General features: G+C 52.7%; 1 protein-coding gene and 1 long non-coding RNA gene across 3 annotated transcripts; one reads left to right on the top strand and one right to left on the bottom strand.

The window, feature by feature from the left end:
• Positions 1-15,356: 15,356 nt before the first annotated feature.
• On the bottom strand, positions 15,357-32,722 carry LOC308566507. The gene is made up of 4 exons (XR_014000176.1): positions 32,632-32,722; positions 20,332-20,521; positions 19,958-20,030; positions 15,357-15,606 (listed from the first exon to the last, which is right to left on the bottom strand). It is a non-coding gene; the product is annotated as an uncharacterized lncRNA (long non-coding RNA).
• TMEM18 (transmembrane protein 18) lies at positions 32,650-36,654 on the top strand. Of its 2 annotated transcripts, none has more exons than XM_081156847.1 (5): positions 32,650-32,746; positions 34,005-34,125; positions 34,987-35,041; positions 35,544-35,637; positions 35,713-36,654. In XM_081156847.1, exons 1-5 carry the CDS (start codon positions 32,690-32,692, stop codon positions 35,806-35,808), a joined length of 423 nt encoding a protein of 140 aa, XP_081012973.1. In that variant the 5' UTR covers positions 32,650-32,689; the 3' UTR covers positions 35,809-36,654. The 2 variants fall into 2 exon arrangements, with proteins under 2 accessions (XP_081012973.1, XP_081012972.1); XM_081156846.1 differs by lacking the exon at positions 32,650-32,746 and adding an exon at positions 33,185-33,383.
• Positions 36,655-60,948: the final 24,294 nt, after the last annotated feature.

Raw genomic sequence — 60,948 nt, 5'->3', positions numbered from 1 at the left:
CAGAAAAAGTGTTTCTCTGCTAGCAGTTTCTTGAAAAGGCCGTTCTTTTTTCATGAGTCCAATACTCTTCAAGCGTCGGGAGTTCAGTTTTCTTATGTTCTTGGAATTTAGGGAATATTAGATTCTGTAAACCCCGATAGTCTATAAACCAGTTGGGAAGGTGCTCCTTTATTTCAGGAGGCTCCAAAACCTGATTTAGGAGTAAACTCCGGGGTCAGGATGGGTTAATACCCACAGTGACAGGTGAGCCTTTTTCCAATTACCGGAGCCCACGGACTCCCAGCGAACATGAGTTTCAGTTTTTCAAGTTCAGATGTGGAGTCAACACAGACACACAGAGGCAAACAGTCCCCATCTCAAAGAGCTGTCCCCTTCCTGGGGAGGTGACACTGTTTTTGCAGAGAAATGAAAAAGGGAACTAACCCCATCACCTTTATCTGCACAGGACAGAGGTCATCAGAAACCAAATCCTCATGCATTCGCTGCCACCAGATGAGGCCACTGATCAGCCAGACTCGAGCCAGCACCACGGTAGCCCACGAGCCTGAGCGGGAGCCTGGGGTCAGCTTCGCGTCCCCTCGGCTGGGCCGAGGACCAGCTGTTCAATCAGGCACTCAGGAGGGTTTGCTGGGAAGGTATCTGTGCATGTGACCAGCACTTACAGCCAGCTGAGGGAGTAAAGGAGATTTTCCTATATGACCTGGGTGGGCCTCATCCCATCAGTTGAGGCCTTGAGAGCTAAGGCCAAGGTTTCCCAAAGAATAATTCTGCCTGGAGACAGAGCACCCAACCCTGACCATGGGCCCTCCCTGCAGATTTCAGACCCAGCAACCGTGTCTCCGTCTCCCTCACCCCCGGCCCCTGCCCAGTATGTAGAGATGTCCGGCTACAGCACATGTGGGTGCACAGGTCCCGTTGCCCTGACTCTCTGGAGAACCCCGACTAACACAGAGACAGAGAGTCGGGGGGAAAGGTCCGCGAGGCGAGGATCTCCTGGCGGCCAGGATTTGCCCCGGGAGCTGTCCCCCCTCCAAGGTTCACTTCGCGGGCCGGGCAGTTTGTCTCTGGAAGGTGAGCCTAGCTGGACGCTGTGGTGGGACCTCCAACCACTGTCAAAACGTGAAAAACACGACTTTTATCCAAATACAGACTAAGCCTGTGTCAAAACTAACACATCAACTGGGAACCGGGACAAGGTAAGGGGGAAACGTAAGCTCGATTTTGTGGTTTTGTCTCTAAGACGAAGCCCGTGCAGGTGGGGAGCGGTGACCTCCCCAGTCTGCACTCCTGGGGAGCACTCTGTGCCTCCAGTTCTGTGTTCCCTCATCCTCATGATGAAACGGTTAAAACTAAACTACAAAACATGAAAGTAAAACGAGCAGGTATTGTGGACGCTCTTACGCCGATGCACTGAAAAAACCTAGACGATCTGGAAACATTCCTACAAAACACAGCTCAGCAGGCAGCAAGGGGAGAGACACAAAAAGAGCTTCACACACGCTGGGCTCCGGGAAGTTTTCCATAAACCCAGCCAGCGGAGTCCCAGCAGACACGGTAATTGGGCGCCGGGCCCGGCTGCTGCTGGGATCTGCTCGTATTAGGTGCCTCGGGGGAGCACAAGCACGAGTCACGAGAATTATTAATCTCGGTGGGTATAGCTCCCAAATATTAAATTTCTAATCCTGTGTCTTACAGGATATCCAAAAATGTTAAACAGGACAGCTTAATAGTCTCGAATTATACAATGTGTCACGCAGGGAGATTAAAAAATAATTTAAGCCCTAATGAGGAAAAGGCATTTTATTAATCTTACCCTCATTTAATTTGAAACTATTTAATTCCCTGAAATACACTTTTATCTGGCGATGGGCGTGGAATTTAAACATTGTACATTTAAGGACTCATCGGATGCACATTCACAGTCAAAGACATTTTATGCTGTTTTAGGAAAGCTCAGGAAGGCATAGTTTTCATAAGAAACCCTATTTCAAAGCCGACGTTTTCTCAGTAATCAGTGGACAGGCACCGTGTCCCTGCTGCCACCCGGGCCCCCAACCTCCGCGTATAACCAGTGTCAAGCTCTGCGGAGACACGGAGGTGAGGAACGAGTCAGGGCCCCTAGACGTGGCGAAAGCTGCCCTGTCCGGGACCGTCCTGACTCACTCTTGCTCTACGACCGCCCTGGGCCGGCCCAGCCGACGCCCCGAGGAGGAAGCCTGGTCCTTGCCCCGCGGGCCCTGGGGCCCAGTGGCGGCTGAGACCCACGGGCCGGAGCAGGGCTCTGCCCCATCAGCTGTCCGCAGCAGCTGCACGTGGCGGGGCGCTGTCAGTCGTGGAGAAGCTCACGTGCAAACACGGGGCCGGGCGGCCGGGGCCCCAGCGCCTGGTCCACAGGCAGGGTGGACAGCTTCCTGATTAGAAGTTTCCACAATGGGCACAGCTTCCCAAGCTCCCCGGGTGGGTGTTTCAGTTCGGTGGTTACAATTTTCCAAATGATTGAATTTGGAGTCGATTTTACCCGGAACTGACAACTATTTTCAGGCTTTTTGACAACAATTGACCTTCCCAGCCTGGGGATGTAATTTGTTTTTTTTGGAAGGCGGTATCAAGTGCTGACTTAGTTTATTTACTGAGGGGCAGCAGAAAACGCCGCAGTCCTGTGCGTGTTTGGTTCTCCTCAGATAAGCGCTTAGACGTGAGGAACCGCTCCGCACGCTGCTCGTAGCAGTTTACGCCCTGCCCGTCACCCACAGGCCGTTAGCCAAATGTCTTTATTTACACTTAACGTCTTCGCTGAAGCTAAATAATTGAACAGAGTAGGGAATTTCCCCTCCTTTGTTTGCCTGATGTTCTGTTTTTTATACATCATCACAAGGGTTTTGACCTTCCCCACTAACAAGATGGTCTTTATGTTTAATTATAGAATTCCAACACCAGAGTTTTAATATCCGCAGAATATTCCTGAGCCTTGGGCATCAGCTGTTATAACCAGTTTCTTAATTCTCCCCTACGGTGGAAATAACTAAACAGTTTCAAACAGATTTTTATTTTTATTTTGCTGCTATAAATCATAGAGTTAAACTATTAGCAGACTATTCCCAAAGCCAAAAGGAGCTCTAAACTTTCAGCCAGGTGACCTGAAACTTACCTGGCTGCACTGAAATGTCAACAGTCCCCACCAGCAAACCTCACTGTCAGGCACGACTTTACTACAAATGCTATGCATGGCTTTATTTGGGAATTATCAACACTTAAAATAGAGGAATCTATGTAAAATTATCACTTTGACAATGCAAATGTCAAATAAAAAATACAAATATCAAATCCATTTTGTTGTAAAACATCGGACTTACGACAACACACACACACACACACGGAAACCATGCCATGGATATTACCTCCTTGCGTATTTCCAACAGCTTTCAGATGTAGGCAGGAAGGCAAACAGGAAACACAGAATATGTTGAGAACATAAGCTCTCCCTCAGAGACGAGGGACCAGGGCAATTGAGCAGCAAACACTGAGCTATAAACTTAAAGCTTTTATCACGTTCTCAAGTTCTGCCCGAAACAGCGCCACCAGTCTCTCCTGCCTCCTGCTTCGCTGGGTCCAGGGAGGGGCAAGAGGGGGGCGAGCGAGCCGACCGCAGGTGGCGGGGCCGCTCCCGCGGGCACGTGCTGTCTGCCCGGCCCTCGGGCGGAGCTGCCCCCCTTTCACCCAGCCCAGGGTTCTCTTCAGGTCCCTTGGACACATGCAGAAAACTGGTTTGTGTACAATTTCTTGAGGAACCTGAGAATTAACAGATTTTGTTGTGCCGAAATGGTTCCTTTATGGGCTGACTTCCTTGGACACTAAGCCTCCGAGGTCTTTCAGCCCCTGAGTTCATCACTAGAGATGCATTGATTAGCACGTAGCTCGCTCAGAAAGTATCCCGGGGAGCATGTTACATAAGTAACAGGTGGGATTCTTTCATACTTCTGTAAGGCAAGTTGATACATCTTAACCGTGAGAATTTAAATAGAAGTAGATAAAACGTTTAGAAAAATCAATAACGATACTAAAAATAACTTGTATTAATTCATCACCTTTCTATAGTTATTCCTGCGTGTAGGCAACTGTTTTAGGAGGTAGAGGCAAAGGACGCGAGGCTGACTGGATTTGTATCCCTGCCTTTCGGGGGCTTATCATTTGGCCTCCTGCTGCCTTATCAGGACGTTTCATCTTGACCAGGTGGGGGTGAGAACAGCACCTGAAAAGTGAGCGATGTAGTATTTGCATTGTTTTAGCACCTTGAAGGAGAGTCTATGCCCTTGCAGACCTGCACTAGGATGTCTTTTCAGAACACTCGGATGCTCGATAGGTGTTCGGAATGTATTTCTGTAAAAATAAGCCCTTAATGAATTTGAATTCATTCGTAATATTTCAGTCCTTACAAAATGCTTGCTGTTATTGACAATGATAAGCTCACACCCTATTTTTTCTTTGTAGTTATCTAAGACATTTGAAGAAAACTCAGCAAATCCAGATGTTAAAAAATGCAGAGAAATGTTACTGCAGACTCTGCTACATGGTTATAACCATTGCACATCCTCTCAAACATTGTCCCTCCTGTGTGTGTAAAACACTTTACATAAAATGTAATTTACATTGTCACACTATTGGTGTGCTGTCACTGTACATTATATCTACTCTCTATTACGCTTTTCCAACTAGAATATGTTTAAACATTTGTCTAGGAATTATACATGTATGTCATTTTAATTGTTACATAAAATTCCCTTTTTAGGAGGTAGCATAAGATAGATACTCAACTCATTTTATATTATTGAACAATGTGCTGGTTAATTTTAGGTGTCAACTTGATGAGGTCGTGGGGTGCCCAGATATGTGGTCAAACATTACTATGGGTGCCTCTGTGTGGGAGTTTTTGGATGCGGGTGACATTTACATCAGTTAACTGGATAAAGCAGATTGCTCTTCCCAGGGTGGGTGGGCCTCATCCAATCAGTCGAAGGTCTTAGTAGAACAAAATTGCTGATGCTCTCCCAAGCAGGAGGGGATCCTTCTCCTGACCACATTCACCCTGGGACTTGGGCTGTTTCCTGCCTTCAGACTCAAGCAACACTGGTTTTCCTGGGTCCCAAGCCTGCCAGTGTTTGGGCAGGAATCTCACCACCAGCTCTCCTGGTCTCCAGCTTGCTGACTCACCTGCGGACCTTGGGGCTTGTCAGCCTCCATGACCACAGGAGCCAATTCCTTGTAATACTGCTTTGTGTGTATCACACATATCGTGCCTACGTGTCAGGTAGCTGATTGGCTGTGTCTATTTGGACCCTGCCTAATACACATGCTTCAGATGCTCCATCTCTTTGCAATCTTAAAGAGCATCTTAGAGAGAAACCCTATGCAGACATCCTTGAGTCTCAGATGAAATCTGGTTGGAATGTCCTCCCCAATATCTCTGCGTGTCCAGGGGCATTCGGAACATTTATTCCGGAGAGAGATTTTCTTATCCGCCTTCCTTTAAGGGGGTCACACTCTCTCTGAATTACTCAGGCTTCTGTACGTGGTGTGAGGGTTACTTATGCACATGTATGCGTCGACACAAAGCCTGCAGGAAGAACACCGTGTTTCATCTTCCGTAATCCTAAACAAAATGCTCTGCACACAGTAGGTGCTCAGTGAGCATCTGTTGAAAGGGCAGATGAATTAGGCAAACTCCGAAATCCAAGTAAGGTGACTTTACTTACACAACTGCAGATAAATCAAAGTTACTTATTTTGGAAAGCCATCTCTGGAGGCAGGAATGCATTTTAGAGCGGATGTGTTTGAGTCACATTGAATGTTTTGCTCCTTGACAGGCTCACTTACTACCACATCCTAAGTAACTCATGAACCAAAAATAGATCTCGCAGTGGGGAGTAAACAGAATGTCAAAGGCAGGCACCGGGAGAACTTTAGTGCATCTTTTCTGGCATGACCTCCACACGCTGCGGTAAAACTAAAATAACAAGGTTTTATCTGTCATGAAAGGACTTGTGTCATTTGTTCCTGTCTTTTTCTCTTGAAAATAGCTGCTCTGGCACAGGGCACACATCTGTCCCTCACATTTGGGTGGCTGTGTATCCATTTCGGTTGACGCTGCTGAGTTCCTGGGCCGTCCCAGTCTGAGACCTGTGAGCATGACACCAGCCAGAGTTTTAAAACAAGCCGCATGACCGCCAGATCGCAGGGATATGACTCGCCTGGAACAGGGGTGTCGTCCTCTGAGAATTTCATGGCAACACCCTCCCTACGTGACTATAGGGAGACCTACCCTGAGGTCACACGCCCCAGGTCTCTGAGGAAAATCATTTGATAAGTGAATTTTTCTACTGCTCCTCATTTGTCCTCATATCTCACCCTCTGTGGGGTCACCTCTAATTCCTGGCCCCCAGCACCGCTGTTTTCCGGAAGCTTCTGCCGTGTATGAGCTTCTCTTGTTGACTTTGGTGTTTACACCTCGAGTCTCCTGCAGAACTAGGAGCCGCTGAATCGTTGTGGATGCTTAATTAGTTAGTAGGGTTTAATCTCTGGCAAATGGGCCAAGGAAACAGGGAATATTTAAAAGAGGGAACACAGGGAAACATCTTTCCAGAATTTTCGAAGGTGTGCTGTGATTAACTCATCGATCATGTAAATTGGAGAGTCGGTCCCTCTGGCAGGTGCTGCCCAGCAGGCCTGGGGCACGGTCAGCAGAGGCTGAGCCTCCGGGTATTTTCGGTAAGGAGCTGAGACAGGGAGGCCCTGACTTGCAGTTAACTCGGCGGCAGGTGTGTCTCATCCCTGGGCAATGCTCCCTGCCCTCGGCCGAGCTCCTCCCTTGTGAGTCTGGCCGAGGTAAAGGTGTCAGCGGGTCTGTAACAGCTGCTCACTGGTTGGTGCTAACGAGCTGGAAATTTCAGCACCGGGTGGCTGCGCTTCACCTCGGTGGGTGTCCACGACGCCGAATCCATAAGGCTGTTGTACAAGAAGGTCTCTGCCTGTCACCGCCCGTGCTTGTCTGTCTGTCTGTCTGTCTGTATCTACCTAGTTAGCTACCATCAGAGACTATGGCTCACTTCTACAGCTTTCAGGATCTCCACGTGGCCGGTGAAATTTCAGTGAGAAGCACCGAGGACTGGCATCTGTGGAGCTGAGAACTCCCGTTGGCGGCAGCTCCTGCTGTGACACTGTTTCCCACAAGGACAGTGACTCTGCAGGGCCAGGAGCCCGGCTTTGGTTCCCGTGTGCCTCGGACAGACGCCCGCCCGCACGAGCCCGTCGGGCTGGAGAGTCACTGAACACACAGGTCAGGTCCACTCACAGGAAACGTATCTGTAACCACAGAGCCCAGACCACACACCTCGCCCCTGGGAGATGAGCCCCGGGGGTCGGGAGGTATTTTCCTCGGCAGGTGGAAACAGCAGAAGGTACCGTCCCTGCTCCTGCTGCCCGAGGAGCCTAAAAACCCTCGCCCCGCGCCAACAAGGCCCCTCATCCCTTGTTCTGGTGGGACGGGCGGGATAAGCAAACACATTCCCGAGGCTCTGCCCAGATGCCCTGCGCGGGGCGGGGGGGGGCGAGTCCGCGCTCCGGTCCTGCCCCTGCCACTCCGGGGTGACTCAGCCGCTCGGGCTCCAGCGACGACGCCCGCCCCACAGATTTGCCGCCAGCCTCACTCCTTAGGTCCGTAAAGGTGGGTCTGGTGCTGCGCGAATGGAGGGGGTTATTCATATTTATGAGATTATTCTTCCAGAGAGAAAGAAATTTTTAAAATGCTTCCAAGAGCCATATTGAATTCACTATATTTTTCTATGGGTAGAAGTTGTGGCCAAAAATAGACGTTCACTGATTGCAGTGCGCATTTTCCCTGAAAGGTTGCTGTTTCGTAGCACAAAGGAAGCTCGAGAGCCTGCTGCGAAATGTGCCTCCTCTCCAGTAAGAAAGAAATTGAACGGCTAATCATATTGATTTTTTATGGAGAATTGATAGAATAAAGTGATCTCCTGGGTGGTTTTCAGGGAAAATGAATTCCACGATTGTCAAAATCTATACACTTCAGCACGTTGAGTCCTCGCGAGAACGAGTCCAGCTAGGACACCAGGAGGTTGGGGAGTTTAATCCCCAAGCTCCCGAAATCCTGCTTACGTCACATAATCAGATGACACACCCCAGGGACTGAAAAATTCTCTTTTGCAAAAGTATTAATAGAATAGGAATTAAAACATTCACTTGTATTTTCATTGTCAATAATAAAAGACATATTTTTACCAGGTCATTGAATGTCTTCCAAAATTAAATGCACTCATCACAAGTCAGATTAAAAAGAAAAACCACTCAGCAGTAATTGTTTCTTTTACGCTTTCTCCTGCGTAAAGGTCCCCAGCATCCTGTTACAGGAAACTTACGAACAACGGAACAGGACGAAATATTTAGCGTTTGGGGGGAGGATGCCCTTCCCCCACTCAAATGACACGCTGGGAACCCTCACAACACTATAAAGAAGGGAAATGGGAGAAATGTCTCCCTGGGGGTTTCCGTGGACATCAAATGGGTCCTTGACAAAGGGATCTAAACAGATTAGATTTTCACGATAAAAATATCCTGATCCTGCCGATCTGTGGATGCTGATCTGTGCTACACACCTGCCACCTCCCCCGTGTTACCTGGGCCGTCCCGGGAGTGGGTGTCCGACCTGCACGGCGGGGGAGCCGTGGGGGGCCTGCCACCCCCCGCAGGAAGGGGCCTGGCATCCCCAAGTGTGCAAAACCATTTTCTTCATAATATGTTTTTCTTAATTAAAGTATTAATTTGACTTTGGGTAGCCCACCCATTTCTTTCAAGCCAAGTTGTTTAAAAGATTTTGAATTCATTTATCAAAATATTTAAAAATCATGTGTATTCGTATAAGAGTTGGCTGGTAGTAGGCGTGGTGGAAACCTTAGAGTCGTACACGTTTTAACTCTGTGTGTTCAGCTGCCGCCGCCGGGAAACCAGCACAGAAACGAAACTGACCAGCGTCCGCTCTGATTCCCTCACTCCCACCACAAGTGACGTCCATCCGGACAACTCGTCCTGTCCACTCACTTTCCTCAAAATGAGCCTATCAGCTCTACTGGTAATGTTTTCGTTAAGAACAGAAAGGTAAGCGATAAAAATATAAGAATTATATTTATTAGATTGTTCATTTGCACTTTATCTCACTATTTCTTTAAAAAAGCATCTCCTGCGTATGTTCTGCAGTGTAGCCGAGGGGTGGGTGTGGTTAGTCCTGCCGGGGACACATCCGAACACACCTGTCGCGCCCACCTGCCGACCGCGAGAGCAACACTGCCCCTCCCTTCCTGACATTTCTATTGATGTCAGAGCGAGGAAGGGAGAGGGAGAGAAACATCGATGATGAGAGTCGCTGGCCGGCTGCCTCCTGCGCGCCCCCCGCTGGGGATCGAGCCTGAAACCCGGGCCTGTGCCCCGACCGGGATCGAACCAGGGACCTCCTGGTGCACCGATGCCCAACCAGCCTCACCGGCTGGGCAGAGTCATGATATTTTAATATTACCATTCTTTTCTTACTTACAGCTGAAACTTTTCCTTGAAGAGAAACCTCCCTTATCAACTGTTTGCTTACTGTGAGCTTCAGTTTTTACATAAAAGGCAAGGTAAATGCTTTGTTCTTTCCCTCTCCTTCCACTTTCAAAATTGTGAGTTGTTTTTCTAGCATTTCCTCAAAGCGGTCGAGGATCCCTTTGATTGTAGTTGCTGCTGAGAATCATTAATAATTCGTGGCATTTTCTATAATAGATGTGCTGCGGTCCCTTGAGGTTGTTATCACTCCTGGGGCTGAAACTGTCCCACCCTGTTTACGCAGCACCCTGAGCACTGCTCTGAACGGCTCAGCGAGTGAACACGGCGGGAGGAGGGGGTGGGACCTCGAGTGTCCGGCTCAGGGAATTTTTACAAACTGAACACCCTCTTGTAACGCTTCACGATATCAAGTAATTTAAAAGCTGTAAGACTGTCCACCCTTCAATGAGCAGGCCAGGGCATTAAGCAGCAAAGAAATTAAGAAACTAGTTTAAGAAAATGCCTCTGAGCGCCTCCCCACAATTCCTTGGCGGCTTCCCCAGGATGACTGACCACAGGCCCGATCGCGGACCAGAAACCCTGATCGGCGGGGCACAGCCTGACGGATGTCACCTTTCTCTCCACATTCATCCAAGACAGTGAAGTCAAACCACAAAGGCCTGGAAGCAACAGTCTCTTCCTGGGGCAGGGCCTGCCCTGGCCTGTACCCTGGCATCCTCGCTTTCGTCCCAATTTTTATTTGTTAAAATATTTTCGCCCTTCTGCCCCGTGCCTCCATCTGTCCACTTTCTGTCATACAGAGTCCAGCGGGCTGGTCCCATTTTGTGCTGAATCTCATCACTTCTGAAACCCTAAGTCAGGGCTCGCTTCAGTTCCTTAGCTTTTCAGCCGTAGAAGTTCCCTTTCTTGCGCTCTGACCGCAACCTGTCTCACCACCAGTTTCCTACACGACACCTCGTGCCAGGCGAGGAGCGTGGTTGATTCGGCTGAGGAAGGGGTTATTTTTAAGGAGTGGCCACGTTCAGAGCTGTGCTTCAAGAAAGTGACCGGGGCCCTCCCGTCAGGCTTGCTGGGGACACCGATCACCGAGGCCGGGAGGTGGGCCTGGCTGTGGCGGAGCAGGCTGATTGCACAGGTGTCACGGGACGTGGCAGGCGTGGAGCCAGAGGGGAGGGCTGAGGTGCTGCAGGGGCAGAACCAGGCTGTGGCTCTCGCCCGCTTGTGTGACTCTCAGGTCCAGGGGAGAGTGGGAGCTCGGATTCCAACTTATCCGAGTGGAGTTTGCAGTAACATTTATAGGTGCAGACGTGTCTGAGCAGATTGTCATCAAGCCTGAGTCACAGCCGCGGACACGTCGGGCTCAGATGTGAGCTGGCTGGTCTCCGCCAGGCAGTTTGCGGTGGAGCCGAGCCCTTGCCCCCCGTGCCCTGGCCTTGCTCTTGGACGAGATTCCTCCCGACTGGAACTGACCTCTGCAGACTGACACTTCATCAAGCTCTAGTCCCCCCGGAGGGCCTTATTGATTTAAGAAACGAATTTCTTATCCGCCAGACTGGACACTGTGATTTTTTAACCTTGGTTTAGACGGTGGAGAAGTTAACTTTCGCCACATGATATGATGCAGGACATGCCAGCACAGGCGCGGTTTTCAGGCCCCACTGTTTGTACGTTTAATATGGTGCCTGAGGCTCAGCAGGTGCACACGAAACTTAAACAGTAAGAGTGATGCACCCACCACTGACGTTCATGCCTAGTCTAGGAAATCCACTTGGATACTTTAATACAGGCAAATGATAAAATAATTAATAGACAGTCCAAATACAGGCAAATGATAAATTAATAGTCAAAATACTTAGGAAATAGTTTTAGTCTACTAGAAAAAATTGTAAATTTCTATTGAATTCCTTTTACATTTTCTTCACTACAGAAATGTTTAAGCAATAAAATTGCCGGACATTAATGCCGCAGCCATCAAATACTTATTTGGAGTTGCGCTTACGCCGGCGCTGTGTGGGTGCCCTACACCAGCGTTTACGTCCTCTCGGACGGGGAGGCGCTGCGGCAGGTTATTTTAATAATCGGTTAGCACCCTCGGGTGCTTTGACCAGGAGCCGCTCCTGCTCGCTGGGACCACCACCCCGCGGGCCGGTCTCAGCAAACGGCCAATGGACAGGAGTCGCAGGCGCCTGCTGAGATACTGTCTGTCGTATTTGAGCCGCTGCCGAGAGGGACGTAAGCGATTTTGCACAAGTTATTTTTTCACAAACTGTAGTTAGTGCCCCCAACTTTTTGTAGTGTCTCCTGGAACGAGGACTCTGCGCTGCTTTAAGCTGTCGTGGGAAGAGCACGTATTCTTTATACCGATTGCCTTGTGGCTGTAAGATCAGGGCAATTTTAGTTCGATTGGTACATTCTTGTTTTGCTTTTGAAACCCATGTGACCGTAACACAGAGGCAAGAGGTTTTAGTCTTGTCCTGAAAGTTTAACAAGCAGAGCAGCTGTGGATTATAAACACGGGGATAAAAGGGGAATTTCGTCTTTAGAAGAAGAAAGAGCGGCCGCTGCCTGGGGTGGCGTTATAATGAGCACCGCAGGAGGCTGCACATCCCGGGCTCCAGCCGAGCCGGGCCCGGAGCAGCCTGGGAGCAGCTTGTGTGGACCAGAGGCCTCAGGGGACCCTCCCGGCAGGACGCTCACCTTCCCGGTTTGAGTCACGTGGGCTTATTCCCTGTGAATTGGGAAGACCGGGGGCCTGGTGACCACTGTGTCTGCCCTGTGTCCTGGGGGTGGGGCCCAGTGGGCGGATAATAATGGGACGGACGCTCGGACAGCAGCTTTGCCGACAGCTCTGGCTGCTGCTCATGGTGCTGCTGAGCTTCGGGAGAGCACGGGAGGGAGGCCGGGTGCCGGGTGCGAGGATGAGGCCCTGGGAGCTGAAATGTCCACGGAGAGCACCTGGCCCCGGGACGTCCCAGTGACATCGCAGGAGAGAGAGGACGCTGGCTCTACACGAAGCCGGCCACCGAGGCAAAGCAGAAGGGGCCGGGCCCAGCTCAGGGACTCAGAAGCGTCCCCGGCACCAAAGCCGGAGGCGCCTCCGGGAAAGACTGCGGGGCGCAGCCTCCCGAGCACAGACGCAAACGCCTGAACTGTGTGAGCAAACGGAATCCAGCAAGGAGTCAACTGAACACGTTCATTTAACGTTCAAACCAAACTGAGTTCGTCACAGTAATAGGATTATAAAGAAAACCGTCTGATCTGTGTAGACGCAGAAAACCACTGGACAAAATTAAACAAGAACCTCAGCTAACAGGGAACAGGAGGGAATTTCCTCGGTCCCCGAGGGTTCTTCACCAAGGGCCCCGTGATCTGGGCAGGGTGGTGAAGGGTGGGGTATCTCGCCTGGCGGGACGAGCCAGGGCCCACCTCCCGCCCCCCAAACGCCCCACTGGGGCCTGCCTGGCAGCAGCAAGACTACACATGCCGGCATTTCAGGCAGCGTGAAGGTCCGTGTAGGAAACCCTGGCAGTTTGGGGAGAGCTCCTAGGAGCCGTGGGTGAGCTCAGCAGCCCGCAGCCGGGCAGTCAATGCACAGAAATAAGCTGGATTTCCACACGACAGCAACAGCACTGTGAACTGAAATAAAAATACATGGCCTACCAGAGCACCCACGAACAAAACGCCCAGGGCTTGCTCTCCACTCTTCTGTCGGGTGCCGGTGGCCACGGCTGCCCTAGGCTGGCCGCGTGGCTCTCGTGGGCCTGGGGCCTCCAGCCCCCCGAGGGCAGGCCTCTGCTCAGGACCCACACCTGCACCCCGCAGCTTCTCCCGTTCTCTCCACCAGGTGCCTTGTGTTTGAACCCTGGTCAGTTACCTGGGGAACCTCGGGACTCCGGCTCCAGGCCGGCTGCCGTCTCCAGTGCCCCCCTCAGGGACTGATCTCTCAGATGGGGACACTGGGCCCCCAGCCCCTCTGCACGGAAACAGCACCCCAGGGGGGACCCCTGCCTGTTAGAGTTCTCGTTAGCTGTTCCCGCGTCGCGAGTGGCTTATGTCTGCTCTCTGTCAATCTTCATTTTCCTAAAAGTCCTTGTTATTTGCAGCACACAGAACACACATTATGTAACCCTGATTGTTTACAGATGTGTTTGGTGTTTATTTAAAAGAAAATATTTTAGTTTAGAAAAAAAATAACACATTTTAAAACCTGGACACAACCCTAAGTTTGAGGATGAAAATCTCCAAGGTAAGAGATAGAATAAATTCACAAGCTTCTTTATCTCATTCACTGTATTGGGCAGAGCAAGTTATCTGAATGAGGGTGAAGTTTAATTCCGTAACGTTTTAAGAACTACGAATACGGGAGCTGTTGTCACCCTGAAAATGACTTGTTTTAAGAGCTCTTACAGGCACCTCCTCACGTCCTAAGTTGTGAAGGGCTGGGTGGAATTAAAATGCATCTTGTCCCTCATTGTTAAGAGGATAATTCTGCTGTGTGTTTATTTCCACGAAAGACAAAGCTGGCAGTAATCAGACGTGAAATCGGAGGTGAGCTCAGATCTTGGTTTGATTCCTGCTAAAGTCATTTCTGCTCCGATCCCGACACGGGCCGCCGCCGTCAGAACCTCGGGAACAGCAGAGCGGGGCTCCCCCAGCTCCGGAGCACACGGCTGGGGGTTCATTACCTGCTAATTTGCTAATTAAGGCGAATGCCTTCCTGAGGGGGAAATCCTGGGACCCTGGAGAGGTTCCTAAATTTAACCTTCACCCTCTTTCAGTGCGGAGCAACGATGGGGTTTTATTTTATTTCTTACGGGAGCCTAGAGGCTGCGATGGCCAAGGTCTAACGCTGGTGCTGTCGCAGGTCCCCAAACATCCCTGAGCTGCGCTATTTTCAAAAATAAAACCAACCGGCAGAGCGTCTCCTTCCACCAGGCTTCCTGATGCCGCCCGCAGCTCCCGCGGTCCGCGCCTCCCCGTGGACAGCCTTCCTCCCAAAGGCGCTGGCAGAGCCCCTCCCAGGCCCAGTGTCCAGCTCAGCGGCTGGGGGGCGACGGCTGCGGGACAGGGGGGCAGTTTGTCCAGGGGGGGACTTGTGCTGAGGCCACGGGCACCTCCGGGACTCCCCAGGTGCCAAGGCTCACAGAACACTGGCCTTGCCGTCAGGTCTCATCCCTCAGGCAGTCACGTCACCTGCCCAACGCGATGGGACTTAGTCTGTGTGGTTGTCCTAAGATCTGCTTCAAGAGCCACCAGGTCGGCCTGCCTGGTTTTTACAGAGCCCTCCGGTCAAGGCTGCAGCTCGAGAGACTTGGGGTGAGGTTAGGGTCAGGATGGGGGTTAGGGTCAGGGTTAGTAAAGTCAGGGTCAGGGTTAGAGTCGGGGTCAGGGTTAGTAGGGTAGGGGTCAGGGTTAGGGTTGGGGTCAGGGTTAGGGTTGGGGTCAGGGTTAAGGTTAGGGTCAGGGTCAGGGTTAGTAGGGTCAGGGTCGGGGTTAGTAGGGTCGGGGTCAGGGTCAGGGTTAGTAGGGTCGGGGTCAGGGTCAGGGTTAGGGTCAGGATTAGGGTTGGGGTCAGGGTTAAGGTTAGGGTCAGGGTCAGGGTTAGTAGGGTCAGGGTCAGGGTCAGGGTTAGTAGGGTCAGGGTCAGGGTCAGGGTCGGGGTTAGTAGGGTCAGGGTCAGGGTTAGTAGGGTCAGGGTCAGGGTTAGTAGGGTCAGGGTCGGGGTCAGGGTTGGGGTCAGGGTCGGGGTGGAGGTGCACCTTTGTTACTTTACAAGTGGTGCTCTGAGGAGGCCTCCTTCGTGCCGACCTCGGGCTCCTGGGGTGGGGACCTGACGGAGACGGGCGAGCGTCGGGGGAGGGAACTGGGCAGGGGGACGGCGAGGGTGGGGACGTGCTGTGTGTCTGAGGAACAGGAAGGAGGCCATGGCAGCCGCCCAGAGAAGACAGTTCTGGCAGGAGGTTTGGGCTGAGGAGCCCATGTTGCCATGGAAGCCGCTGGCTGGGAACCAAAGGAAAGAGAACGTCCTATAAACATCCATGTTTGTTTTCCTACGTTCATCACCCTTAGAAAACCCTTTTTCCCTATTTCTTTGCCTTTAAGAAGCCCTTTTTTCTTCAAAGCCAACTTAAAACATCCCATCACTGAAAATCCCCTGGCGATGAACTTCAAGCATCCGTGTGACACACACGAAGCCCCACAGCACCTGAAGCACGGCCTGTGGCCCCCGGCCTGGGCCTCGCTCTCCCGGGGCTCGGGGGGCCCACGGCTTCCTCCCCAGAGGCCCTGGAGCCCGAGCCTGCTGGGTGGTGACAGGGACGAGGGCGGATGGTGCAAAGTTGTGACGAATGAGTGACACACGGAAGTCGTCAACGGCTGAGCGTCTTCAGGGGAAAAGCCCCGTGTTGTCTCGATCAGTCCGAGAGGTTAACACTAGTCCCCTGGACCCCAGCTGCTGTCCGTCTGTCCCCCCAGGAGGACGGTGAGGACACTCCCCAGGGGCAGGTTCCTCATCAGGGTCGCGCTCCCCTCTCCCCTCTCCCCTCCTCCCCGGACACCCCACGCTTCCCGACAAGTTCTGTGCGACTCTGAAGGAGGGGTGGTCTGGAAGCTGCTGGACAGGAGACACTATTTTATCTAAACAGAACCCCCAGGGCAGCGAGTCACACCCCTTATCGCAGCCCGGCAGCCACCAGAGGGCTGTGAGGAAGCAGTGAAATGTGTGGCCTCAGGTGGAGTCAAAGGCTGCCGACCGAACCGACTTCTGAAGGTGCCGCCTCGGCCGAGGGGGGGCCCCCGGCTGTTCTTCTCCTTGGGCGTCGGAGTCACGTGCTCGCATTTGCATTTTGAAACACTCTCCCCTCAGTCTGAACACATTATCTGTATCTTTCACTGAATTCTCAGCTTTGGGGTGTGGACAGAAATAAGCTGTGATTGAGGCGAAGCTGTGATTGAGGCGCCATTTCCGCTACCTGCCAAGAGCCCGTGCTCCTGAGGTGCTGCAGGGAGTCTGCAGACACCACTCTGCAGGGTCCGGACCCACCGCCCTCGCTGTGCTCCCTCGGCTGTTCTAAGGACCTGGTTTTAAAAACACCACCCTTATGCTCACGGGAACACGGAGGCACTTGGGTGGCTCCTCGCAGGTGCATGATCTCCTGGGCCAGTGGGTCCAGCAGGAGCAAAGTGTCCGTCCGGTTTGTCAAACGCCGGACAGACTCCGATGGCACTTTGTTAGCTCCGTCTCCTCGCCACAGTCCTGAGGTTCAGCGAGGGCGCCTGCTTCAAACGCATGAGCGAGCGCCAGCCTTCCGGCTCCCTCCTCCCCGACACCCGGGGAGTCCTTGAGTAGGATGGGGACCGGCTGAGAACAGCGCGTGTGCCTGACGTTGCTCACCGCTCAGGATGCGGTGCTGGGGAGAAGCGCTTGAAAGCATTTTCTGCCGTGATCAGAACATGGAGACCACAGGCCTTAGGCAGGTGCCTGCGGACCCCGGAGAGCGTCGCCCCGCCACCCCCGGGGCTCTCGGAGGGGCAGGGAGAGGCCTCAGGTGCTGCCAGGAGGCTCCTACAGGCTCCCTGGGGTCACGAAGCCAGTTTCGGACACTGTGGTCAGTTTTGGACATTGTGGTCTTGCTGAGACCGGTCTCAAAGGTCTTCTCCAGTCTCACTGGGCGATGCTCAGCCCTCCCCTTAACACGTCAGTGGGAGAAACGTGGGCATTTAATGCAGAAGCCAAGACATGACACGGCCGAGGAGTAACACTCCTTCTCTGAGGTCCCGAACGTACATTCTGTAGCAGGGAAGGGAGTCGGTTAGGGTTAAACTAGTCAGAAGGGATTGAATGAAGCAGAAATTAAATCTAGTCTTGGAGGAACAACAGCTCGGAGGGTGGAGGAGACATGACATTAGGAGAGGGGCGTCCGCATGAGCAGTGATGGTGTGAAGGTCCCTGTGGACGAGCTTGAGTCCGACCCCCCAGATCTGGTGTCAGAAAGAGGAGGAACCAGAAACGGAGTTTATGGGTGTTCTCAGGGTGAGGAAAAGCACCCCAACCTGGATACTTAGGAAAATCCACGCCACTGAGAGGGTCTGAGAGGAGGGGCGCCGATGGATGTGGTATCTGTCCCGACGGCCGCTGAGCAGCACGCGCTGGCCCAGCCGTAAACCTGGAACCAGGAGAGAAGAGGCTCCGTGGGGCATCTGCCAAATAACGGCAGCCACGTGATGGGAGGCGTGGCCACGGCTCACCTTGAGCCGAATCCTCCCAATGAACCACAAAGCGACCGCCAACTGCGTGAGGCCGACCAGGGCCGACTGCCAAGCAACAGGAACGTCACACTGCATAGTCGCAAACTAGTCTCACTATAATTCATATTCCAAATACTTCCCTGCCGTGGAAATGTGCAAGAAGCTTCAGGATCCTGAGACTCTGCGATAAACCGTGAGCATGAGCACAGGAGACTTTTTGAAGACAGCAGGCTCCTGTCGTCACATGTGCAGATTTGAGACTCAGAACACTGTGCTCCGTTTCCAGGACCCCGACGCGCCTTTCCTCCCTCGGAGGCCAATAAGAAGATCTTCCAGAATAAGAAACTCTGCTTGCAGGAAATTAGCGGCCTGTCATTGCATCGCGGGCATTGTTACGTAATCCCCGCCTGCCCCGGCTGAGGCTGTTTCACACGAATGTGCTGTGGGCCACGTGTCAGGCTGAATGGGACGCGCAGTCGGAGCTCTTTTCAGCAAGGAAAGCGTTTGACAAGGACGCTGTGATCCCTCTATTCAGGGCCCGTACGCTACTGAAATGTAAGGTTTTCCTGGTTATTTTTCTGCCCTTCTGGAACGTGAGTCTCAGCGCCACAGGAAGACTGGCACTTGTCTGAGCTCAAGAGCAAAGGACACTCGCTCGGAAGGCAGGTGACACGGCAACCAAGCTCTGTTTGCTGGGCTAGGAAACCCTTCTGAGCTGCGGGCGTGGTGCCCCCGCCAGCCTGGGCGCCCACTCAACCCGTCCCCTTCCTCTTGATGGTGTTTCCCACAGATCAGACTTTTTAATTCTAATGAAGCCCAACTTGCTGAGTTTTCTTTCGTGAATCACCCTCTTGATGTTGTATCTAAAGTCGCCTCCTAACCCGAGGCCATCTAGGCTCCTCCTGCGCCCTAGTCTAGCAGATTCAGCTCTGCGTTTGCATGAGGTCTGTGGCCCACTTCGCCCGAGCTCTGTGAGGTGCGAGGTCTGTGTCTACGCTTGTTGCTGTGTGAGGCGGTCCGGCCACCCCGCTCCCCTTGCGGGAGAAACTGTCCTTCCTCCGTTGGGCTGCCTTTGCCCCGTCAGTTTTCTGCACTTGTGCGGGTCCATTTCTGGCTCTGCTCTGTCCATTACGCCACCACCACCGGGCTGCGGTCACTGCGGCTTCATCATAAGCCAGGGCCTCCGGGGCCAGCCTCCCGCCCAGCTCCGCCCCTTCAGTACTGCGCTGGCCATGCGGGCACCTTGCCTCTCTCCACAGAAACGTCAGGCCCGTTTGGCCGACAGCCACACACCAGCTGCCTTGGGTTCGAGGGGCTGCACTGACTCTGCCGGCCCAGAGCGGACATCGGGGCCGCACTGTCTCCTCACCGTGAGGGTGGACGATCGCTCCACTCGTTTAGATCTCTGACCTTTTCATGAGTTGGGCGGTTTTCCTCATATTTATTTGCATATATTTTAGTCGTATGCCTGTGTTTCTCCTTTTTTGTGCTTCTGTCCACGGCACTGTGTTTAATGTCAGATTTCCGTGGCCACGGCGGGTGTGTGGGAAAATGATGACTTGTGTGTGTTAAGTGCGAGCCCTGCAGCCCTCACTGTGGCCACATCAGTCTGGGGAGATTGCTGCTGCTGACCGCGAATCCTTGACATTTCCACACGTACGGTCACATCTCCTTCCCAAACTGCGCGCCAACTCCTACTCTTACTCACTTACTTACTTCTTTTTTTAATCATCACTGGAGGATATTTTTTCCATCGCTTTTCAGGGAGTGGAAGGGGGAGAGGGAGCGAGAAAGACAGCAATTGGTTGCCTCCCACGTGCACCCCAACTAGGGCCAGGGGTCAAGGCTGAAACTGAGGTACGTGCATTGAACCCGGGACCCTTTAGTCCACAGGCTGATGCTCTAACCACTGAGTGAAACCAGCTGGGGCCCAACTCTTATTCTTTTAATAGTTAACTTCTAATTGCCAGGATCAGATTATCAGATACGATCACCATCATCAGATTATTAGAGGAGTGAGACCAGTTTCCAGCAGGAGGTGGACAGGGTGGGCCCAGAGGGTCAGGCAGGGGCCAGGCGGGCCCAGGATTCAGACCCTACTCACCACGGCTGGGAAGGGAGGTGGCTGTGGCGGAGCGGCGAGGACGTGGAAGCCTCATGACCGTGCTGGTGGGCAGCTCAGGAGAGATACAGACAAGAATGCTTGTAAGCTACCCCTCAAAACGACCCCTATTAGCAAATCACTATTCCTTCAGCAAATCTGAAATGCAGATATTATTTAATCTTATGTAAAGTAGAAACCTTTACAACCATCAGTTAATCTATTTTTCTGCATGTTGGCCTCGTGTAGAAATTCTAGGCAGAAATAATGCTGAGAATTTTATTAACCAATGTCACCCCAGTAAATTCAATAAAAAGAAGAAATAATGCTGAGAAATTCATCCCATTAAAGAGAGAGAGCAATTACTGAAAAATTACCATTATCCAGTGAAAATGCAGTGTCAGCTCACATTCCTCCCATCGTGATGACCCATTAAGTCTAGAAAGTGATGTGGAAATGACCAGACTGCACTGCGGTCCCCACAGTCTCCCGAAGGGTACATGCGCCCTCCGACCCCGTCACTGTGATGGACCCGCGTGACCTCGTAGGCGTGCGCTGAAAGGCAATCTGGGGAAAAGAGAGAAATATAAAAAGAACATAAAATTTCCCGTGATTAATGCCAATTCTCTTAAACGTTCGCGTCTCAGCATTAACCCTATGGAGCCGGCTTTCTTCTCGTTTTCAGAACCTGCTCCTGCAACGATCACCTCATTTCTGCGACCGTCCCCGCCGCTCATGGGGCTGCAGGACCGTCCTCTGCCGGGACGGGGCACAGGCTGGGCTGCCCTCCTCTGCCACGTGCCCTCCGTGAAGGCAGCAGCTCCGGCTGCCACTGAACACGACCACCCTTCCCTGGCCTTGCTCTGAGCTCTGCTGTCAACACTCCCGAAGTCTTCTCAGTCCCTTCCCCATGTTGAGCTTCTGCACACTAAGAAACTTCTCTCCGAGGTCAATGTCGGGGAGGGGTCAATGTCGGAGAGGGGTCAATGTCGGGGGAGGGGTCAATGTCGGGGGAGGGGTCAATGTCGGGGAGGGGTCAATGTCAGGGGAGGGGTCAATGTCAGGGGAGGGGTCAATGTCAGGGGAGGGGTCAATGTCGGGGAGGGGTCAATGCCGGGGAGGGGTCAATGCCGGGGGAGGGGTCAATGTCGGGGAGGGGTCAATGTCAGGGGAGGGGTCAATGTCGGGGGAGGGGTCAATGTCGGGGGAGGGGTCAATGTCGGGGGAGGGGTCAATGTCGGGGGAGGGGTCAATGTCGGGGGAGGGGTCAATGTCGGGGGAGGGGTCAATGTCGGGGGAGGGGTCAATGTCGGGGAGGGGTCAATGTCAGGGGAGGGGTCAATGTCAGGGGAGGGGTCAATGTCAGGGGAGGGGTCAATGTCGGGGAGGGGTCAATGCCGGGGAGGGGTCAATGCCGGGGGAGGGGTCAATGTCGGGGAGGGGTCAATGTCAGGGGAGGGGTCAATGTCGGGGAGGGGTCAATGTCAGGGGAGGGGTCAATGTCGGGGGAGGGGTCAATGTCAGGGGAGGGGTCAATGTCGGGGGAGGGGTCAATGTCGGGGGAGGGGTCAATGTCAGGGGAGGGGTCAATGTCGGGGGAGGGGTCAATGTCGGGGGAGGGGTCAATGTCAGGGAGGGGTCAATGTCGGGGGAGGGGTCAATGTCGGGGGAGGGGTCAATGTCGGGGGAGGGGTCAATGTCGGGGGAGGGGTCCATGTCAGGGGGAGAATTCACAGGGCGGTTGGCATCAGGTCAAAGGGGTGACGGTGTCCTGGTCCCCACCCATGGAAGCTCTGCCCCTCGTGCACACAGCTCCTGGTCCCTCCCGCTGGAAGGAACTCACCATCGCTGTGTCCTGCTCAAGACCTAACCCCGCGGCATTGAAGCACTTGTCAGCGCAAGTGACCCCCGCCCTCCTCTCACACCCTGGCCCTGACACCCCCACTGCAGAGCCATGTGCCCGACTTCAATTAAATTCATGGGAAGCTGTCAGATGGCTTCCGGTTTGGCCCAGATCACTCCTTTTCGGTCACTGGCTCTTCCGTTTGTGATTAGGTTTCAATGTGCTTGGGTGGTGCCGGCAGCTTTCACTTGGGTGAGACGGTGTTTGCTTGCGGGATCCACGAGGACTGAGGGTCTGACGCCCGGTGGAGTTTGCTTTTAGAAGCAGCAGGGCTGGTTACAAACGGATCCTGTCCTGTGTCCCCTGCTCTGCACCTGCTCCGGTGATGTTTTCCTTAAACTGGAGCTGGTCTTGGATTAATGACTAAACCACGTACATGGTTAATACACCTTGCTGACCGATCATGATGGAAAAGGGCAAGTTCTGGCTCGAAATAGCCGGTTAGCAAGGTGTTAAATCCTTGTCAGCTATTGATTTCCTCTCCCCTCACTGCCTTAGTTACCTAAAGGGCCACTGAAGCCCCATGGAGCTGGTGCCGCCCCGAGTACGCAGCCATTAGGAATGTGTCACTTATTAACAATGTCACCCCAATAAATTCAATAAAGAAAGGTGTCGTTTCTGTTCTGAATGCACTGTGGAGGTTGGCCACCATGATCCCCAAGCCAGATTTTTAAAAATTGTGATTTTCATAGAAAAGACATAAATACATATACATCTCCAGCAGATGCTATCTACAATTAAAGAAATCAGTTCTTAATAGTAAAAACAGACTTTAAAAGCACATAAAATATTCATCTTTTCTTTGAAACTGGATTCTTTTTGAAGAGAAATATGATAGACAGAGAAAAGGTTCCCCAACCTTTTAAAGAAAATTGCTTCCTGGAGATGCCGAGGAGAATGACAGGTCTATACTTTCAAGAACAAAATTATGAAAATTGTCTCTATTTCTGAGACAGCCTGAAATTAAGCAGCTTTGAACCCCTTCAAACAGTGTCTTAAAATTCTCTTATGAGAAAGCCCTAATTATTATTTAAAATAAAACATTATTCAACATTCTCCTCGTTAGCATGGCTGCTGTTTATAAGCTAACGGGAGTGAGCTGAAGGTGTCTGGCTTCTCAGTTCAGAGACCCTGACGCCAGGGCCATTTGGAAAGATGCGAGAGGCCGCTCCCCACTGACCAGCCCTTCTCTGGGCAGGCGAGCTGAGCTCCCAGTCAGGCGGACGGTGGGCTGGCCTCTTGGTGTGTGTGGGGAATTTCGGGGTCTCTCCCCCGTCCCCCTGGTTCCCACAGAGCCAAGCACAGGACCTGAGGGACATACAATCCGTTCCCCAGTGACTTGTACTGAGGGTTTGCAGGAAGCCTCCAGCCGTGACACTGACCCAACAACGGGTCCTGCGCATTCTTAAGGGCACTCTGGGGAGCTCCGGGCACGTGCGGGAGGCAACCCGTCCGTGTCCCTCTCTTGCTCTCTCTGTCCCTCCTTCCCTTTCACTCTCTGAAAGCCAATGGAAAAGATCCTGGGCGAGGATTGACACAACAGAAACAAACAAAAAAGTACCAGCTCCTGTGTGCCGACATCACGTGTGACAGCCGGAGGCGGGCTGCAGGTTCCACACGGTGTCGTCCTTGGGGGGGCAGCCCCACCCCTACGGTCAGTCCAGAAGGTCCCTGCTCCGGGCTCTCTGGGGGTAACTGGGGCCTGCTCGCCTCCCCTTCTGGAAGCTGCCCGGCTCCGTTTAGATTGTTGGGATCCCACCATATGCCACTTTTAATTTTTTATGCCCCAAAGTAATTTTCTAGTTCAATTACGTTTAAAATATGGCGAGTGATATGGACAGTACAGTAAGTGCTATTAGCATCCCTAGGCCATCTTGGCGGCAGCAGCCTGGGGACACTGTCTCCGGGTGAAGATGCAGTTCGGGACTGAGGTGAGGACAGTCCGAGAGGCGTTTACAGACTGTTTCAATGACACTCATTGTCTTCAATTACGGAGCCCGTTTTCTGTTGGTCAGACGATTATTAACACTTCAGGAAATGCCTGTGTAGAACGAACTTTATTTTTATGGCACTTGCTGTTTCCTGCTGCTTAGTAACCATTTGTGTGTATTAATTCACGTGGTAACTGCCTTGTTTTAAGCATCTGTAGAGTCACAGACGGGAGCCCAGGCTCCGGTTCGCTGGGAACCCGGGAGCCAGGCTGCGGTCAGTGGGGAGAATCCGGCTTCACTGAACATCCTGCCTGACATCTGGACGAGACGCTAATGAAGTCTGTGATTTTGCCCAAATCATTTAATGTCTCCAGACCATAAATGCCGCTTCACTCAAATAAGAAATTGCAGCTTAATAATCACTAAAGCCCTTTCCAGTTTGATACTTTTAATACTTCGCCAACATCACCTACATATACACTGTGCGCTCTGTAGAGTGCAGCCCACCAGTTCCACCTGCCTCTGAAGAGAAAGCCTCACGGTGCACACGGAACAGTTTATGGGTCTGTATTTAAATATTATTCATGAAAGAAAAAAACTGAAGGGCGTAATTACAGCATCAAGCACTGTCACTTCCAGCCAGGTTACCGTGGCGCTGCTCACGGGGGCGGCGCAGGTGGGCAGCCGCTGAGTTTATTAAGTGCACTCGGCTGACAAGCAGACGAGAGGTCGCGCAAGGAGCCAGAGTCCTGAGAAACAGCTGTCGGCGCACCCGCAGCCGAGGTCGCGTCTGGAGAGTCTTGGACTAATGACCTGTCACTTTCTGTAAACACACATCTCAAACCCCACGGACCCATGAGTATTGCATGAAAATTACATTAAGTAGGGAGTGCATTTAATGTGTGCTGATGTGGTATCTAAATATACCACGGGGACGTTCAAAAAACGCCATCACCAGCCTTCTGACTGCCACGGACAGAGTATGTTCCTTATTCCATCGCTGTCGGATTATGAGACCAGACGTCGACAGAGACAGGGCCAGGCTGGGCAGACGGCACAGGTGGCCTGTCCAGCGGATCCCCGCCCCCATCCGGGAGGGGCAGCCAGCACGCGGTGTCTGCGGAATTTGGTTTCTTCATTTAGGACGTGGACACTCTGGACTGAGAACATCCACGTGTTTATTGTAAGTCCTCATCCAAATCTCAGGGCCTCAGGCTTCTTATATTCATGGGATTTTGTACTTCTTGGCTTCTCCCTGAAAAGCGATGAGGCCTTGACAACGCAGGTTTGGGTGGGATCCATGACTTTAGTAAGAGGAAAGAATTCAGTGGCTCACCAGGAGAACTCACAGAAAACAAACTCAAGACAGGCTGTGCTCTGGGGTCCTCTGGAGCTAAGCAGGGACAGGTTACAGCCTCCTGAACATGCAAAGTAAAGCATTTGTAGAGAGATCTGGAGTCAAAGCAAGTAACCTGAATATAACCCAGTATGTTTAATTGACTTAGAAGGTAGCATATTACAAATTATAAGAAAGATTTTCAGGGAAACAGAGTGATAAAAAGGCCACAAAATGCTTTGTGTAACCTAGAGCTTGTTGTTGTATTTCCTGTGCCCGGTGTTTGCCTGACTTTAAACAGTAGCAACAAGGAACCCAGGAAAGGACACTAAGGACTGTTACAAAATAGCTGAGGGGGGAACAGACACAACAGTTACAGTTACAGTCACAGTTACAACAATATTTTTTAAATTTAAGATTTTTCATTAATTCCATGTGCTATTGGAAATGTTTATCATTCCAGAGGTGTCATAGAAATAAAATATTTAGCAAAGTGTGCATGTTTTTAATTACTAAAGTATATATATGTACCTATTCATGCCCTTTAAAATGGAGAATATTTCCTTTATTTTTTAAATGAAGGATTCCACAGAGATTTCTTCCAAGTCTTGGTTGATTAAACACCACAGACAAAATATTTTTAGATGAATAACTTTAACATCAGCTAATGAATAACTAATACTCTCATTAACATATCTCAAATGTACTGGAACACTGGAGACCATTTTTCCAAAAAAGTTACTATGGATTCAGATAATTAAGCTCTTTCAAGAATAAAAACGATAACAGATCTATAATTTTAATATTGACACTATCTGATGTTTCTATTGGAAAGCCAGCCTTCGTTCCCAGAGGTACAATCCCCACCCCCTGCAACCAGCAGAGGGCGCCGTCCCACTCCCCACCCGCTGGCCCCACCCCACTAACTAGACCCGACTGCTTTCCGGGCCCTGCTCCAGGCTCCTCGCAATTTCATCTGAAGCAACAGCTGATGGGCTAAGGCGACTCCCGCCCCAGCTCCGGGCCTGTGAGCTCCGCCAACGGCAGCCGCAGAGCCCAGCGGTCGGGCATAACCCTCTCCCTGCAGCCGCAGAGCCCAGCGGGTCGGGCATAACCCTCTCCCTGCAGCCGCAGAGCCCAGCGGGTCGGGCATAACCCTCTCCCGGCAGCCGCAGAGCCCAGCGGTCGGGCATAACCCTCTCCCGGCAGCCGCAGAGCCCAGCGGTCGGGCATAACCCTCTCCCTGCAGCCGCAGAGCCCAGCGGTCGGGCATAACCCTCTCCCGGCAGCCGCAGAGCCCAGCGGGTCGGGCATAACCCTCTCCCGGCAGCCGCAGAGCCCAGCGGTCGGGCATAACCCTCTCCCTGCAGCCGCAGAGCCCAGCGGTCGGGCATAACCCTCTCCCGGCAGCCGCAGAGCCCAGCGGTCGGGCATAACCCTCTCCCTGCAGCCGCAGAGCCCAGCGGTCGGGCATAACCCTCTCCCTGCAGCCGCAGAGCCCAGCGGTCGGGCATAACCCTCTCCCTGCAGCCGCAGAGCCCAGCGGTCGGGCATAACCCTCTCCCTGCAGCCGCAGAGCCCAGCGGGTCGGGCATAACCCTCTCCCTGCAGCCGCAGAGCCCAGCGGTCGGGCATAACCCTCTCCCTGCAGCCGCAGAGCCCAGCGGTCGGGCATAACCCTCTCCCGGCAGCCGCAGAGCCCAGCGGTCGGGCATAACCCTCTCCCGGCAGCCGCAGAGCCCAGCGGTCGGGCATAACCCTCTCCCTGCAGCCGCAGAGCCCAGCGGTCGGGCATAACCCTCTCCCTGCAGCCGCAGAGCCCAGCGGTCGGGCATAACCCTCTCCCGGCAGCCGCAGAGCCCAGCGGGTCGGGCATAACCCTCTCCCGGCAGCCGCAGAGCCCAGCGGTCGGGCATAACCCTCTCCCTGCAGCCGCAGAGCCCAGCGGTCGGGCATAACCCTCTCCCGGCAGCCGCAGAGCCCAGCGGTCGGGCATAACCCTCTCCCTGCAGCCCGACGCTCGCCCCGAGCCCCTTCTCTCCGTCGTTTACTCCCCGCGAGACTTCCCGCGGTCTCCGCGGCGCCACCACTTAAAGGCCACCCCGAGTGCGGGAGAGCCTGTGCCGCTCAAACCCAGACCGGCCGGACTCACCCGCGGGGGCGCTCATCGGCGGCTCTGCCCGACCGTCGCCGGCGCCCGCAGCTGGGCGCGGACGGACGGAATCCAGCCGGACGCGTCGCTGGCCGGGAGCGGTGACTGCGGACGCCGCCCCGGCACCTGCGCGACTTCTCTGTGGGACGTGACGTGAAGTCCTCACGGAGGACGGTCAGGGGCACGCGGAGAAAGCAGAAATGACTGTCACCGCCGTCCTGAGTCCTGGAGAACAAGCAGGGCTCAGAGGTTATTTTCCGCACCGGCGTCCACTCTTCTCGGCTCACATTTCTAGTGGAGACAGCACGTGAGTAACGCAACGACCAGGCTGTAGTCTGGTTAGCTGCCCACCCCACGGGTGTGTGTTGCGCCGAGTTGGGGGCCCCTAGTCACCCTGGGACCAGCCCCGGCCAGGGCCCGGCTGCAGACACCCTCGGGCTCCACAGGCCGCCTCCCACGGCGGACCGTTCGTCGTTGGGGTTGTAGTGTGGATTTTCCCGAGGCCTGATGGGCTGAGCAACTTTTCACAGCTCTTCGGCCATTTGAAGGTCCCCTGCTGCAAACCACCCACTGCGTACTTGGCCTTTTTCAGTTTTAGGGAATGCTCCCGACTGACTGACACGCGTAACTGTCACTGCAGTGGCTCCCCTGGTAGTCACGGGTCTCGGATAAACACGTTCTTTTTCCTCTGTATCCGAGCTTCTTTACGCTGTTTGAGATTTTCCCTGTCCCACGGCGAAGACCATCTTCACGGTTCTGCCGGGAAGCCGACCGTCTGCTCTCCACTTACACAGACGGTCCCCGGGGGCTCACCGAGCGCTCCCTGCCCCCGGCCCCAGGCACTGTGGCGCCTCCCACTGTCTGCCCTGCGCTCGGGGCTCAGGATCCCGGGGCGTGTCCCCTGTCCCGGGGGCGTGTCCTCTGTCCCGGGGGCGTGTCCTTTGTCCCTGGAGCGTGTCCTCTGTCCTGGGCGGGTGTCCCCTGTCCTGGGGGCGTGTCCCCTGTCCCGGGGGCGTGTCCTCTGTCCCGTGTGCTGTCCTGTCCCGGGAGCGTGTCCTCTGTCCCGGGAGCGTGTCCTCGTGCCTGTTCCACCCACCTGGTTTCCTCCCTTTGCAGAGCCACCTGTTCGCCCTAAACTGCTCTCCAACAGACCTTGGTATCGGGGCCCCCCTGCGCTCCGTCAGGACCTTTCGACAGCCTTGGTCCTTTCTGTTTCCACATAAATTTCAGAGCAGCAAGTCTCTTGTCACCAAAGTACCTGCTCTAGTTTAGGGAGAATTCCTATTCTCAGAAAGTGCTTTCTCCAGGCCAAGAAACAGCCCCCCGCCCCCGTCATCTAGACTTCATTCACTTCTCAGTAATCGTTTAATGATTTTTAAGTTTTCTGAATTTCTCAACCACTTTAACTACATTCCATGCAGCTGCTCGTTTGTCAGCTGCTCCTGGTATGTGATTAAACTCGTGCAGGGAAGAGGGGCCCACGTCTGTCCTCAATTTCCCTTCTTTCAGGGATCCTCTCTCCAGCCTCACTGCCCTGTCACATCTCTGGTTTCTCTAAGTTTTTAGTTTCCATATTATATTTTATGCCTCTTTCTAGTTGTTTTCAACGCAAAGATTTGTCCGCAGGGAGCACCGTCCTGAGAAGTGACATCCTTCCCATCGGATTCTGGCTGCTCTCGAGTCAGGAAGAGCCTTGGTGACAGTTACGTGTGGCCCCTCCGCAGGACAAGAGCAGGTCTTCACACGCACTAGGAGTCAGTTCTCCAGCCCTTCCTTCCACGCAGGGCCCCCGTGTCAGCCGATGGAGTGGCCAGCAGAGCACCTACTGTGCTCACTGCCTTCTACTCCGGTGCCTCTCTCCTTTACAGGCCATGACATAGGTCCAAGACTTCCACAGACATGGCCTCGGTTTCTGCATGTTTTTCTCCTAAGCCTGCACTGCAGAAGCAGATGAGACACGATCACATCTGTGGTCTTGTGCGCACCCTCCACCGCGGCTCCGTGAGGCAGGCCCGGATGCCGCCCATCTGTGCATCACGTCACTGCAGACACAGCTGCTGTTCTCGCCCCCGACCCTCCTGACCATCCAGGGAGGCGAGTGAACAGCTTCAGGACGCGCAGGGGACACGAGTTCCTGCTCAGCCTCAAGGGGAGCCACGTGCCCCAGACAACCCCGTCTCCACATTCCTGACAGTGGAAGGTGGCTGGTAAAAAAGAACCCTTATAAAATGATGACTATTTCTGTGATAGATTTCCAAGGCAAAAGATAGGAACTCAGTTAGAAAAGTGGCCTGGCAAGCGGGAAGACCTGATTCTGAGCACCCGTCAACATGCTGGACTGTCTTTCCCTCCACCTGAGGGAGTTTAAATCAGACACACAGACCTCAGTTCCATTTACACTCAGGGAACAGCAAGCGCACAAGTGAAATAAAGTGAGAAATCCCCCCCTTGTGTAACTGGAATTCCATACAAAATGGATTATAGAGAAAGAAGTGCAGACCCCCCTTAAAGTAAACGGAGGTGGTTGTAGAGAGTGAGTCTCATAAGACAGAAGAATGTCCCTGTCCTCTGGCAGGAGGTGGAAAACTGATTTATAGCTATTGCTGCAATTAAAGCTTCCATAAAACAGTTTAATGCAGCCTTTAAAAAAAAACACAAATGCTCTTTATGGCTGTGTAGAGGAAATATTGTCAGGATCGGTTAAACTCTTAAAATGATGAAACTGACTTTAGTGTAAATTTATAGATGAATGAAATAAATATGCTCTTATGAGTTCCAGTGGACAGAGTAATTTTTAAATCAAGAGAAAGAACTCCTTAGGCTCATGCCTATGTTGTTCAGTGTCAGATGATCTTGGTAAAGATAGTTATTAATACCTTGTAGTGAAAAAAACTGCATGATAACACAACAGGAACGTACTCGGTGTCAGTCAATGGGAAAGGACAGGACGACACAATTATTAACAAAAATATTGCTTAAAACACCAAACCACTGCACCCTGTTATTTTTCACAAGTGTCCTATTAGCAGCCACAGGTAGGACTACACATCTTTCCACCAGAGCAGAAGGAATCCCTTCTTGTCCAAGAGGAAAGGAACCGGGCTTTTCTGTTCCATTTCTGTCCTCCTGCCAACAAAACAGTAACTGGCTGGTTACCTCTAACTCCAAGGCCGAAAAAGCATGGAGCTGAGCCAAGTGTTTTAAGTCCTGAATCTCGTTAAGCACTTCCTCCAGCCAGGACTTCACCTTGGGCACAGTAAGTTTCCACAAATAGTGTCATTTAAAAATAGAGAAGGAAGAGACCCTTAGAAACCTAACTCCAGTCTTTCCTTGGCATCAAGTCAGTGTCCTTAACTCATACGGTGCATGTATCCACATTTTGCATTTCCAAACCCCTTCTGTGTGTTGACCTGTCTACACAGGCAGCAAACGCCCAAGCACCCAGTTAGTGCCCTAATTTCTAACCATGCTTCAGGGGTTTTACCCAAATTGAGTCAATGAAATGCATTCAAAAGAAGAGAGAAAGTCTCCAAATGAACAGCACACATTGCCCTTGTGTGTGATTAGCCGTGAGATAAGATTGTCAGGGATCCCGCAGAAACCCCTGGGGCCGGGGGACACTGCTGGAAACTCTGTGCCCAGCACCTGCTGGCTCACCTCTTCACCTGGCCATACTTGTTTCCGGAGCTCTTCATTCTCCTCTGCATGAAGGGTCTATCTAGTAACAAAGTTTTGCAGTAACTGCATCTGATTATGTGCAGTCCCAAGTGTCTCTATACAGAGATAAAACCCCAGAACATTTTCATCACTAGTTACTAAATGAACTGTCAGGACAGATTCACTAGTTCGTTCACATCCCAAATGTTTCCACAGATAAGACGTGATAAATGCCCTGGAGAGGCTCAGATTGGAAAGGCAGAACCGTAAATCAACCAAATCGGCACAGCGCAGGGTGGTCCACGCAGTCACAAGCGCCTCCGCACGGGGGTGATGTCCTGATAGAATACTGAAAAAATGAAGCTGAAATGAGATATTAAATCTGTTGGGTTTTATCTTTAAAGCTCTTATTATCCATGATTATGGATTTTTCACACGCACACTTAAAAATAACCACAATTTTCTAAAGGCAATCCAATAAAGAACTCAGAAACAACACGTTTATCTATTCCATAATGTTCAGAAAGAAAAATATTTCTCCACCTAAAATTAAGTGGGGTCGCCTAAGGCCTCTTAACTCAACAGGTACGAAATACATGAAAACTCCGTTTGTTGCAAACGTCCGGGAAAAGGGGTCCCGGCTCCCACAGCAGGACCTGGCGCCGGCCCTGTGCTGCCACCTGCCGGCGCCTCCGCGGAACCGCGGCTGAGCCGCGTCCCGGACGCGGGCGCCTCCCCGGGGCGGGCGTAGGAAGGAGCAGGGAGGCCGGCTCCGTGGTGAACACGCAGGTTCCACGGGCGGGGTCACTGGGCATTTCTGGGTCTTTCCCCTCAGGTGTGGAACACTGCGCCCCATTTTGGGCAAAGGGGAAAGTCTATTGTGGAAAATTAGGTAGACACCGAGCTCGAGGGGCAGCAGCGACAAGAGCGAAGGGCAGGGGCGGCCGGGGGGCAGGGGCGGCCACGGGGCAGGGGCGGCCACGGGGCCGAGTCGCCGACGGCAGCCAGCGGAACCCTAAACAGCACCGACAGGAGGTCACCCGAGTGGAGGAGCCCGGAGGCTTCGCGCTCGGAGCCGGGGTCTCGGGGAAGGGCCGCTGCTCCTCCGAGCGCGGCCCCCGCAGGACCTCGCCCCGCCCCGCCCGGGGGGAAGCGCGCCGTCCGCGTCCATCTCATTCACGTCCCGCAGGAGGCGGCGAACGGCGGGGTCAGGCCCACGGGACGCGGCTGCCGGTGCGCGCGGCTGAAGCGGGGTGGGGGCGGGGCGCGGGGGCAGCCGACCCGCTTCCACGGCGCCCACGCGGGGTACACGAGCCCGCGGGGCTCCTGCTTCGCTGGGACCCGCCCTGGGTGTCGCACCAGGAGCAGCCGGGCAGCCGAGGCTCGACCCGCCCGCGCTCCCGGGTCGGCCGAGGACGCACCGCGCGCCCGGGCCGGGGCGCAGCACAGACGGGCCGCCCGGGGAGGGCGCCGAGGACCGTCGGCCGCCCCGCGGGCTCGGGTTCCGCGAGCTTCACAGCGCCCGCGAGTCGCCCGGCGGGGTGGGGACTTGTGACGTACGGGAGTGACGCGCGGGCAGGTGGCGTCACTGTGCTCACGTTACACCACGAAACACCGCGAGACGTGCACCCGCCCGCTTCCAACACCGCGGGTCTCGCGACACTCGAGATCCCGCGACAGGCGACGCCGGAGGCACACCTGCCGGTATCCAGGCGGGCCGGGCGGACGGCGGCGAGGGCGGGTCTTTCCGGGCACGATGCCGTCCCCCTTCTCGGTCACCTCTTTCCCCGTCAGCATTCCCGCCGTCATCACGGTAACTTGGCGGCCAGCTCGGTGCTGGCGGCGGGGGCCGCCCCGGGCTTCCCTTCCTCCCCCAGGAACGCCCCGCACCCGTCCGCGCCTGGGGAGCGGGACAGAGCGTGGGGGGGACCCTGGGCGCTGATGGCAGAGCTTCCGGGATCGGGACCCGCGCGCTAGAGCGGAGCTTCCGGGGCGGGCCCTGGGCGGCGGGGGCGGGGCTTCCGAGGGCGAGTCCTGGGCTATGGGCCCGAGCTTACAGAGTGGGGCTGGGGCTGGGCGGCGGGGCGGGGCCTGGGCGGCGGGGGCGGGGCCTCCGAGGGCGGGGCCTGGGCTATGGGCCCGAGCTTACAGGGCGCGGCTGGGGCGGCGGGGCGGGGCCTGAGCTTACAGGGCGGGGCTGGGGCGGGGCCTGAGCGGCGGGGGCGGGGCTATGGGCCGAGCTTACGGGGCGGGGCCGGGCGGAGTGGCGAGGTGCTGCTGCCGCCGCCGCCCCAGCGCCTGCCTCCTCGGAGCGCGTTCCCGGCTCGCCCTCCCCGTGCCCCTCGTCCCGGCCCCCAGCTCGAGAGTTGATGGACACAGCTCGTGGCCCGCTTACCTGCCCAGGCTGCAGGGTGCCGGGTTGCAGGAGGGCGGCCACACTTAGGCCTCAGGTGTCTTGGGCTCCGAGTCCCGTCTGGCCTGGTCTGGAGCCTGGTCTGGAGCCTGGTCTGGAGCCTGGTCAGGAGCCTGGTCTGGGCAGGGTGTGGACCTGCGGGGGGGGGGCATGCCCACCATGAAGTTAAGAGGGTGGAGAAAGCCCAGTCCTTTCCCAAGGCCTTAAGTACCAGTGTAAGGAGCTTGAAGCAGGTTCAGTGGGAGTAACCAAGTGCATCTCCTGAACAAGCCACACGGCTTCCCTCTCCCCTCCCGGGACAAGGACCCTTAGGTTCCACGCAGCTCAGACCTGCGCCTGCTCCACAAACCCAAGGGGCACTCCGGCAAGGCTGCCAGCCTGTGCTCCAACATTAGGCCCTGGATTCCTCTTCAGGTCCCTGGGCCATGGATGCCATGGATGCCATGGAGGGGCTCCTGGCTCCCGCCCCCCTTCCCTGTCCTTTTCCTGCCCCCATTTTGTGAGGCCGGGGGTAGGGGGGCCCTCTGGGCGCCTTGCTCAGTAGCTGCAGAAGTAAGTACTCAGGAGTGAGGGGCCCCTGACTCCCCACTGACCATGGAGACCTGAGGCCGGCCCCCGGGAGTTGACGTTGACGAGTTCCTACTGGTGTGTCCCACAGCAGACAGACTGGACAGAGCCCTGGCTCCTAGGCCTGGCCGCCTTCCACGTGCTCTGCCTGCTGCTCACCTGTCTCTCGTCCCGGCGATATGAACTGCAGGTCGGGCATTTCCTGTGCCTCGGTGAGTAGGACGAACAGAACTTGTGTGTGATACGGCCCCTGCATGTTCTCAACATGTAATTATTCCTGAGACCTAACCCTTCTGCCTTAGGCTCTGAGTCTCAGGACTTGCCCTGATTTCACTCTCGGGAATCATAAAGTAGATTGTGGATATTGGATTTGAAAGGAATCTGCTGAGCATCTACCTTACCAGGGAAGGGGTCAGTACCACTTACACAAAGATGGGTTAGGTTTAGTGAAACTCCGACTCTACATAGAAGTTTTTCTCCACGGGCTTAGCACTGTGCAGCTCGCTGTGGTGGGGAACATGCAGACTAGGAAGGACCTGTGTGTGCACAAAGTAACCCGTTGCACAAATCCGAGTCCCCGCAACTGGGATTCCTGCTGTCCTGACTTTGCCACCAATGCTGCTGCTCACAGGGGCAGCCCCTGTTGTCAGGACTGTGAGCTTGAGAAGTGGGTGGCTGTGAGGACTCAACTTTGTGGCTCTTGGCCCTGCTGCCCAGTGTCATGTAGGCCTGACCTTTGACTGGAGCTGTAGGAAATTCGGCAAAATAGCTGTGGTGAGTTCTTGGTTTTGGGCAGAAGACCTGGATTCTCATGGCTGTGTGGCTGAACAGCTTTGCATGGTTTCACTGAGAACATGGAGACTGTGTTGACCTCGGTTTCCTTTCAGTTAAAGGGTGTGTTGTGTATTTTTAGTTTTATAATTTTTATCTTACATTATATCTAAAGTAAAAATTACATTTCTCCTCAACTGTGGCTGTCCTGTTATGTTTACATTAAATATTCACCTGTAAAGGATGTGTTTCTATAATGATTAATGACCAGCCCCTAAGTTCTGATGTGGTTTCTTTTGCAGTAACATTAGTCTATTGTGCTGAATACATCAATGAAGTGGCTGCCATGAACTGGAGGTGAGCCTGGCGGTCTTGCTTCTGCACTTTGGAAAGAGCACCTGCGTGCAGAACACAGGCCCAGAGAGGAAACAGCAGCCTCTGCATGGGCAGGGCTAGATTGAGAAGCAGCTCCTTACATAGTTCTTACTGAGCAAGGCCAGCTGAAAATCGGGTGATGCTGTTCATGACTGGGGCTGGGGGGGAGGGGGCTGTTTAAAGTAACGTTAGCTGCAGAATGAAGTGGTGTGATAGAGCTGGGTGCACGTGGGGCTGAGGGGAGGGAACGCTGAAGCCTTTCTGCCCTCCTGGGACCATGGTGTCCCATGTCTAGGCCTCAGCCCTGCCTTCCACCAGGGGCATCAAGGTCTGGACTGTGAAGGAACCGATGGCCGGTGCAGTCATGGGGTAGCCGGTTCCACCTTGGTTGACATAAGACCTCCAGGAGCCTTATACTAAACAGAGAGTGTTATTTAAAACTGTTTCGTTACTCCAAGTGATTTTAAAATTTCTCTTAAAACAGGTTATTTTCAAAATACCAGTATTTCGATTCGAGGGGGATGTTCATTTCGCTCGTGTTCTCGGCGCCGCTGCTCCTCAACGCCATGATCATTGTGGTACGTATGTTACAAACTGCCCAGTTCTCGCTTCCCCTGTTTCCCAGTGTAAACACTCACAGCGCTCGCTTTCAGATCATGTGGGTGCAGAAGACTTTGAACGTGATGGCTGACCTGAAGAGCCTGCAGGAGGTGGTGAGAGAGAGGAGGAGGGGGAGAAAAAACGACTAGTGGCAGAGCGAGTGCCATTTTCCTGGGAAACTTCCCTCCACCACCCTCTCAGAACCAAAGCGCACACGTCGCAGGCCTTGTTCCCGCAGCGACGTCATTTGTAAAGATGGTTTTCATCGAGACACTGTTTTGTCTGCGACTAATTATGCTCAGACTCAAGTTGTCTTTGTCGTTTATCTAACACGGGGTTGCTGCAGGAATTACGATGCATAATGATACCTCACAAGCAGTAGCATCTGCCAGGAACGGACAGGTTCTGAACCAGGGCCAGGTGCATCGTGGCTGCTCGAATGAAGCCCACATGTAGCTGAGGTGGAACTTTTTAGAGCTGGTTCTCGGAAGAGTTGCTTCCAACCAAGAGCTGGTGTCCAGCTGCAGCGCGGATTGAAAGTCCCTGTCGCTACATCGCGATGCTGTGGGCAGAGGCGCTGGTGTTGGTGGGCAAGGTGGTCTCCTTCACGGGCCGCTGCCCAGCTTTTTCCTCCAGCAGAGTAGCATCGCCGTGGCCGGAGCTGAGGCCCAGGGTCTTTGGGGACCCTTTGGGATCAGCACAGTGGCCTTGCCCAGACCAAGCCCCGGCATGGATTTGAAGTTAAATGACTTCAGTGTAAAAACACAACAGTAGGCTTTTGTTCCCTGTGTGATATATTTGGAACAGTTATGTCATAAATCAAAATAGTAAATTCAGTGGATATGAGAGCAGTTTTGAGTATTGGAATTTCATTTTATAGTGAAAGTCACATTACATAGTAGATTCAGACAGTTTATATTTTGACAATATAAAAGTCTGTTCAAGAATCTCTCAGTATAATTGGTGTCTAATAAAGATTCACATTTTTGAAATGCATTTGGTAGACATTTGTGGAATTTCTGTCTTTTTTTTTTTTTAGCATAACATTCAGTCTCAATCCACACTTCACTTCCTTTTGTAGCTGATTATGGGCTGGGGTTGGGCTGACGACTGTGTGCCTTCTCCAGCCCACGTGCCTGGTGACACGGATGTGAGATGTTCACTCCCTGGAACCTTGACCCTGAGCTGAGTAACTAAGAAACTGACCAGACAGGTGGTTGAGATGGACACAGACCAGCCTCACATTTGTCCTGCCCTGGGGTCCCCACACTGTCCTGGGAGTTTAGTACCATCCCCCTCCCATGGGTGAAGCAGTTATTTTGCCAACAGCAAATTAAAACAATTAGCTGGTTTCCCAGACGGCCACAGTGAGTGTGCAGTGCTGCGCATCTGTACATGTGGGGTGTGTCCGTGGGCAGCTCGGGTGCTCAGAGCCATTTTCACGTCTAGCAGTGGGTCTGAGCGAAGGTGCTGCCCGAGCTGAGTCTTCACCATTGTGGCCCTAACCCTCTGTGTGGCCTCAGACCATCTGCATGAGCACTTCCCCGTGGTCCCAGAGCTTTGCTCAGAAGAGTAACAAGGACAGCCCTGGTGGTGTTTCTCAGTGGTTAGTGCGTTGGCCCGTGGACTGAAGGGTCCCAGTTTTAATTCCGGCCAAGGGCATGTAGCTTGGTTGCAGGCTCTATCCACAGCCCTGGTGGCTTGTGCGGGAGGCAACCAATCCATGTGTCCTCTCACATCGATGTTTCTCTCTCTCCCTCCCACTCTCTCTGAAAAGCAATGGGGGGAAAAAGTAGCAAGAACATAAAGCATCACTGTGGGAATGCGCCCCTGGTACAAAGTCTGGAGAGGCGGGCTGGCTTTGACTCCTCCCTCTGAACTCAATCTTTCTGAATTTCAGTTTTCCTTTTGGAAAAGTTATGTCCTGTCTGCCATGCTCAATAATATCACTGAGGATCAAAAGATAGGCTAAGTATTGACTCCCTAAAGTGCACACACACTGGCTCTCGCCGGGCTGGTGATCATCGGCACTTACCTAGTTGCATCAGGTTCCCAGTGAGCCCTGCAGTGTCAGCTTGATGTAGGAGCCCAGTGAGGGAGAAAGACCCACGTGTACAAGTAACCACAGCCCTCGGGCCCCTGACCCCGTGCCGGCTTCCTGAGCTGTGCAGCCGCCACCTCAAATGCTGAGCCCCCAGCTCCGAGTTCCAGGAGCTCTGGATCCCTTCTCACGCTCAGCGTGGGGAGTGCTTTCTCTCTGGAGCCTGCAGGGGGCACCAAGTCACCAAACCCAGCGGGAGGGATGCTGTCCTGCACTCAGGCAGGAGACCTGCCACCTGCAGGTCACGTCCTTCCCTCATTTGAACTAGGTTAACGTCCTAGTTATGGGTTTGTTTATACTTTGCCAGAAGCAACCCCGACACACACATGGACATCCAGAGAAAAACAACTCGCTGAATTCACCTCCCCCTTACATAGGGAAACCCCCCCTACCCCCTGAAAATCCGGGCTGTAGCCCCACAGATTCCGAGGGCGCGGTTATCTCAGCCGGCCCCTCGGTGGACTGTGTTCCTGTGAGCGAAGCTGAGCCAGACTGAATGGATAAGTCAGGCGTTAGGGCACTCGGGAGCCACCGGGAGGGGAAGGGTGTAAAATCACCAGCACAACCCTTTGTAACCGCACTTACCTGGCTTCTCTTACCCTTTGAGGGAAGCTCGGGACCCGAGGGGAAAGTGAGGCAATTACAGGAACAGAACTGAAAATGGGCCTAACTTTGGAGGCTCCCACGCTGGGCCTGCAGGAAAGGAGGGGGGCTGCTCAGGGGTCTGGACCTGAGGCCTGGGCCCTGCCCCTTCCTCGCACACGGGTTACCACAAAGAGGCACTCAGAACGCCAAGGCTGACGGCTAACCTCACACTTCAGCATGCGTTTCACGTTCCTCAATGTCAATATTTTTCTAGTTCCTCCGGAGGTTTTCTGACGTGCGACAGAAGGCAGGCGATGAGCAGAGCTGAGTCCTGGACTTGAAGCAGAGCAGTGGGCACAGGGCGGTGGGGGGACTGTGCTGTTTGTCACGGCCCATCGGGGCCGGGAGCATTTTGAGCTAACTCACGGTTTAGCAGAAATGAGCAGGAATTAGGGAAAAGGATCCCAACCACGAAGGCCGTAACTCACCGCTCTGGCAAATGAAGGAAACAGATGGTGGTAGGAATCACATCCTTGGGGGCAGCAGGATCACTGATCTTGGACTCATCTCAGACGCCAGGGACTCAGGGTTTCAGGACAGTGACCGGTGAGTTGATTAATGGCGAGAGCTAAAAACAAAAAAATGCATGTGATTTAGAATTTTCTCAGGATTCAACTTAAAAGTACAGGCTGGCTCGGCTCCATGTGTCACAATAACTCCACTGAGAAAACCTGAGTTTACAGGTTCTGAACATTGAAACGTAGGCGGCACCCAAACTGCAATTTCAGAAGAAAACAATCCTTTTTCGTTACAACCCATGAAAGTTCAGCTGGTTTTATCTTGTTTTCACTTGTTTCAAATCTTGGTTAAAACATCTTTTTGGAGGAAGAGGCCTGCTGCCCTGAGGGGCTCAGCCTCTGGCCACGCGTCCAGGAGGACAGGCTGTAACCTGCTGTGACCGTCCTGAGCACGAGGTTCCTGGGTCACAGACCAGAGGCCCATCTTCTCCAGGGCTCTTCTGTTTAGGAGTCTGTTCTGTATCCCAGGAGAGCCAAGTTTGCATCTTTGAATGGAATTTTATCATCACTTTGCGTGAAATCCCTTTAACTGCCTGCAAAGGCTTTCCTTCCACTTGCTGGAAAACGACCTCACAGGCCCCGTGCTCCCGGAGACACTCGGCTGCACGGCCTGGAGGAGGTGTGGGTCCCGGCGGCCGCCCCCGGCTCCCGCGTGAGTCCTGCAGGTCTTGCAGGTGGTGGGCATCCGCGTGATTTTACCGAATTCACCTCCGGGCTCGTTATTCTGTTCAATTCTAATTTTCAGCACGTACTAAATACCAGGTCCTTTGTTGAGACAGGTGGGGGGTGAGGAGAGGGTGGGTCTCCCACAGGAATGGGCGGAGTGGGGGAGGCAGGAGAGCATCTTCCCCACCAGAACCTGCAGGTACCAGGCCAGGGTGGAGCCTCTGAAAAGCCAACGCCTGCTACACCTCACAGTAAACACACGAAGCAGGTGTTGAACCTGGAGTCCTCAGAATCACCCTTGTATGTCACCCGCCGCCCCGCGGAGAGGAGTGTGGGGACGCTGCGGCGGCCTCTGAATCTCGACCTCTGTGCTCAAAAGAAAACAGACCCAGCTCCATGTGTCAAGTCCCTTTAAAACCCACGGCATGTTAAGCAGCCTGAACACCCCTGCATGTGGCATTCATTTAGGTTATTACGGCCAGATAATTGACCCTCGCTTTATTGGCAACATCTGACGGCGCCCACCCCCCTGAGTGCAAGTATGTAGAATCCATTCCAGAGACACCCCCAGGTTTCTGGGCACAATGTGTTGCCGCACCCGCCAGGCACAGGATGTTTTGAATACTTACTAAGCTCCTCGTGAGTTGGTGCCACACATGCCCAATAGTGGAGACGTGTAGCAAAAGAGATTCCCTAATAAGCGGTGAGGAAATTGTCCTCCCTGCGATGTCCACAGACGGTGCCCTGAAGGCCCAGGTGTCCTGGGAGCTCCGGGGCCGGAGCTGTGTCGTCAGTCGTGAGCACAGACCCCGTTCAGGCTGCCGCCTTTGACTGTCCCCCTTACTCCTCTCCGAGTCGTGAGGAAAAAGCCGCGGAGACTTCTGCAGGCCTCGCAGGCGGTGGGCATCCACGTGATTTTGTTGAATTCACCTCAGTGTTTGTTATTTAGTTCAACTCCTTAATTTTCAGCGTGGGCTCTGGGAGGCTGCAGTCCAGGCGTCAGCACCGGGCATCCTGGGCGGGAGTCTCCCGAGTGGTCAGGGGAAGCTTGGAGCGTCCTCCTGGTCTGCAACATGGAGGCGGCTCAGCAGGGTGCTTGTCCCACAGTCGACATTCAAAACCACCAGCTGTCACTGTTTCTAGTACCACCATTGATGTGTGACCAGTGACCTGAAGCCTGTGGGTCAGCGCAGGGGGCTCCCAGGAGGGCAGGGCCCTGCAGTCTCCTCGGAACCCAGAAGGAACTGAGTCAGGACAACGGCTGCTGGGACGACCACTGGCCAGTGATGCCGTGGCTGCCGCCAAGGACCCACGAAGCCACGTCTGGGTCCCTGACCCACAGATGTGCTGCTGCTTTAAGGCAATAAATTCCAGGACAAGGCATCACGCAGACGGGGCAACTAATACACCCTCATGAGACACACGGGGCCTGTGCAAACCTCACCGTGTCCACGGGGCGGCGCTGTCGCTGGGGCTCTCTCTCGGTCCGCTCCACTGCCACCGGGAACATGCTGGCGGGCGCAGTGGTAACCACACTAACCAGATAATAATTTCCATGAAGGTGTAAACCAGGTCATACAAAAAAACCAAAAAATACCGTTAGTTTAAGGTCCAGGGCTCCTGTCATTAGTCTGTGTCTGCCCTGGGGCCCCCCGGAATTGTGCCCAGTAAATATTTACTAGAGAATCCCAGTGACGGTTGTCGTTTGCTCTCCGGATGGTTCTACACGGGCAAGAAGTCCATGAAAAAACAAAACAGAACTTCGCCCTGAACGGTGTTCTGGCCAACGCAGTGGCACGAAGCTTGAGGGATGATTTTCTCTATGAAGACAGATGTGCTTGGCGCTAAGCCCGTGCTTGCTGACTTCAGATGACAGCGCTATTGATTGCCGTAACAGCCGTGTGGTTTCTGAGAGCTCGAGATTGCACCTAAAGGTATGTGTTACTCCAATTGTCTGCAGGTGTGTTGTACTTAACTCATTAAAGATGCATTTCAGAGTCATTTTGAACATATTACCTCATTGATGTGGGCGAAAGTTTGCCAGGAAGTGCGGGCTCACCTGACCAGCAAACAGGCCTCACCTGTGGTTTCTGCAGGTTCCCCCGAGGCCTGGGCGGGTTGGAATTTTGAGTAAGAACATCTCTTAGTGCATCTGTGACCACCTATTTGCTGAAGTACCTTGGCCCCAGGTCAGCTCAAATTCCTTTTTTTAAAGTAATTTTTGCCATATTTACATTAGAAAAGAATTGCACAGTTCTGGTCAGTAAATCTGCATGTGTAAACGCCCAGGTACTTTATTTTATTTGGCCGTGTGTTTCACATGAAGAGAAATACTCTAAATACTTAAATCTGAACTATGTTTTGGCATTTCTAAGGGATAAGTTGGAGGACAACCTGGGGAATTTCAGCTTCTTCAAACTTAACTCTTTTCTGAGGCTCCTGTGAGCGCCAACAGGTTGCTCAGGAGGCAGTGGCTTCTTTGCTAAAGGAAAGAGCAACTAGTCAAATTAGAATGTCATCTCTGAGAAATTGGGACAACATCTCCCACACATACAGGCTATAGCTCAAAGCTGTTTTATGAATACAAATGTCTTAATGTTTTAAAAATTACCAAAAAAAATGCAGATACTTTCAGGACATGAAGCCCTTTGCGTTGTGATAAACATTCAGTCAGTGGAACTGGCTTTGCATCCGTGTCCGCAGCCTTGGGCCTGAGAATGTCCCCTTAGCTTCCCGGCCTGCAGCGTTTGCTCTGTTGTGGTTAATTGCAAAGCAAAGCCCTTGAATCCACTGCCCTTTGCTGTAAAGAACACCTGATGGGATGACTCACAGATACCAGCCCAGGGGCGTGGAGCTGCTTCGACAGTCACCCAGAGCTTTGCTGCCTGACACAGCGGCGTTATCCCTGGACCTGAGGCTCTGCCAGCGTCTGGCGTCTTTTGCCTCCACAGAGAATTGCCTGGTGGTAAGAAAACCTCCACCCATCAGCATTTGGTGTCAGAATCAGAAATATAAGTTACATTTATTTTATTTCATTTACCTGTTCATACATTTAATAATTTATTCATTCATCCTGTAATTACACATTTTATTACTATGTGCGTCATCATAGGAAGATGCTGGCCCAGAAAGGAAAACAGAGCAGGCGTCTCCAATGAGTTGGCTGCGTGAGGTTGCCATTAACGGAGTGAAAGAAACGGCAACCAGAATTGTACTGGGGGTCGGGGGAGAGAGCCAGCGTGTAAGAAATTTCAAGAAAAGACGGCGGGCGTAAGAAAAAGTGCATGGAGCTGCTTTTCCAGTTTCATCATGGAAACTGCACGATTCCTATCGGCACATGTTTGGTGACTCACCTAAAGTGCTGTGTCAATCATGCTTTGTGACCACGGAGGGACCTGGGCTTGGAAACACCCATGCTCCCCAAAGGAAAGCCAGTCACTCCTCGGCGTGGCACCCCCTGGGCGGCCTTCCTAGGTACCAATTCCTGTTTCTCCAAATCGGATTTGAAATGAATTTAAACTCTCTTTATACAAACCACACACAAAAATAAACTCCCGTCCACCCGATAATGGAATACGACAGGCAGACCTGTAATTGATCCCCAACTGTGTAAAACAAAATCAAATTGCCCAACACCATCTAGCCTGCCAAGACCTCATTCAGGGGCCCGTAGACACCCTGCAGCCCCATAAAAGCCACTGACCCCAAGACCTAGTGCACGTCTCCTTAAGGCAACTGCCCCGGTGGTTCCTAGGCCTTCAGACCTCTTCCGCCTCGTTTAAAGCCCAGTCGGCCGGCCACTCGCCTCACTTCTCACCTGAACACAAACTCCCCCTGCTGCCTTCTGCACCCATGATGCCAGCTGCAGAAATAAAGCGATATCGTGAACACGGGTGCAGCTCACCTGTGCCTCCTCATGGTAAACTTCTGTGCTTTCTCATGTAGCCCGGAAAGTGACTCTTCCCAGCTCAGGGGAGGTGAGGAAACCAGACCCCATCACTGTGGGCGGGTTCAGAAAATGCGGCCAAGTAGACGGGGAGGAGTGGCCGTCACTTCTGGAAACTTCTCCACATATTTGCAGATATCCACGTTTGGTGCTGGAGGAGGCATCTGAGTCGCAGGCAGTTAAACCGAGGCCAGCTGGACGCCCTGCAGATGAGCTGGAGGTTTTGAGTTTATTGCTTGCTGGGCAAGCAAGTCACAGATGAAAAGGTGGGAACTCTGATGACGGCTGACACCATCTCTTGAAATTTCTCTTGTTCAGGTGAATTAAGGGCAAATCCTGGGTGCACTGCAGGCCTGTTTTTCTTGGGACACTTAGTGACCATTGCAGTGCAGGACCTGTGTGGACACCCAACTAGGACGCAGGTCCATCCAGCCTGCTGCTCCTCCTTGGAAGGAAAGCTCCTCCCCAGCCAGAGATGCTCCCGTCCTAACGGTTGGACTGTCGTCTCCCCCACAATAGCATTTCTGAATAGTCTCCCTACGTTGGATTTGTTTATTTGGCACCACAATACCTACAGGGCATGTTTACCTTCCAGGTGTGACACAAATACCAATGACACGTTGTGAGTTACGTGGCACAGCCCTGCTCGTCCCCACTTGATCTAAGCCACTGGCTTCCGGCCTTGTCATAGAGCCAGGAGGAGTGATGCAGAACTGGGGCAGCAGGTGGCACCAGAGGGTTTTCTTTGGAGGCGTGATCCTCAGGTGAGTGCCGCTTGGGCACAAACCAGCGGTCCTGAAGCTGCTGGACCAGGGTGCCCACCGTCTGCTCCAGCGAGCGCCCCAGGGCAGGGCGCTGACCCTGATGGGGCCCAGGGGGCCATGTTGTAGAAATGCCTGGTCCCCTCACGGCTGCCATCGAAAAGACTTGGGAAGTTTCCAAGACGTCATCCCTGAAGCTAACAAGGCCACGTTCCCCACGGCTCCTGGTGAGCGGACCGGTTACGTTCCCTTTAGGGACGAGCACACGGGAGTGAGACCGGGATGCTGCCGTATGAGCCACACGTCGGGACGGGACAGGCTCGGCTGGCGGGCGGCTGGCTCCTCCCGTGAGCTGTTACAATGTATCCCCTGCTCCGCATTCTGTTTCCTGTGATCCAAGCTGAGGGCCTGACTTCCTTCATTGCCTCTGTTGTACACTTGCTACCCGTTGACTCCCACCAATTCTGTGAAAGCTCGCTCTCCACCCATCCGCCTGGGCATTCCTCAGCCCAGGTCCTCCACGTCCGAAACGCTCACCGTCCCCACGCCTGGCCCCCGCCATGCGCACGTGTGCTTTCTTTCAGAATCAACTGTTCTCTTTCGTCCCCAGGACCAAATCCATCAGTCCCCCAAATTTGGCAATTCACAACCTTCTCATACGTGTGGGCACCATTTTCCAACTGCTGGCCCTCACCTTTGCCTTGGTCATGGAGTTTCCCGGGGATGAAATGCCCTCTTCTCTCCTAAGCACCTACCCCGGGCTCAGCTGTGGGGACCGTGGCAATGATGCAGCCACAGGCCTGCCTGGGTGTGAATCTCCCTGGAGACTCACCTCCCGCAGGGAAAGCAGAGCTTCTGGCCGTTTGGGGGCCACTTGCCTGTGCAGGAGTGACCTGCCAGGCCCTCAGCTGGAGCCCTCGACTTAACTGAAACTGTGTCACCTCTGATCGCGCAGCCGCAAGACCCTCCCCCAGTCTTAGGCCCACGGGTAGCGGGGGGGGGGGGGTGTCCTCAGAGGGCAGGTGCTGGCCAGTGTCTCCTGAAAGGTCACGGTGGGTGTGGACCAGAGCGAGGACCAGCGTGGTCCCACCTCACCTGGGAGCTTGGAAAAGCCCAGGCCTCCCGAGTCAGACACCAGTGACCTGTAGTCACGTTCCCTGTCCCACCACACTCCTCGGCCCCCAGAGTCCCCTGTATCTTGTTCTCATTCCTGCGGGAAGGGCCGTCCCCCTTCCTCAGCTTCTAAGTCCAGAGTTGCAGGAACACGAGGAGGTGGCACCTACGACCCAGGGTCACTGGGGCCAACACTGTCACGCGTTCCAGAACCATCGAAGGCGCCCGTGTGCTAGGGTTTCCTCTCCACCCGCGGCACCTTGCGTTGTTGGCTGTATCCCTGTGTTTCTCAGACTCCAGTTCACCCACAAATCGGTGAGGCCCTCACTTTAACTTTTCCTGTAACAGTAACTAAAAGATAACCCATGAGGTTGAAAGGTTTGAAAATTAGTACTGGCTGCCAAAGAAAGTAGGATGTTTTTGGTCTTCCTGCTGAACGCACTCACCCGTGTTACCAGGACTGCGCACCTTAGAATTAACACGCTGTGTGAAGGTCGTGTTCCAAGTTCCTAGCTTCATGAAGCAAAATACACTCACCTACAGCTAAAGTACTCATTTTAAATAGTAAGCTAAGCGTGCCACTTAACAGTAGAACTATAAAGCTTTTTTATTCATAAAGTGAAAACTAATTTAATACTATAAAAGGAATTTTGGTTATTGAAATGCGTAAACATAAAACTGGTTTTTAAATTCATTTCACCTGCAGCAGCGTGTTCATGTCAGTGACTGACATTTAAGACGGCAGATTTAAAGTGTTAGTGACACAGACATAACTTAAAAATTTTAATGTTTTATGGTAGCTTCCACCCAAATAGGGAATCTCAGTACTTTGCCGTTGTTATGAATAACAGCGTGTGTAGAGTGTGTTTTGTTCTTATTGTAATAAATGTTGCTGAGGACAAGCCTTGTTATGGTCCCACCTCGTATATCACACAGCAGAACAGGACCCTGCGGGCGGGAGCTGGGGACCTGGGGACCTTGGGGGTGTCAGCCAGCAGCAGCCCCAGGTGTGAGCACACAGCCTCCAGGCTCGGCCGTCATTATTCTGAGTTAATGCCGATATAAACCTCACACCTGTGTTCACCGGAAAACACTCATTCCTATGACCAAGACTGAGACAAAGACAAACAGTTCAATACTGAAATTTAATACATTGTTGCCAAACAAAACACAAGCTATAATAAAAACCTATCACAATCTGGATACCTCATAATGACAGCCACGTAAAGAAACAAATCTGTGACTGATAAGAGGAAATAATCAGCAGAAACTAGCACAGAAATGATAGCTGATGATAATCCACCCCCAAATTTTAAAAGTATATTCAAGTATTTATAACAAACAAAAATAAGAGAAACAGAAGAATATATTTAAAAAGACACACATGAGTGTTATGTAAGTAGAAAATATAAACTCTAAAACCTAATGTCTGTTGATAGGCTCAACAGTAAAGTGAGTGTGGAAACAACAGATCTGTGAACTTGAAGACATGGAAATAGCAACTATCCAAACTATAGCACAGACATAAGAAACACACACAAAGGCTGCTTCCTCTGCCCCACCCCCTAAGCAGTCTTTATGACAAAGCAATCTATCCAAAGGCCTAACATTTATAATCAAAGACCCAGAAGGAAAAGAGAGGCAGGGAAAAAAATGCCAAAAATGAGAACTTTCTTCATTAGGAGGTCTACACAGCATAATGTTAAAGGAACTTATTCAGGCCAAAGGAGAATTACTCCAGTTAGATAAATCTAGACAAAGAAACTAAAAGTGCTAGAAATCGCTGGGCACTATCACAAGCGGCGGCTACTATCCCGCCAGGCAGCTACCTGACCAGGCACTGTCACGACAGGCACCCCACTATCTGACAGCCCATATCGTAACAGGCACCCCACTATCACAATAGGCACCCCACTATTGAGACAGGCAGGCACTATGGTGACAGCCAGTATCAGGAGAGGGAGGCACAAAAAGTGGGTCCTCCTGAAATCTGGAGGCATTGGGAGCAGAGGCATCTAATCCAGCTAGTGGAGGCCAAGGAGAGCCCTGCCCAGCCCGCCCCTGCCCAGTGGGCCTGAGCCTCTGTGGGAGCTGCCGCAGGGGTGGGCCCGCTACCCACTGGCACTGCCCCTCAGGAGCCCAGCACACTCTGGGGATAGACAGCACTGTTACTAGAAGGATCATTATTTTATTGAGACCAAAACATCATTCCCTATAATTATGACCTTTTGGTTCATGATTTGCCTTAACATACATGTATGCTACATGGGAGCATGGCCCCCTTCCCATGCTCCAACTCCCTCTCCCACCCTGTGGGAAGACCACAAAGGCCATCAGGTGATCTAGTTTCACAAAATATAAATTCCAACACCTTTAGAATTATTTTAAAATTTGCACATGAATTAAAATTTAAAAAATATATGTATAGCCGATCAAGTGAAAGCTGGTTAATTCGCACCACACATCTAGTAATTGCTCTATGATATCAGAATTTGCTCGAGTCACCTGTTCGTGTTCCTGCGGACTTGGCAGCTCCACGGCCTGGTCGAGTGACAGGACAGGAAACAGCCTGAGGGTCGCTGTGACAAAGGTAACCTACGTCTCCAAGTATGAACTTTGTGAACCGCTGACCCCCCCCTTCCTGTTCCCTTGTAATTCTATCCTCACTACCTACCTGCCACTTGGGTGTCAGGCTCTCAGCGATCCCTTAGGCGCTGGCAACCCTCCAGCCTTCACAGAGCCTCCCTGTGCTGCTCCCCTGGTGACCTTGTTCAAGGGGGGACACACCCGAAAGCCCCCAGGGCCCCCCGACTCCATTCTTGCAGGTGCTGAGCGACAGGATCTCCTGGCTGGAGCCCCACAAGCCGTTTGAGGAGTCCCATTACAACTCAGAAGGGAACCAGCGCCGTCCCGTCCCAGGTGCCACACTGCCAAGGCCACGCCTCGCCCTGCACAAAACACAGCAACTCAGCCCCTTTGCCAGAAGGAGGCACCCAGCCAGGTCGGGCACATCCTAACCTGATGTACAGTAACACCTCTCCCATCTTTCAATAGTTCGTTTATGTAGCATATTTATTGACTGTCTGCTGCGTGGGAGGAATTTTGAAAGACAGTTACATTTTTTAAAAAATCTATCATTTTGAATTAGATGGGTCAGAACTTCCAGAATCGTGTGTTAAAGAGAATTGCGGTTCTAGAATCTGTTGTTTGCAGTTATTAGTGGGTCGCCCACTGAATGATTTCTGCAGTGGGCGTAAGACAGCTTTCTGTCAGGAACCGGGGTAGTTCACTTTATTTCGAACCTTTTGAGATGATTGACTAAATCGCCTCACTTCCCTGAGTGATATAAATATAGAACAAAACTTACCTTCCTAATATTAAAACTCCTTGTTAGGGAAACACATTTCGGGTATAGATAATAACTTACTGTTTAGGATTCTCCCCCATGCGCTCAATGGTGGGGTTGGGGGGGGTGTCAGCTGAGTCCCGTGAGCGTCTGCTGGGGTTATGTTACCATGAAGAGGGCGGCTCTCTGCCTACTACAGGCTCTGGGACATTGACAGGGTTCCAATGTGTTCGTCTTGGAAATATATTTTAAAAATATATCTTTATTGATTTCAGAGAGAAGGGAGAGGGAGAGAGAGAGAGAAACATCAGTGATGAGAGAGTCATCGATGGGCCGCCTCCTGCAGGCCCCCTGCTGGGGATGGAGCCTGCAACCGGGACGTGTGTCCTGACGGGGAATCGAACTGTGACCGCCTGGCTCGTGGGTTGACGCTCAACCACTGAGCCACGCTGGCCGGGCCACTCTGGAAATCTTGAAGGAACTAATGGCCAGAACGATCTCCAGGACCACCGCTGGTAGTTCTTTATTATTTCAACATTTTCTATATTAAGTACTTATATAGTCAATGTTTTATTTTAAATGAATTTTGGCCAACTATGTTTTTTCACAGTTGTTTTATGGATATTTTCAAAGCTGCTGGTATTCAGCCACATCTCGTATGTTTAATCCATTCCGAAGCTGTCCACACAGTGGCCGTGAGCATCACAGGGGCACGTCCCCAGGCACGAGTCAGAACTCGGGGTCTCTCACGGGTGGGGCTGGGAGGCTCCTTTTCTGACCCAGGGCTCACCGCCCACTGCCATTCGCTGGCCAGTGCTTTGAGAATACACGTTTCTTCCCTGTGCGCTGCTAGATCAGACCCTGGCCTTTTCCCATGGTGCCCTTTTCTCATTGATTTGCAGAATATCTTTGTTACAGATATTTATCTTCTGTCTATGAAATTTTAAATTAAATTTATTGGGGTAACATTGGTTAATAAATAAATTTTTAGTAAATTATCTGTATTTAACAAGATTATAAAAAAAAACCTGTGCTCAATAGTAACATACTCAATAGCAAAATTCTTCCAGTGCTATTCAAAATGCTGTGAGGTTAAGTCATCCGATGGGTGTCAAGTTAACACCCCATCTCCTGGTTTCATGCTGTGAAGACACAGCGCACGGATCCACCTGACAAGTCTCTGATGGAAGTTAGGTCGTTTCGAGCTGCAAGTGTGAGCACAGCCTCGCCCCTGACTTCACTGCACTGAGCTCTGCGAGTGAAGGTGTCTAAAAGCTTCTGTTTGTTTTTCAGGGCCGGTGATAGAGGTCCTGGCAACAGAACAGTTGGCAAATATTCAGGGTTATCCGTCGGGGCTGTCATTTTCTCTTGAGCGGCATTTTAGAATAAACGTATGCAGATAGCCCCGGCCGCGTCGCGGGGCGACGGCAGCCTCACTGAGGAAGTTGGCCGGGACTGTTGGAAATGAGTGAGCTAGACCTACGAGCGACAGGGCCTCAGTGGACCCCCCCCCCCCCGGGTTCCAGCCCGGGCCCCAGGCAGAGCTGGGTGACTGAAATCTCTCACCAACGCCGGCTGGCTGGTGCCCAGAGAGGCAACATTGTTTTCTTGAGCCTTCACACGAAGTGTTAAATGTAACAAGATGTTTTCCATCAGGAACTTAAAACTCAATAATGAAGCTTCTGTTATCTTAGTTAAATATCCAAACAGTGATAATCATAGTATTTTCATACTCCAAGCTTATCTAGAATTCACAATATTTGCTTTATTAAATAGTCATTAATGGCCATGGACGGTGTCGCTCAGTGGTTAGAGCGTCGGTCTGCGCACCGCAGGGTCTCGGGTTCGATTACCAGTCATGGGCACATACTTTGGTTGCAGGTTAGATCCCCACCCCAGGTTGGGCGCCTGTGGGAGGCAACCGATCGATGTCTCTCTCGCTTCCACTCTCTCTAAAGAGCAATGGAAAAAATATCCTCAGGTGAAAATTAACAACAACAAAAGATAATCATCGTTAACGATCTATCTCTGAGCATGCTGTAAACTGAGAAAGTCCATGAGGTGAAATGAGCACAAATGGGTGAATTTCAAAACCCGAGGTGTTGGAAAGGGAAGCCCCACACAGACCTGTGCCTCCTGTTGACTGTTTCCTTCTGAATGTCCCAGTGCCCAGGGGCCAACCCAGCGTCCTGGTCACGGTCCGACAGGTCGGATCTGACGAGTGACAAGCATGGGGGACAGGACAGTCACCTGCCAGGACTCTCCTCTTCCCCTGAGTTTGGGCTGAAAGCCAAAAAAAATTACCTCCTTTATCCTTGGGATCAGGAAAAGGGTGGCATCTGGGAAAACAAGGCCTGCCACTGACAGGGAGGGGCGGGGAATGGCACGTCCCTGCCAGCGAGGGCGCTTTAGAAACTGCAAACACTTGCGCACATGTGTGCTGAGTCCTCGCCACAGGCGCGAGACGTTCAGAGACAGCTTCGTGGAGTTTGGCTGGAAGGCTGCCTATCTTGCTGTTTCCTTGGGAAATCGCTTCAGTTTTCTTACCTACAAAATTAGAATTTTGGCTAGACAATATCGAAATCCTATCCCTTCTTTAATGTTTTATTCAAGTCCTTTTCAGATCTTTTGCTTCAGTTTATACAAACCAAAAGTTGGTTCAAGGACACAAAAATTAATCTCATCTGTAGGTTTGACCCCTATGCTCACATCCAACCCCACCATTTTCAGTCTGGTTGGTCCCGGTGTTAAATGCTGTGTCTGAGATCTCGGCCCGCCACGGGGAACCTCCCTCCCCCGGTTTCACAGGCCCAGTGTGGCTGCTGCAGCTCCCGGGGGTCGCCTGGGCTGAGGTTCCCGGAGGCCGCCTGCATCCCCGTGGTGCCCGCCGCCCTCCCTCGGGCCCAGCCCTGTGGCCTCCAAACTGGTGCCCAGGACGGCTGCCGGGGGCTGAGCAGGCAGCTCCTCCCTTCGGTTCCAGAAGAGGTCGCTTTTGGATCTCAGGGTGTAGTCCCATTACTGTCGCCCAATTACCAGGGCCCTCTAACAGCCGATTAGTCTCCAATCACCAGCAGACCGTCGGCATTTAGCTGGTAAACCACTGAATTTAATGAATGCTCGAGAGTGCTGGGAAAACTCGGCTTCCACCGTCCTCTCTACTTTTGTAAAAATGCAATTCTATTTCCTGTGCTACTAAGAATTCATCATGATAGCATGTAAAGATAGCAAGTGAAATTAAAAAACAATCAGATAAAAGTATTACTGAAGGTTTGTGGTGGGATTTTGGTCTGGATCCCAGGGCTCCTCTTTTCCCTGCAGCCCACCTGGGAGACCGTGAACCCCTGTACCTGCCACAGCGCGTTGACAGTGAAGTAGGAGCTTCTCTCCAGGTGACGCTGAGCCGGAGGGAACAGCTGAACCTCCGGTGTCCTCCTGAGAACTCGGACCTGGGGCCCCTCCGTCCCGACTCAGCCGTCCAGCTGCAGGTGGGGACACTTATCTACTTGCCCCCAGGCCTGCAAACCTGCCCCTCTGTCCTGCTTCTCTGGAAGGCGGAGGCCGCTCCACCTGGTGGGAATACAGGTGACAGCCAGGGACAGGTGATCTGAAAAACCGTCCCTTCAGGAAACAAGAAAACAGGGATTTAGCTTTAAAGTTGCCAGTGAGGGTTCCTGCTGCTTAAAACCCGACATCCATAAGAGCTTCTGAGTCCCCCAGGAAGGCTCAAGAAACTGCCGAAAGTCACCACTGGGCACCTGCTGTGCCGACGTCCATTTCCCTATGCCAACGACCCGCGTTCTCAGTGACACCGATGTCACCATTCTTCGTTCACCAGCCTTGCACCCACAGCCACACCCCAGTGACACACCAGCCTGGAGCCCTGGCCCTCTGGCCTTGTGAGAGTGCGGATGGCCCATCCCTGGGCTCCCAGGACACCAAGGGTTCCCTGGTGAGTGAAACGCGTTGCTGAAGCAGTTATGGGGGAGCTGGTGGGCTGGGTCAGATCAGACACCCAGCACCTTGACCTCAGAATGCCGGTCACCACCCTCTCCTTGCGTGAGACGTTTTGGGGAGCAGGCCATGTTTGGGTGGAAGTGGCCTAGTGGGACTGGGTTTGAAAGGTGGCCGGTGTGGGACACTTCCTGTCTCCTCCCCCAATTCCTCAGGTGTTAACGGGGGGCAACGCCCACCCAGGTGCTGGTGACATCGCTACAGGAACTTGGGTTGAAGACCTTCCTACGGTACATGGCACATAAAACAGCCACTTTAGTTTCCTTTAAGGCTTTTTATTTTTTTTAAATTTGTTTTTATTGATTTCAGAGAGAGGAAGGGAGAGAGAGAGAAACATCAGTGATGAGAGTCACGGATCTGCCGCCTCCTGCAGGCCCCCGACTGGGGATCGAGCCAGCAACCCGGGCATGTGTCCCGACCAGAATGAACCCTGATCTCCTGGTTCATAGGTTGATGTTCAACCACTGAGCCACACTGGCCGGGCTAAGGCTTCGTTTTAATGTGTTTTTCGAATGTAAAGGGATGTTCTTACCACCAGTGCCTGAACGGTTGGTATTAGAACTAAACAAAATATGAACTTGAACTTTCAATTATGACTTAGCACAGATTTGAAAATGCATTATTTTGTCAGAGGTATTCTTCCGGGTAGTTTGCAATATGCCTTATCGAGTTAATGCCGTTTGACCTTTATAGACGAGTTGACTCATTTCTGTGTAAATGAATCAGATGCCCCCAGGATTTATCTTGTTATGTGACTGTTAAGGAGTCGTCATGCATTTCCTGCCACTCATTTCTCGTTTGGTTTTTTCCTGAAACATTGAAAATGAGCAACGGTGAAGGTCGGGACCAGAGAGTGACCTTCCAGTGTGTCATAAAGGCAACTCCTGGATCTGCACACAAAATTCATCGGAAAGCACAGAAGGAAATATCAATTTAATTCTCATTCTAGCCGCAGACACACACAGGCCTCGGTGGTTGAGCCTTGACCTGTGAACCAGGAGGTCACGGTTTGATTCCGGTCAGGGGCATGCACCTGGGTGGCAGGTTCGGCTCCTCGATCGGGGCACGTGTGGAAGGCAACCAGTTATGTGTCTCTCACGTCGATGTTTCTCTCTCTTCTCCTCCCTCCCTCCCTGCCACGCTCTAAAAAAAAAAAAAAAAAAAAAAATCAATGGGAAAGTTATCCTTAAGGAATAACAAAAAGAAATTAAAAGAATAAAGTCAAGCCTTTAAAACATGTAAAAATATATTTAATTTGTGTTATTTTAGTTATGTAATGTCATCGCACCTCCTAGAGTTTTATTAATAGAATATGATGCCAATAGTGTTGGATCAACAGCATCGGAACTAAAATTACTAAAAAGCACAAATGATGAAAAAGAATTTTAAAAATACTTACTGATAAAACCGTTGGTCTCTGCCCGCTTGGTTCTGCTCTTACTCTAACTTGCTTTGTTTTGCCAAGTTGGGTCCCGAGGGCAGGAGTTCCTGGCCGGTTGTCTTACCCCTTCCTCCCGAGTCAATGCTCTTACCTGCCTTTCCCGTCTCCTCACCGCCTCCAGCCCTGGCCAGGTGCATCCTTTGTATGCCCCGAGTGCACCAGGTCTGTGCTGGAATAAGTTAACGCTCGTGGCCTCAAGGACATCCCCAAGGGAAGCTGGCATTTTTAAAAATATGTTTTTATTGATTTCAGAGAGAGGAAGGGAGAGGGAGGGAGAGAAACATCAGTGAGTCATGGATCAGCTGCCCAGTGCAGGCCTGGAGGGGCCCACACTTTCCTGGGAGAAATCGGGGACCAGAAAAACCACTGACTCAACGGAGCAGCCAAGGCCCCATCAGATGCTATTTGCAAAGTGTTTTGTTTTTCCTCCCACTGATGCTGGAAGGCGGATGCTGCACCTTGTGTCTCGGGAAAGGCAGGTCTACCAGGTGACCCCCCCGCCACCACCCACATTGCTGGTCTGTGTGGAGCCTGCACCAGCTCGGCTTCAGACCCAGGACCCGCTACCTTCCCAGGGACACCGGTGAGGTGCGGGGCCACTGTCCAAGCTGCACCCCTGGGGGCTGCCCGGCTGGCACAGACCCAGCCCTCCCGTGTCTGAAGAGAGCAATCTTCGCATTTGTACCAGCTTCTAAAGAGGCCATTTTTGGAAGACTCATTTCCCCTTATTTAGACGTGTCTGCAGCGAGTTCCATAATTAAACTTTGCAAGCCCCTCATTTCCACGGACACAAATGCCTTAAGAGGATGCAGCTGTGTCGATCTTGGCGTCTTTCAAAGAAAATACACAGATTAGAAAGTGTGGCGAGAGAGCTTCCAGCAGTGAGTTACGCACAGCCGGCCCCGCCATGCTCCCCAGGTCCCCGGTGCCCGAACATTCCCAGCACGAGAGGGGACCTGTCTATCCTGTGGCGGGACCCTCACCCAGAGGTTCGTGGGCGGAAGTCTGACGTTCGCAGGGCGTGAGGGCCTGAGGGGTGAGAAAGACGTCCGCTCTGTGTGGACTCCTCAGTGGCTTGGTCTTGGCAATTCTGATTTATCCTCTGTGAACAGATTGTGGGGCACAGGGTCAGTCCCACCAGCACAATCGTGAACCTAATAGGAGACGATTTTCTATCTTTTCAGGCCACATGTCCAGCTGCTCAAGTATCCATTGTCGTCAGGAACAATGACCTCGAGTTACAGTGAATGAAACAGGGCCTTGGTGACCTTGTGTATCTGTGAGGGAGCAAACACGAGCACCTCCATAATGCCTAGAACTTAGAGCTGATGTTCCTCCAGCGAACCGGACCACTCACCTCAACAGAGCAGAGGTTCTGAGAGAAGAGCACGTCGGTCAGAGGGTCCGGGCCTGGTAAAGGTGCCTCGTAAGAGCCTGTAGACAGATTCTGTCCGAGTCGGGGTCAACGCGCTCCTGACGCTCACCTGGGCCACCCGCTTGTAGACTCGGTACCTGCGCCAGGTGAGAACTGTTGGGAAGACACGCCCTCTGGTGTTGGATGCCCCCCCCAGCCTCAGAGAACCGGTCATGCGTCCTCGCCCATCGCCTCCCAGTGTGTCCGGAGGGGTTGGCACCTTCCTGCGTCTTGGTGGCTTTGATTTTAAGTGTGTCCTTAACTTCCTACCTGTTTCACCTGGGGCCTATCCACCATTTCAAAGACAAAATGGAGACAGGAGTAGCCTTACAGCCACACTCGAAATCCTAAAGAAGAGTGAATGACGCTTTTCCTCCACGTGGAGCTCACGGCAGGGGGCAGGGATGAAAGATGAGAGTGCCCGGCCCGGAGGCCAAAGGTGCCTCCTGCTGAGACACGTGCTGTGTGGCCACTGGCTCTCCAGGCCACGGAGCCCGGGCGGCCAGGCCCTCCTCCCACCAGACACTGAGGCTGGAATGGTTTTGCTGTCGTAAACACACAGGAACCCCAAATTTCTCCAAGAGCAGACCTGTCGGCCAGCAGTACCCCGAGACAGCAACGTAGACTCTGCTCGCCCAAATAAGACTTAAAACACTCAGGGAAGAAAGAAACACAACTAAGCACAAAACAAAAGTAGCCCTGGAGGGAACTGAGTGGTTTTCTTTGTCTTGGTAACCTCTCCAGTAATTTTACAGGAAATCCACATTTTTGGCAAATGTTTTATAAAAACTCAGTTTTTCAGATCTGCATTTTCCAAAATTTTACGTGATACAAGAGAAACCCTGAGAGAACAGAAGAGCAAGGTTTTTGAGGCAGGTTCCTAGTTAAATGCACTTATAGTGTTTGTTTCCTGGGTCAGAACCAGGGGACCGTGGGAGAGCAGAGGTTTGGGGACAGCGCTTGGTTTATCATGTTGAAGAGTCTCCACCCCCTCGCATGGACCTCCCAGCCCCTGACATCCCCCAGCGGCCAGGGAGCCAGGTGCTCAGGGCCCGGGCTCGGGAGCCACACAAACCTGAAGCCACGGGAGGAGAGGAGACTTTGAACTCCCCTGGAATGGAGACTCTCCCATAAAACCTAAAGTTCATAATCTTTACAAATTCCACCCACAGTGCGAGGGGAAAGCGCCACTTCTAGATATTATGCAAATTCAAAGTCTTCCATTTAAAAATGACTCTTCTAAACCTTTCATCAAATGCAAAACGTCTAATCGTTTTCATGAAGGCAGCCCAGGGCAGGTTGACAAAGCGCAGACCTGAAGTCCACGCGGTGATTGTTTCCAGACCCTACGCTCCTGTCATCTTGGCGCGGACGAGAGATATTTAGGAAAAAGAAATGGAAAGATCGAGCCACAGTCCCTCCTTCCCTCACGGGACCCCGGCTGCCCCACGCTGCGTCCTCCTGAGCGTGGTCTCTGGGCAGCGGCGGAAGGTCCCGCTGGGTGGGGGTGCGGGGGTGCTGAGAGCGCACAGCAGGCGACTCCTCCTGTTCTCAGGCTGCGTCTGAGGGGGGCTCCCGGAGCAGCAGCCTCTTCCAGCTCCAAGTGTCTGTCCTCGGGGCACCTGGGGGAACCCCCACCTCACTTCTGCCTCAGCTCCTGGGAGACTTAGGCATTTTTTCCCCTCTGCCCCAATCGTCCCTGAATTGCAGCCATAGAATGTGTGGTTCTCTGTTCTTACCCAGGCTCTGCACTCGAGGGAAAGAACAGCCCGTCGACCGCTCTGTAGTCTGAAGCCCGTTCTGGGCACAATAGTGACTGGAAACGATCACGGAAAAAAGCCCCCGCAGAGCCCTACACTGGGCGCCGGCAGGGAAGGAGAAACAGCCCTTGCAGAGGCCTAGCTGTGGGCTTAGAGATGGAGATTTCAGGTGATTCCACAAACGAATTCCATTTAAAACTGCTAAACTTGATAGCCCTAAATTGATTTCTGTCGCATTGAAATCCTCGGGGACCCTGCGGAAATACAGGATGGAACTCAAACGCGAGAGGAAGTTGTGAGTTGACGTTCCTCGGGGCTCCCCTAAAAAGTGACACTTTCTACCGCGCTCGTGGACAAAACAGAAGAAAATCCCGACATTACAGCGAGGGCTCAGATTTTCCGGTATTTGTGCAGAAGTCAGGGACGTGTTACAATCAGTGCACCATGTCGCAACACGTTTGTATTTTCACTACTTTTTCTTCTTGTAAAGCAATTTATGCTCTTTATAGAAAGTTAGGAAAATAATTTTCCTGGACCTGTTGTACATATCCGAGCAATTATCAGTACATATCTTCACATGGGCCTTTTAAAAGCTCGTCTCCGACATCCACCGATAGGCACAGGCGCCCATGGCCTCCCCTTCGCCAGCCGAGGGGCAGGCTCCCCTTTTACTCCAAAATGAGGTGGCAGGAGCGTGTCTGTTGTCGGCGATGATCATTCCATAGTCGTCATCGTGTCTGTTGACTGAAATAGACTAAAGTCAAAAGTAAAAATAACCAAAAGTCTGTATACCATGCAGGTAGCCATTTTTCAAAGATGTCAAAATAGGTGACCAACCAAGTAGGGAAAACCAAGAACTGCGGCCCTGGCCTCCAGCTCTGCGGTCGCGTGTCGCAGGCCACTCAGGGCGACGGCCTGAGCGGAGCTGCTGTGTGGGCACAAATCCCTCGTTTCTGTCTGCTAGACATTGGCAACGGCCACCAGGGCTCCTCTTCCTGGGCATCATCACGGTAAAAGCATGAGGTCGGGATACAGGGGTTTCCACCAGCCTCCTCGCTGTAACTGCCGCCGGCGCCTCCCCAGACCTGAAAAACTGCAGGTCCTCGGGACCACGATGACTCACCTGTCCTCTTGCCCAGCGACGACTCCTCACAGGTGATGCTGGGATTTCTGTTAGCTCCTTACTAGCCAAGGCTGCAGGGAATAAATAGCTTATCGACGTGGCCTTGGTGTATTTTTGCTTTGCCAGCTGGGCTCCTATGACTCACGTGGCCAGCTGCCTGTGCCCCGTGTGTGCAAACAATGTGTCAATGAGCAGAATGGCGTCGACAATGTGAAAAGCTCCATTCAGAGGCTCGGCGCCAGCAGATGTGACGCTGACGACAGGGACGGAAATGCGGCCCGGGCTCCGGGCACAAATGCCTTGATGAGCCTAGAGCTGAGAACAATGAGCCTGGACTTGGTTAACTTTTCATCTGAAAACATTTCCCCAAGTTCCCGGAATAAAGTGGCGGAGAGCTGTGGCTTTTAAAGAGAAAGGTAGGTATGGGTCTGCTGCTAGGCAGGTGAAGGGGCTGGAACCACGGCCACGGGCCTAGAGCCTTGTTACTCGTTCAGCAGATGGTTCCGTCGCAGTCTGCAGATTTATGTCTCTGTATATGCACATGTTTGTAACACAGGCCGGGCAAAGTAGGGTTATGTGTCGAGTCTGAGAAACAGTTTATTCTTGCATTAGTATTTATTATTATTATTTATTTGTACTATTTGTAAACCTACTTTTCTCCACCCCTGTATATGTGTATGTATCATATGAAATAATCGGTTCTCAGAGATGTTTTTTATATTTTATTTTTTAAAGAAGTTTTAGGTTCATAGCAAAGTTGAGGGGAAGGTGCGGAGATGTCTCACATCCCCACCCCTGACACAGGCACAGTCTCCCCGACTGCCGACACCCCCCCAGGGTGCATTTGTTACCTCGATGAACGTACACGGACATGGCATCACCGGAGCCCATGGTGAGATGAAGTTTCATCCTGGGGTTGCACGTCCTCTGGGTTCAGGCAGATATATAACGTGGACACATTTTCTCTCCTCTGGGCGACCGTGTGTCGAAAGTGCTGCTGGCTCCGGCAACTGGGGGAACCAGAGGTCGGGGGACACACGGGCCGGGTGACTGGGGCGTGGGTGGAGCTCCCTGGGCTCAGGGTGAGGGATGCGGTCACAGTCTCTCCCTCCCTCGCCAGCTGGGCGCATTCACAGTGAAAGTGCATGTGTTTATGTCTCAGCAAACAAGCCCAGTTAATATGTATTTTAAAACTTTGCCATTTCTTCTTAAAGCAACAGTGAGTGAACCTCCCCTCCCTCTCTCACCTTCAAGTCACTCAGCCACGAAGTCGCCACAGGCCGTGGTTTGACAAAAGCCTCTTCCCAGGACCTTTTCGGGTCACAACGTTCCTCAGTCACACAAGGAAATTTATTTTCTGAACAGACGCCGGATCCACCCGTGTCTTCCCTGGAGTGTGTGACCTGCTCCCACGGGGTCTCAGGAGGGATCTGTGGGTGAAGATTGAGTTTCAGCTACAAGGAACCCAGTGTGTGTTTCTGAGCAAACTGTTTTCATGAACTACGGTAACCGGGGAGGGCGTCCTTGAGGTCTGTCCAGACGCAGCTCCTCAGTGCCGGCCCAGCGCCACTGTGGGCCTGTGCTTGCGACCACGAGGTGGACACTGCCTCGCTAGCCCTCCATAGCAACCTACACCAAACAGATGTTAGGAGAGCTGTGCAAAGTCGAAACCCAGCAAACGCTGAAGGGGCCCTTGCCCCAGGCTGTCCAAACCCGAGTCTAATTCTGACTTCGAAGCTCACCTGCCTCCCGGGGACGGCTAGTGCGGAGCCGGGGCCCAGGGCCAGGGACTGATAAGGGGCCGAAGGTGAGGCAGCCGAGCCTGGGCCAGGGTTGCTGAGGAGGCTGGTTTGCTGAAAGAAGGGCAATGAAGCCGCCACACAGAGCAGAGGCGCCAAAGCACAGACGCTGGGAGACAGGGACGGTGGTACCTGCGCTGGGCCCTCCCTCGTCCGGGTGCTGTGCCTCGTCCTTCGAGTGAGTTCCTGCTTCTCTTCAGACCAGCTGTAGAGAGTCCTACTCTTGATACCAAACCCATCACAGATGGGGAGACCTCCCTGCTGATCTTGCTGGAATCACCCACAGTAAGTTAGTGCTAACTGGCTGCCGAGGTTGTGTTTCTAAATTGCTCAGCCCAGACAGCCCAGAGCCTCTGAGTCCCTGGCCCTGGAGGCCTCCTGCTCTGGGCCTGTGGGCGGCCACAGCTCGCTCCCCACGTGGAAAGGCCAATGGAGTGTTCATTTTATTTTCCTGTTACTGAACAGATCGTGCCAAGATATTTGTTCACATCACTGAGACACGGGTGAGGTTCTGGGCAGCAGCCCTCACACCTGGCTGAGCTCAGGGCCGTCAGCAGCATCATTGTGTTCTAGAGACCACCAGGCTTGGGGACGCTGACTGCCTCGTCACCAGTCTGCGGGAACATTCAAGGACTGGATCTCCCA

The sequence above is a fragment of the Miniopterus schreibersii genome (genome assembly GCF_964146895.1).
Source record: "Miniopterus schreibersii genome assembly, chromosome: 13".
Taxonomy (NCBI): Eukaryota; Metazoa; Chordata; class Mammalia; order Chiroptera; family Miniopteridae; genus Miniopterus; species Miniopterus schreibersii.
This window is presented reverse-complemented; position numbering and strand designations above follow the sequence as displayed.

Coding starts and splice junctions, on each gene's coding strand:
- TMEM18 (XM_081156846.1), top strand. CDS start 33,303: ATGGACACAGCTCGTGGCCCGCTTACCTGCCCAGGCTGCAGGGTGCCG. Junction 33,384..34,004: donor CGGCCACACTTAGGCCTCAG/GTGTCTTGGGCT, acceptor TGTGTCCCACAG/CAGACAGACTGGACAGAGCC. Junction 35,042..35,543: donor GTGGCTGCCATGAACTGGAG/GTGAGCCTGGCG, acceptor CTCTTAAAACAG/GTTATTTTCAAAATACCAGT.